A 72089-nucleotide genomic window follows, 5' to 3' on the forward strand; every position below is an offset into this window, starting at 1 on the left:
TATGTTGTCAATATGTAATCACCACTACTCCGGCTAAATCCTTCCATTTTCACAATCTTTCCCGAGTGCACAACCAGACCAGCCATATAAAGGCTTATGTATATAATTACTATCATTATCTCTGAAGTGCTCATTCATACAGTAGCCTAACACCCCTATCCATGAGTAAAATATCAATATCAGATTTGCAGTAAATATATTGAAGTAATAAGCTTGATAAACTATGTGAATAAACACACTCTTATTAAACTTCAACCAATTTAATAATAATCTGGATCAAGCCACCAAGTTCTTAAAGAACTCCAGCACAGAGAGAGGAACAAAGAAATATTAACACATTATATAAATGTTTGGCAGTTCTGGACGCAGAATGGGCCACATCAGGTCCGGATTCTGCAGACAGAGAAACAAACATGAGCACATCGCTCTCAAACATAGCCAGGTTGTTCACTGTGAAACAACAGCACGGCTCTGTTGGTAAATTAAAAGGAAAAGTTACGTTGCGTTCTCTGGCGGACCTCGTTCAGCTGTTAGCTGTTTACAGGGCTAACGCTAACATTGCTACGTGGCTGTGTTTTAATGTTTTAATGACCGGGTCTGTTTTGGAGAGGAGACGGAGGTAATTCGGCTCTGAAGTGGAGCGGACCCAGAACAACTCTCATCAGCTGTTAGCTGTAATGTTAAACACTAGCAGGAATAAAGTTACGGTGCGGCTGTGTTAAAACTATAACTTAGCACAACATCACTGCGCTGTTATAATGTTATGCTTTATAAAATGTCACATAATTAACAAAATAGCTATATAATGTCAGTCCAGTGACTGTTACCTGACAGCCGACCTGCCTCTCATTCTCTGGCGCTGGCAGTCACTCAGCCAGCCGAATGAACGAAAGACTGAGGAGGACCCATGTGAGCGGTGAACGAGTCGTTCATTCCTGCTCCACAGTAGGAGCTGTCAAGTGACATGACTCAGACCCAGAGACCCACAGTTGAGAGTCGTGAACAAATCTGTTGTGTTTCCTGTGCTGCCTGCTTACCACAGCCCTGTAGCCAAGCTGTCACATGACAAATGAACGACTCAAACAGACCCACAGTTGAGTAAGTAAGTAAGTAATGTAAGTCGCGTTATATTAATGTTGCCTAGCCTGTATACCATGTAGTTTGTTGATTCAGGTTTCGCTGTAGAACATTTATCATTATATAGATGATTAGAATGTCACAGTGTTAATGCTAATGTTAAACTGCTAATGCTACTCAAGCACGTAGATGCTAATATCTTTAAGTTGATAATATGTTATGGCTAGACATTTAAACTCAGTGCTTGAACTGTACTGATTCCTTTATTTGTTGTGTACTGATTTATAATTCCAGAGACCATATGACTGTCCAAGTTTAAGTCACTGGAAGCCAAAATCCCTGTTCCAGTGTCACTCTTTGAACGGAGATCTATTGCAGATGAAGAAACTATCGTTTGAGTAGACGCCCCTACCACGGGTTGGTTCTTTAATATTGTTTAACCTCATCACTTTTAAGGATGGGGTGGTGTCGTTGAAACTAATTGTAACGTATCGAGTTACGTGACAATTTACTTTTAATACCCAGTAATAAGTAAGGTAATATTGTTATTTTTTAGATGAGTAATAAGTAAAAAGTAACATATTACAATTACAATTACAAGAGATATGCCGTATAGACTGATATGCTGCGAAGACAGAGTGCTGTTTTCTGTCCGCTAGTTGTCTGCGCATCTCTGTGATGATGTTGCATAGAAACCCGTTTATAAGTCAACATTGACTTGGTTTCACATGGGACGATATCCAGGGTAAAAGTCCTGAGTTTGTTTGTTTGACCATCCATCCACCCCATGCACCTGCCTGTCTTTGTACTACATCACCTGACTTCCTCTTTTGCTACCGTAATCTGGCCACTAGAGCTTGCGGCCTAACAATAAATGTATAAAGGTCGTAATAACCTGCTTAAACAATCTACCTATGCACTTGTTTTTCTGGTAACGCTGTAAAGATGCATTATCAGTGTGATGATCTGAAAATTACCAATAATCTCAATTGTAGTGAAACGTCTCGGGTTACGTGTGTAACCCTTGTTCCCCGAGAAGGGGAACGAAACTACTCCAATCCTATTGGTGTTGCTAGAACGGTAGCGTGTGACGGCTATGTCGTCACCGACGCAGTTCGAGTTCCCTCGAAGGGGAACTAATTTCTAACTAATTTCATATGTCCATCGTACATACTGTCCTTCAGTCAGGTGTTATATGCATTATAATTAAATACATAAATATATAAATTAAAAATACAGTTACATGCATGGAACCCAGAAGGGCTGTAGATACTGCTGAGGACACTGAATAAATAAAGTCCTTGGATTTTTTCCTCTTAATTTGGGGATTATATACAATTTGGGAGGATTTTACATTCAAAAATTCAAAACTACCACAAGGTGGGTTATTTTACATGATGATTCCAGCATTTATAGACTCAGTATATTTACATTTGACTAATTTTGAATATATACACTCACCTAAAGGATTATTAGGAACACTTGTTCAATTTCTCATTAATGCAATTATCTAATCAACCAATCACATGGCAGTTGCTTCAATGCATTTAGGGGTGTGGTCCTGGTCAAGACAATCTCCTGAACTCCAAACTGAATGTCAGTCTGAGTCTCAGTCTGGGCCGGTCTGAGTATTTCACAATCTGCTCAGTTACTGGGATTTTCACGCACAACCATTTCTAGGGTTTACAAAGAATGGTGTGAAAAGGGAAAAACATCCAGTATGCGACAGTCCTGTGGGCGAAAATGCCTCGTTGATGCTAGAGGTCAGAGGAGAATGGGCCAACTGATTCAAGCTGATAGAAGGGCAACTTTGACTGAAATAACCACTCGTTACAACCGAGGTTTGCAGCAAAGCATTTGTGAAGCCACAACACGCACAACCTTGAGGCGGATGGGCTACAACAGTAGAAGACCCCACCGGGTACCACTCATCTCCACTACAAATAGGAAAAAGAGGCTACAATTTGCAAGAGCTCAACAAAATTGGACAGGTGAAGACTGGAAAAATGTTGCCTGGTCTGAGGAGTCTCGGTTTCTGTTGAGACATTCAGATGGTAGAGTCAGAATTTGGCGTAAACAGAATGAGAACATGGATCCATCATGCCTTGTTACCACTGTGCAGGCTGGTGGTGGTGGTGTAATGGTGTGGGGGATGTTTTCTTGGCACACTTAGGTTTAAATGCCACGGCCTACCTGAGCATTGTTTCTGACCATGTCCATCCCTTTATGGCCACCATGTACCCATCCTCTGATGGCTACTTCCAGCAGGATAATGCACCATGTCACAAAGCTCGAATCATTTCAAATTGGTTTCTTGAACATGACAATGAGTTCACTGTACTAAAATGGCCCCCACAGTCACCAGATCTCAACCCAATAGAGCATCTTTGGGATGTGGTGGAACGGGAGCTTCGTGCCCTGGATGTGCATCCCACAAATCTCCATCAACTGCAAGATGCTATCCTATCAATATGGGCCAACATTTCTAAAGAATGCTTTCAGCACCTTGTTGAATCAATGCCACGTAGAATTAAGGCAGTTCTGAAGGCGAAAGGGGGTCAAACACAGTATTAGTATGGTGTTCCTAATAATCCTTTAGGTGAGTGTATAAAATACCCCAAACCACATTATTTCAAAATGTCTTGCTATAGGGCCCTGGTTTAAACTTGTTTAAAGTTTAAATGTGCTTTATTTAAATGTATGGGTAGCCGTTGTTGCAAAAGCAAGTATAGTGTATACATACATATATGGTACTAACTGTACATTGGCTTCATGTTGTAGACAGCTGTTTTCTGTTGTAGTATCCAATACTTGTGCATTTGACTCATAACAGTTCAAAATAGCACTGTAGCAGCAAGACAGAGGGTCAGTGACCTTCTACGGGGAGAGCAGTGATTGGTGGTTATGTAGGGACTGAACCCTTCTATAGAATTTGACCTCTAACCCCTTGTTTTGTTACCTCAAAATAGTACTGTACCCTTCTATGGGTTTGACCTTTTTACTTTGCAGACTCAAACCCTTCTATGGTACCTAACAGATACCTAAACATATCCTATATAAGCTTTGTTTGATGTACAGAGAGACAGAGTGGCCACTCTCCAAGCTACTGCAGAGCTTGTAATTGATGCTGAACGCTTTGATTTAATAAACTTTTATGATCAAGAACAGTGTCAAGCGGGTTTCCTCTCAACACATCATCGCAGCATTATTGTTCGGACACCACACTGTTTGAGTTGATGGAGCATCCAGGGATATTTTTATTAGCTTCATACTTCACGGGTTTTGCTAATTTTATGATAATTGCTTATAAACATGATGATCCCACTACAGAAAATTATGCAGTTTGTTTGTTTAGGTTGTCAGAGACCCCTGCTGTACCACATGATTAAATACAGTGGATTGCATTAAGCACTACTGTGATTGGTGTTGACAGAAGTGTTTACGCAGCACTACCTCTCCCAAATTCCAGATAAGTCTGTGGGATTTCTGTTTTTGGAGTTTTACAAAGAGGCCTAACGGGAAATAAGACCTCTCTGGGTTGTAACTAACCCCAAAAATAAATCACTATGTAAGATACTGGAATTATACGTATATATTTGGTATGACATACCATTTTTATCCAATGTAAATGCACAGTTTGTAGCAAAGTGAAGGGTTACCACTTCAATATTTTCTAAAACTGGCTTTTAGGCCAGACAAAAATCAAACATTTCAAACCCAAAAAAAAATTTTTTGCTTTTGCAATTATTATGTTTTAGACATACAACGTACAAAGTAAATGTATTTGTCATTTAACAACAGCTCCGCCCTACCCTCCCCCCCCCAGCCCTCTCTCCCTCTTTCTTGCTATCTCTCTCGCTCTTTTCCTTTCTCGCTCTCTCTCTCTCTCTCACTCTTTCTCTAAACCCCAACCGGTCAAGGCAGATGGCCGACCACCCTGAGCCACTGTTCTGCTTGAGGTTTCTGCCTCTTAAAAGGAGGTTTTTCCTTGCCTCTGTCGCCATGTGCTTGCTCACGGTGGGAAGTGTTGCATCTCTGTAAATAATATCACAAAGAGTACGATCTAGACTTGCTCTACTGTATATGAAAAGCGCTATGAGATGTTGTGAGTTGCCGCTATATAAATAAAATTTTATTAATCACGATCCTGTCTTGAGTTTATCTGAGATATTGTTTTGTCGGTTCAGTATCTGTTATTTAGTCTGTTTTGGTTCCATGTCTTTGTTCCTAGTCCTGTGCCTTAGTTCATGTCGTAGTATTTGCTTCTAGTTCTTTCTCTGCATCATTTTGGTTTAGTCTGCTCGGTACTCTGTGTTCTAGTTCTGTGTTCTCATTTAGGTTTTGTCTGTTATGATCCCTGTGTTATAGTTAGTCGGTGTTTGTCTGTTTACATGGGTTTCTGTTATTGTCTGAGTTAGATTCTTGTCTGGTATTTTGTTACATATGTTCTGTCTGTGTTGGTTATTTTGCCCCATGTCTGCCTGTCAAGTGTTCCATCTGTTCCCCCAGTTATCACTCTGTCTGCCTGCCTCTTTGTTCCCCTTTGCTGTCTCTGCCTGCCTGCCTCTCTCTGTTTTCCCCCGCTCTCTCTCTGCCTGCCTGTGTCTCGTTAGTCTCATGTCTGTCACCTGTGTTGCTCCCGCCCTGCTCGTTAGTCCCTGTATATATTTACCTGGTGTTTCCGTCTAGTCTTTGTCGGGTCATTGCAGTGTTTTTGTGGTGTGAAGAAGCGCTGTCCGCACAATGTGTCCTGTATTTGGGCCCACCTACCTGTCTCACCATGGCAAACTGTGACAGAATGACCCGACATAACATGGACCCAGCGGACATTGTTAAATTGCCCAGCACCTGGGAGGAATTGGGGGTGCCTAAAGAGGAGCTAACAGCTGAAGAGTCGCAGTTTTTTGAACTGCTCTCGGTCATGTGGAGGACCGACCCAGAGGTGGCTCTGCTCGTGGCCTCCTGCAGCCTGTTAGCTCGCCAGCTAACACCAGGCCGCCTGATCCCTGGCCTACTAGCTGCCTGCCGGAGCCTTAGCCTGCCAGCACCCAGCGAGTTAGCCACAAGCCAGCTAACCCCAAGCCTGACCCCGCCCTGCTGGTATGGAGCTCCGGTCTGCGAGCACTCCTGCGGCTAGCCCCCTGCCTGATTCCCGGCCTGCTGGCTGCATGCTGGGAAGCCTCCACCTGTCCTGCTCGGCTAGCGCTGCTAGCCGCCCGCCTGGTCATCCCCCTCCTGTGTTGGCTCCAGTACCCAGGCTGGTTGTGGACTCCTGGACATCTAGCTCTCTGGTCTCTTTTTTTGATGGACTTTGCATTAGAGCCAGAGAGCCCAAGGACTGCTAGTCCCCAACCAGTCAGCCAACCAGCTAGCTGTCAGCCAGCTAACCCCGTGCCTGCCCTGCCTGATTACCGGCCAGCTAGCGCTGCTAGCAGCCTGCCTGATCTCCAGCTGACTCCTGTTCCCTCGTCGGTGGTCCGACCAAAACCAGCTCCGTCGGTGGTCCGACCGACTCCCGCTCCCTGTTCTCCGTCACCTGTAATTCTGTCGGCCTGTATTTTGTGTTTTCCCTTGTGGATTCTTCTTGGGACTCAGCCACCGTGTGTGCGCGCACACACACACACACACACACACACACACACACACACACACACACACACACACACACACACACACACACACACACACACACCATGACAAACTGTGACACAAAGCAAACGTTTTACATAAAAATTCTAAAATGATACAGACAATAAACAGAAACTATTTTGCAGGTTTAGTGCTGAGAATCACAACCTTCAATGTGTTTTGTTACTTTTGTAAATTCTCATGCATTTTGTGTTTGTTGTGGCCTACAGGAGTTACTCTAATTCCAACTGTTAGTGTAAAAATAACAGTATTTTTTTTTAACCCATTATATTTCACAAACGTACTGTGAAACTCAGCCAGCAGGGATCCCCCCCCACACTTCTGTTTGTAGATTGCACAATGGGGGAAATGAAAAACAAGGAGAGAGAGAGACCTAGTCACCCCATGCTGCGGGTTTTGAAGGGAAGTTGTACAAAATGTAATCTAGAGTGAGTAAAAGCCTTCAGTTTTAGCTTTCATTCATAGACTGTAATTCACACTGGTCATACTGTAGTTCTTGTGGCAGTGAGACACAACTAACTTTCCTATTACCTAAGGAAGTTATTTATGCCTCCATTCTCCTTTTTGATCCGTCAGACTTGTGATGAAAAGAATAGTATAGCCCCAGCCTAGGGATCAGCTGCCTTTGAGACTCAACAGCTTGACTCATTTCATTACTGTCATGAATTAAAGAAAAAAATCTCCTTTTTTCCCCATTGACATGGCAATGATTCACCCTCAGTTAATTTACAGTCGCTCGTTGTGCAAGGCCTCCAGCCTCAAAGCTCCCTTGACACATTTACCTGTGTCCTTTTCAGTTGCTCGCGCATATGATTGTGATATACTATAATGGAATGAGCTTAGGACTCGGGATTGAGTGGGCATGTTGGATAATGAGCTAGGGGAGGTATAATAATCAGTTACAGTACACCTTTCACTTCCTGGCACAAGGAGACTTCTTAACCAGCAAGCTAAATAAATTTTTCTAGCTCTGGATATATTTAGGGAGGGTTCTGCTCTGGGAATGTCTTGTTGTGGCCAATTTCTGTGATCATGTCAACACTGTACGCTGTGACTTAAATAAAAATCATTTTTTTTACAAGTTGTGTTCTCCAATGATGTTTGTTTTAAGTTAGTTACTTACCGCATAAAAAAGTTATTCCACAGCAAGTGTATAAACATATCTCCAGAGCTGGGTTACTCCAATACGATGTCATACATTTCTATCGGCTATATTTTTTGTATTGCAGCAGATATATAAATATTATTAATTTACTTTTTCTGTTGTGAAAAGCCTTTTAAAATTCAGTCCAAAAAACGGCTGTTACAGTAGCCTACACTCCAGGGCACACAAACACAGCATATAAATGCATGACAGGATTACGCGCACACATGGAGGGATTCAGATAAAGCAGGAGAGACAGAGACAACTGTGAAAGGTGACAGCATTTCCTTTTCTCACGGGGTGACCTCGATCTCAGCAGGTCGCTGCTGCGACTTTGGACTGTGTCTCTACTGGCCATCTGGCCCTGCTGGCCTCCGCTGTGAGCAAATACAAGGCGAATGGCTCACTGACATATTCTGTTGGTGTGATTCAATATTGGTGGTAGTTGTAAGCTTTGGATTAGCCTGCTGCACATACCCCCATTTCACTCGACAACACCACCCACCTGTCTGTGGTTTCCATTCACCTGCTCCCTGTGGTAATCTGTTTTTTTCCTGTCTTAGTCTACATACTATGCTGTAATTAAGGTAAGTATTTGATCTTGTGCCAGTGTGTCTAATAATACACACAGCCTCATATTTCCTGTATGTGTCACAATTCAACAGCTAAGCTGCTATTCCAAGTGAAATATCAAGTGTACAATTTGGAAAGTTTCTTATAGTTCATTATGGAGTGTCACCATTCTGCCTGAAAATCTGTGCTGACCAACTGGCCCCCATCTTCACACAGATCTTCAACAGATCACTGGAGCTCTGTGAAGTTCCCTCCTGCTTCAAACGCTCAACAATCATCCTGGACCCCAAAAAACCCTCCATCTCTGGATTAAATGACTCGAGGCCAGGAGGCAGCAGGATAGACTGAGGAACATCACATCCAGCTCCCGGACAATTAGCACTGAATAACTGTAATTCGTTTTCTTTAAGATAATAAATAAATATCATCACCATAAACACATCTATGTATGCTGTTCATGTTCTGTATATGTCATGTACCTCAAAATACAGACACAAGAATATCCCAGCATCCTGTGTACTATTCTTCATGGCACTGTTGTCTTCCTGTCTACAAATGTTGTTGTTTCTGTCTATGATTGTGTGTGTGTGTATCTGTAAATGGTAGTTTGTGTCTGTTTTTGTTGTGCTTGTTGTCCTGTTTGTTCATGTTTGTTCTGTGTATGTACACTGAGAGCAATGTAAGACCCGAGTCAAATTCCTTGTATGTCTACAAATACCACCCCAATACAAGTGATTATGATTATGAATGTACATGCCAGCACAAGGAAATATTCCATATTTCCTTATAGGAAATATAATAAATATATACAATAGCCTCCACTGTGAATTCAATAATTTATCTGCCAGAGCTTACAGACTCATATTCAGTATAATTCCTCGCCTTAGCTGAAGGCCACCAGGGAATCATCTTCCACAGATGAGGCTTTTCTGTCTCTTTCCATGGTGATGAAGATCTATTTTGATGTTTGCCGGTAGGGGGCGTATGGTACCTAAAGATAATAGCACTGCGGCTGCGAATCCAAAGCTCCTGTGTTTCAGCAAACCAAGCAAAGCTAAAGACTATGTAACATATTTGGTCCACTCAGCATTGCGAGTGTATATGCTGCTCAATAATCTAATCACTTTTTAAAAAACCAACCATTATCATATCAAATGCAAGGAAATTAAATGTTTAATGTCGGATTCTGGGAAAGGACATGCCCTGCCCAAAGGCACTTTGAATTTCCATATGGAGAAAATACAGAGAAAGAAATGCCTGCTTGAATAGTAGGTAATAAAGACAATGTACAAAATGCACATTTAATTTCTAGACAAATTCAAAATATGAGCAATAAATTATAATGGAAAGAAATAAAGGGAGATGCTGACGTTAAGTCTTAAAATAAAATGAAAAGTAAGTTTGAGGATTTTTTTTCTCTTGGTCTGTCTGCCCGGTTAAACAAGCAGAACTGAAACCACTGTTTTGTTTTGTTTTGTTTTGTTTTCTGTCGGTGTTTAACAACTCCGCCTACGACATCAGAGCAGCCAAATTGTCCAGCCCCCGAGAGGAAGCAGGGCCCCACCAGCATTGGCCTGGCTTTTCGCCTGTCTTTTGGGGGTGTTTTCGTATGCATGTGCGTGCCTGGCCGTGTCTGATCCAAATAGATTCGCCTCACGTCACTCCCTACCCTCCCACCACCACCCCCCTGCACATAAAACATTCATTAGAGCGCAACCCTGCGCTGCAAGAAATGTGTGTCTGAATAAGTCATTATGTCTCAGATTCACTCTTAAAATATAAAGTAAATCAGTTGTTTAAAATAACTTGTTTTCCCAGTACAGTGTCAGTGTAGGGAGTCTTCTATAAATAACTGTAGTGAAATCAGGCAGAAAATTCAGCAAATTAAATATATAACATCAAATCTATTTTGCTTTACCTTGATTGATGGGCAAACTCCACTTTGAAATTTAAAAGGAATATTTTTTGCAGCGTTATACATATCCATAAAACATTCATCTATGAACGTTCTCCCTCTGTCTCTCTCCGCCAAACGCACCTCGCTGCCCCGCCCTCCCTTTCCACCTCCCGGTGCTGAACGCACACCGACGCTCACCAGTGCGGCCGACATCCGTGCGCATCCACCACACTTTTCTCCGTGTACTTGGGAAATATACAGCGGGGCAAGTGATCGGGCTGGATATGTGCAGCAATTTAAAAATGGATCCAATACTGATTTTTCGCCTTTGCCACTGATTATCCACTACTGCGTTAACACTTTGAGCTCTTCTCCGGAGCTGTTTGCGCGTCCTATATTTCGGGGAGGTGTCGACCGGTGTGTCGAGTCTACTGATCAGAATTTGGATGTTTATTGCTAACTATTTTGTAATCCCTCGTCCAAATGACTGAGCTAGGGTGCAGCCGGAGACGTGGCTCCCTACTCGGGAAGACGTACGGCTAAAGTTTGAAAGGTGCAGGGGTGCATTAGGCTGTCCGTCTCTAACCGTGCACTGGATTTGCAATTACCCATAAATTGCAATAAAACGCGGATATCCTATCTGTCTCCCCACAGCCTGGGATTCACTCGACTTGGATTTATCCAGCTTCTGGATTTCACCCGCCATCTAAATCATGAAGACCGTTATTATTGATGGTAAGTAGTTCACATTAGACAATAGAATGTCTTTGTAAAGTTTTCACATAAAGCAGACAGGAGGACCCTGCTGGGTTACTGCGCAATGATAACATCCACATCGGGCAGTGTCACTGCTCTATGGAGAATAGACACAACCAAAGATAAATCACATGTCCTAATTGGAGTTTATTCTCCTGGCTCCCCCGGGGTTTTGGTTAAACTGGTACCTAACTGACAATATGCGGGAATAAACACCTCTAATCTGCACAGTAACATATTATTATTTTATTAATGGAGCGGACTAACAAGCAGCGTCAATATCAGTTATGGATATTGCGGCTCTAAACGACCTTGACTCAGTGTCTCTTAATTGAGTCATAATTCAGAGCAGATTTTGTGCGCGCCCCTTTTTTCTCTGTGTGTATCAGTGCGCGTGAGTGACAGTGAGAGGCAGTGTAGTGTTTGTAGCGGTCAATATGCTCTGCATGATATCGCAACTTAACCCGGGCATCCGATCAGCCCGTCTGGACGCTGTGGGCTGAGCTTTTGATGAAGTCTACAGATGGTCCGCTTGGCGGCCCAATAATACCGCTCCACTTTCCAGCTCCTTGGCTTATAATTGCTGTTTTTGTGGCATCGACCCACTCAGGGTGCCGCCAAAAAGACAGGGAGTAGGGCCTTATAGTTGGACGTGGAGCTATTCTAATGAGGACAGGAATGCTTTGCTATTCCCGCCGGAAATGGCTAAGAATTTTTTTTTTTTTTTTTGGCTGGAGCGTGCTCTAGGCTGTGTGTATGTTTGCCTCTGCGCGCGTGTGTGTGAAGGGAGAGGTCGAGGGAGGAGGGGCAGGGAGGAGGTAGCACCTGGCAAGTCAGTGCGTGTGTTCTTGTACGCCTGATTGTTCTTGTGCGCCTGCTTTGTGTAAATGCAGTGCAGAGAGAATAACACTTAGGTTACATGTGATGGTTGATAAGCAGCACCATGTACATGTAGGCCTTCTTGTGGAAAAGCCTAATCCCCACCCTGCCCCACCCCTGCACACACACACAGAGTGCTTATGCAACATCCTGTACACACTCCCTCTTCCTCACGTTGTTCATTACTTGGCTAAAACTGCAGGATTATGGTAAGAAAGCCGCAGACGTGGGCCTACAGAGTAACTTTGCATTTCCCAACTAGCAAAATCAAAGAGATCTACTTGTGCATTCTCTTTGATATGTCACAGGGTGATGCAAATTCAAGTGAGCACCCCTTCATTGGCACAGAATGGCTTTGGGTCCCTCAGACCCTTCAGGCAGGTTTTCATCATCCACCTGCTGATGTGATTTAGCACCAGGTTTCTGACACACACCTATGTCTGTTTGTTTTTTTATGCTGCAATTATAAATGGTATCCATCTGATTTGGCGGAGAAAATATGGCCTGCCGTGTTTTGTGTTTAAGGTGTCAGAGTGAGGAGGGACTTTAATTTACACCCTTTTTCAGCCAGTCAGCATATGATCTAATGACTCTGTGGGAAAGCTGTTGCTCGGGGGTGCTGTTGCTCCCTGTCTACTGCCAAACAAAGCCAATAAAGCCTAAATGAATGGATAAAACCATTATGGTGGAACTGAAGGCTTTCTCTTCAGGAGTTTTAAACCACTACACAATGAGGGCATTTTTTTCAATTAGTTAACTTTGTTATTGTTTTGACAGTGCCTTGCCAAAAACTCTGGCCTATTTTCAAAAATAGGCCACAAGATGTAGCATCTGAGGTGGGGAGATAATTGTTTAGAACGTATCAAGCCGTAAAGAAAAAAGATGGCATGCAAAAAAAAAAAAACAATAGCTAATTTGCATAGCGGAATTAGGTGGGATCAAACATCGTGCCATAAACTGACAATGAGACATGGCATCTTCCGCATCCTGAAAGGGAATGTGAAATTGATCCATCTTTGTGTTTGTATGGGTGTATATATGAGCACAGGGGGAAGGCTGGGAGGGATAATGTGTGTGTGGGTGTATTGTTCTTTGAGTGTATGAGGAGGTCTGAGGAAGGGAGAGACAGTGAAGAGAAAGAAAGACAGGAAGAAAGGAAGCGAGCAGGCATGTTAAATTGAGAGGTGTGAAGGTCTTGCGACTTATTATGCCTACCGCTTGTGTGACTTGCCACCACGCGTTGTCCAGTCAAGTGTCTTTCATCACATGTCAGTATGTCAACTGCATGGATGATGAAGCAAAGTGGGAGAAATATAATTAGTAGCACTGCAGCTATCTTTAAAGTCCATCAGTGAGGAATGTGTTTACATTCTTGTGAAAGTTCACGTTTTTACCCCTCTTAATTGGGAAAGGTCAGCAATGAGACCAATAGGTCTTCTCTTGAGGTATAGGTATTTTTAATTCCCCACAGTACAAAGTGACCATAATATATCTGTAGCCAGGAAGGTTGCTGACTCATTGATTACTCTGCGAGGTGCTGAGATTTCTGACTTTCATTTCTAGCTTTTTGGGCCTGAATTTCAGGATGCTCCCACTCTCCCTGTTCTCATTTGTTCACTCTTTCGAAGTCTTTAACAGTTGTGGATTGTACTATGTGCAAGACCTTTCAGCTATGAAGAATAATAAACCTCTTTACCTGTTCCATGGACTGCACTGCTGATGTTGCAATTCCTGCTGGTTACCAATAGAGGTCGATAAAGGTCACACATTACCCTTTGTGATGAAGTTTTGGGGGTCAATGGGAGTCAATACAGTTGTGACTAGTGCAACATGTGATTTGGCTGCAACCCAAGACCAAATCACAGAAGAAGGTAAATAGAAGATTTGGCTTGGCAATTCAATTGTGTTCATCCAGAAAAACACATCAGTCCTCTGGGTTTCCAGAAGTAGACAAGGAGGGTAAATATAAAAGGTAGTTTAAGGGTAATTGGCTCCGATACAGACATCCAGCCTTGGATCAACTTGTCTTTGTCTTATCTGCACACAACTTCCATCACAACTGAATAGCTTTGTTTCTCTCACAAGTCAGAAACATTCCCATCCAATTATTTATTTACCCGTTTTTTCATAGCAATTTCATAGCATTCATAGCAACAGGCAGTGTAATAATGTTTGATAATGGTATTTAAAACTTGCCAAAAAGAGTTTGAATAACTCTAATTATGTCCAAAATGTAATTGTTCTCTTCATGTAATGCACTACTGGGTGATATAATAATAACTCTTGAGAGATGTTGTTGAATTAAAATAAGAAGATCTAGTTTTAACATGTAAATAGTTGACGTTTTAGGTAATGCTTACGTGGTTATGCAGTAAATCAACCAATTATTACAAAAAAAATCTATATAAAATAACACAATGTAATACGAATGAACCATTTTATGGACATTCTATTACTTTTGACTTTATATTGCAAGACTATTATTGTTAATAATATTATCTTGTATTATTGTTTCAGTTGTTTCAAATATCTTTGAATAGAATTTCATATTCAATTAAATTAGGATTAAATTTACATTACATGAGTCACAACACACAAGATTGACGAGTTTGCGCAAAAAATTGTGATTCATACATAAAACTGTTGCGGATTCTGTATACATTTTCTGATCCTAAGCCATTGTATTCATATTTCTTATTGATTGCTCAAAGTTTAAAGGATGAAGATGTGTCACATAGCCTCGGTGGTATTAAGGCCTTGGTTACAGTGACAGACTGCAGCAAGATATCTGAAAGCGGATCTGCTATGTTCACTGCATCCTGATGAGCACACTCCTTCAGGGGTTTCTTTTAATTGGCCGCGCCCTTCAAGTAGGACTGCATTTGTTTATACAGTACATGCACACACATACATGCAGATTCCCAGTGATACACACACACACACACAGGCATGCTGGCCTCAGATATCCTTGGAACCATCCGCTCTAGGTTATCACAACCTCCCAGCCCTTTCACTGCTAATCAGCAAGACAGAGGAACTAAGTGGATAAACGAGTAAAATTCTATGTGTTTATACAGAGGAAGCTAAGGGGCAAAAATATACAGAAAGCAAATGGAACACGCTATTCCCCCAGATTACCAGTCCTTAATCCTTTCTGTGGGTTATTATTCCACTATCAGAATATTGTTGGTTACCCCCCACTCCCTACACTAGTCTGTTAAAATAAAATAAAAAATAAAAAAGCAATAATAAGGGTTGGCTCTTGTCCTGAGTAGGGTGTGGGAGAAGAGGGAGGACCAGAAGAATTAGTGTTATGCAACATTAGGGTGGTGAGGCGGGTGGAGTCTTTATGGGGTGGATTTATTCATGTCTTTTTACATAAATCCACTCTGACATTGTATCATAATCCTTTAAAGGTGCCTACACATGACAGAGCAGATCCAAACCTCTAATGTTCCTAAACCCAACCCTAAAGTAAAAGAGAAATTTGCACACAATATGCAGTTACATCAGAGTTGCGTTCACACCAGTGTCGTGATTTCACTAGCAAGGACCACAATCAACAGGTATGATTAAATGATTTATTGATTAACGAACAGAAGATGTATGAAGCTTGCAGTAGCTGAATAGACATTAGAAAGCGTTGTGGGGAAGCTACGATAGGGAAATCCGCAGTAGCACCCTGGCACGACGGACCCCCTATAAACCTATGGAGAGGAGGAAGGAGATCAGGAGGCAGGACAGAGAAAGGGGTGGGAGGGAGGGATGCAGAATACGAGGGCGAAGGGAAGGACTTAGGACGTGTGGGTATTTATGGAAATGCTGGCGATGACGTGCTTGATGTGTGGTCCCACTCCTGAAACTCTGCTAATTAGCACCACTACATACCGACCGGCTGAACCCCCCCCGGGAGCGAATATGTATCTGTTGATTCCTTTAACACGGCCATAACGTTATATGGCTGCAGGACCTAGCATGCACAAACAGAGCTGGCTAATTTGTCGCACACATTGCCCATATCACTCCACCGCACAGTGTCATCTTTCAATCTGGGGTTTCACGGATGTTCTCGCTGTGTCCTTGGAACTCGCAGTGCCCACTTTTCGGTCCATGTACCAGTCAAAGTCGCATGGCCGTTCTAATCCTACTGCAGATCCGAAAGTGTGCACTGAGCTGGCTGAATGTTGGTGACGCTGATTATACCACAATGGGGAGGCTGACTGATGGCCTAGTAAATTGTTAATTAGACAGAGCAGAAGCCGGTCTTAAATTAGACGCATGAATGGAGCTGTTGTCAGCCTTATAAGTCAACCCTGCTCTGCTCCTCTTCTAGCAGGCTGCGGTGCCACTCAGAAAGATAAAGTGGCTGGTTGATCCAAAACGTGAGCACAAGTACAATGTCACTGATCATGGTGTTAAGAGGAGGGTTACCACAACACCAACAGAGATAGATAGATACATACATACATACATACATACATACATACATACAAGCATAGATGTGTACTATGTGTAATACATAAAGGGCATAAAAGATGTCATATTTAAAACCAAAACTAGAGAGTATCAAACAACATAATGAATACAAACATTTTTTCAAACAATGTCTCCTTTGTCATATCTATCAAACCCTGACAAACCCTAATAAAATATTTGTACATTACAAAAATTCGGTTCACAGCAGAAAGTTTGACGATAGCAAAAAGGGAAAGCCCATCAATACTTGGCTTCAGTTAGCATGGAGGCCATTTTGATATGATTAGCCACATTTTGCTGACATACGACCCGATCTGAAGTCTGCACTGAGTCAGTATTGGCTGCTGCACTTTTAACAGCAGGACTGCCAAATGTTCAACTGAATATTTTTGAGGGAGGTTATCCTGAGGAAGAACCTCAGATTTGTTTCCTCCATAAAGATAGATAGATATTCTCTGGTATTTTTTAGCTGTATGTTCTCATTAGCGTTTTTGATGCAAAAAATGAACTCCTTACCAATCCTTGTGATCATCATCCTCATCCCGTGTGAGTCTGCCTGTTGTTGTGATTAGTTTGCAAACTCGACAGATGGGACTTGGATGGGTTTTTTTGATGCCACGTCTTACTAAGTCTCTTGCATCACCTTGTTGAGGAAGCTTAAGCCAATGGGGGCCACATTTCTCCACTGTATGCATTGTATCCAATTCTTCTCATTATTTATCTTCATTCAAGGCAAAGTTCTGAAGGACTGATTCAGAAGGACTCTGAGCTTTGCATAAATAGCTGCATATATGGGTGTTTTTCATGTGAAGGACAAATACTGTATGATGAATTCAGAGACTGCAGATTTTAGCAGGCTTTCAAAGAGTAGTTCAAAGAAAAGGCTGCTTAGACAGACAGGCTAGACAAACCATAAAACAGACAGACAGAGATAGATAGATAGATAGATAGATAGATAGATAGATAGATAGATAGATAGATAGATAGATAGATAGATAGGTGTTGGTCTTTTATTAAAGAGTGAATTGGAAGGATATCCTGGAAGTTATTTTTATTCACACCCTGTTCATCAAAACTGACTTAAATGTTTTTATTTGTTTGAATGGAGGTTGAATTTTTTGACTATCAATGCTAAATTGGAGAATAAAAACCTACTTGAAACACATGAAGGGCATAAAAGTTACTTTGTACAAATACAAAAGAAGAGCAACTGGTGCAACCAAGCAAACTCATGTTTTAATAAAATAAGGCAGTCAATGCAAGCCCAATCTGGTTTCCTGCAGTGCACAGTGTGCGTAGTAGTTCTCCACACAACGGCAAGGCACAGTAAAGGTGGTTATCTTGGTGAGAATCCTTGGTTGGAGGTGTCACCTGCAGCTCTTTATCTAACAGCTGACTGATGGCTGCTCCTTCCTGGTCTATTACTCCCTTGCAAAAATTAAAAATGACCCGCTGACATAAAAAATGCAGACAATTACCGCTCTCTTGTTTTGTAGTCACATTTTTGATTAGCATGAAACAGTCAGTGCTAACCACGGTGGCAAACAAATTGTGTTTTCTGTGGCTGCAGTAGGATGTTCCGTTTGCATTAGCCATAACCTAATACAGCTCTGACACATTGTAAAGAGAGGGAACAGTAAAACGTGACACTGATATCAATGAGATAAAAATACGCAGGATTACATGCATGCCTCATTTCCAAGGATTCCTGTGATTCTCTCATGCTTATGCACTACCAATAGACTGCTATCTAGAAAGATAATTACTGAACGGAACCACATTGTATGACTATAAAAGAAAAATGATCTAATATATGAATGGTTATAACTTTAAAGAAGGAAAGATGGATTGGGAACAATTACCTGACTTCTGTGGCCTGATAGAGGAGGCCTGGGCTTGTTTTGGAGTAGACTTTGAGTCAAAATGGAGTCATTAAGATGGATGTTTTCTGCAGTGCATCATGAATATTCAGTAGGGGTTAAAGCTTGTATAGACAGAGCGTGGGGTGAAAGAAAAAAGCACCTTGAGATGACGGAGTAAGGAGCCCACTTAATGAAAGAGAGAGCGGCTTAGAGAGACAGGCTAGACAAACCATAAATTAGATAGATAGATCAGACAGACAGATAGATAGATAGAAATGGTGAATTTTACATTGTGTCATACTTCCATTGCAAATTGAGGTACAGACCGAAGTTTTTCAGAAAGTGAGTGACAGATTGTGCTTTCTTGCAGTCACGTTGCAATACATTCACAACAGCAATGTGTCTCCCTGTGAGCTTGGTAGGTAGTTCACTGCTGAAATATGTATGGGGAGCCCTTCAAAGGAAATAGGTCGTCACTCCTCGGCTCAGGGGAAATTGATCCGTTATAGATGTGAAAGCTCATTCCGGTCGGCGCTAAACATATATAATATATACCTGTTCTGGTGGCTTCATACAAGAATTCCACAAATTTTTACAACTTTCTTTCATACACAAATCAATGTCCTCAATGCCAGATGGGAGTAAAAGCATTAGTTGAGCAGGAAATGCATAATCCTGCAACTGCTGCAGGAACAAAGACATACTCACAAGCATAAATGTGGGATCAGTGGAGATCCCACTCGTCTGCTACAATAAGAATGCCCTACAACACTATTGTTTATCTGTTTGTGAATGGACTGGGCTGCCCTCACAAGGCAAAATACAGTATGAGAGAAAGGTAACTCCCTCCAAACTAAGATGTAACATCTGTGTTCAAGTTTTGCTCACAGTCACCTCAGGGGCCCAAAGTAGGTCATACTTATTAAAATGCAAATCTGACAAGTGCGCATCATTGGTACTCTCCTTTTGTCCCTGTGCCTAATAATCATTCCTTCTGATTCTCTCCAATCTTTCCTTCACTCTTACTTTCTCTAACTCCTCCCACTCTGTGTTGGTCATGCTTCTCTTTCTAATTCTAATACTGTCTCACCCACATACACACCGTCGCTCATCTTTCTGTCTTCACTCTCAGGTGTAAATGCTGATTATCTTGTGTAGATATCAGGCCACGGCAAATTAAATGTGACCGCAGCTAGCCTGCCAGGACGTCCATTATAATGATATCTGTAATCTGCTGGGCTCAGGGGAAGCGGTGGGGTGGGAAGATAGAGGGATGATGATGGAGGAGGACTCAGCGTGTATCCGGTAGCTGGCAGGAGAGTAGCGGACATGGATTTTCCTCCACTGATGAGGTTTGCGTGGACTTCAGGACCATATGTCGTCCATGGGTTTAAGTCCTATGAATCAAAGTACCATTCAAGGCTGAAACAAAAGCGGAGGTCATGAACCATTGAATACAATATGTCGTATTAGTGAAAAGCTGATTTTTGCCTTTTTTCCTGTACAACTATTGTGCTAAGCGTTCCTTGTTTCTGTGTTTCTGCACTATAAATGGTGGTTTATCATCTTAATCCTTGTATTCTCTGTTGCCATATGGCAGCAATCAGTGATCACGATAACTGCCTTTTTTTATCTTTATTCCAACCAATCCTGCTGCAAGAATCATAAAATGCATCACTTCCTGTTCCCCAGATGGTTTTTCCCCAAGAAAGAGCTACACTGGGTGTTAAAAACAACAATTTAGATGCTTTTTAATGTGTTATCAGTCAGTGATAGAGTCTCGGAATGGAAATGAATTGATCTGAAAGCACTGATGATTGTATCTGGGCAGTGGGCACGATTGAAACAACAGCACTTGGTTCCTGCAGTGCAGCATTTTGACACAACTCTCAGGCGGTAGACCTGTGTAAAGAATTTCCCATGGAATCCCTTTGACATACGGATCAGAGAGCACAAGGGAAGAATTGATCTGATGAGAGAAAATATTATACTGGGGATATGTCGCTGTTGCGGGTGCGTCAGCTTGGCTCGGTTTCCAAAACCTCTAATCAGATATGGTGCTTGTTTTCACATGCCTGTCCATGTTCCCAGCAAAGCCTATCATCACAGCAATTATTCCAGTGAGGGAGATGAGCACTGCCAACACTCCATCTCTGAGCTGTAAACAAATTAAGCTGAGGGGTCTTGATGATGTCTGTGTGAGAAACGAAATAATCTAAAACCAATTCTGACGGTCCCGCTGTGCCTTCCTGGCTCCTCAGCCGGCAGACACTCATGGGGGTGAAGCTGCGCTGCCACTGGAAAGCAGCTGGCTGTTACACCAGTGCCTTCCAGATGTATGGCGTATCTGTGATGTATTGTTTTATTTTTCTTATCTTTTCCAAGCTGTATTTACCCATTTTACGTCTGTGCTTTTGATGACAGACGCAAAATTTCCACTTGTTTAGATAATGAGTTTTGACAGCTCCAACTTTTAATCAAAGCACAAAATTTCCACCTGGCACTTTCAAAAGGTAATTAATGAAGATACAATTGCCATATGCCCCCTTAGATGAAATATAATTCAACATGATGCCATTAAGTCAGAGAAGGTTAATTTTACTGACATGACTTTGTAAAAACAACTGGTGGCTTGTGTTTTGATCTATCACATGTTTAAGCTCTTTTGTCTTGTGGAAATTTCTGGTGGTTTTATATAAATCTTTCAGTGGTTTTGCTGTGGGTAATTGACAGGTTATGTTTTCTCCCCCTCCATCGCTCCCTTGGAAGGCATTAGCATATTGAGTTTCGTGCCTGACTGTGAAGCGATTCCCACCATGCCTTTAAAAGGCATCGCATGAATAGGCGGCACATTACACCGCTGAGAAATATGAGACAGAAGAGAGAGCATACTCTTCCTCCACTTTTCCTCTCAGCTCATACACAATTCAGCGGGATGAGCTCAACATGCATGCGCACACACACACACACACACAGACACAGGCTGCCTGAACCCCCTGCTGCTTGCTGACTCACACAAGGTTTAGGAGGCGGACCATATTTTCAGGAAGGGTGAGTAGTACATGTTCCATTCCCATCTACTATAGTTAACTCTGGAGAAGTAGCCATGAAAGAGGTACACACCTGAGCCTTCCCATGTTTTTGCATTGTTTATTGTTTCCTACTCTACCATGAGACTGAAATTAGGGCTGGAAACGCTACAGAATCTGATCAGAAGTTCAAAATCACACCTACGAATTCAACTACTGGCCTACTGGAAACACAAAAATCAAAGATCTGGAGCACTTTTCCTCTAAAAGTCAATACCAGAGTTTAGATTTACTGTCAACTGCCCAATGTACTATTGGGTATATTTCTGAGACTGCTTGCTAAATGATCTCATGGGTTTTTACTTGAATACATTAACACCAAAATAAACAAAAATACCTGTTCTCTTACCTCCAACACAATCTTCATCAGAATTACACAGGCTACTGTATATAGTCTATAGGAGGGCATTTCAAATAATGATGCTGCAGAGCAATCAACTTGAACATATTGAACATATGTAAATAAAATGTATCGAGGGATCAAGAAAAGCCTCTAATGTCCATATGTCTACATTACGTTTTATAGGAACGGGCAGATAGCATGAATCTCAGAAAGAAGATTACAAAGAGTAAAAGCATGAATGCGTCACAATCAAGATCACATATGTAAATCCATCCATTATCTATAACCACTTATCCTTTGTGGGGTCGTGGGGTGCTGTAGCTCATCCCAGCTGACATTGGGTGAGAGATCACAAATCCATTGTAAAGCAGAAAAACTGATTTCTGCCTCCACCCTAATACAATGGAGGTGAATGCAAGTTTGCTTTTGGTACTCTAAGAATCTAACAATTACATCTGAAAAGCAACATGTCCTTGCAGAAACAATGTCCCTGTTACTCTGGTTACTCAGGATGATCCAAAGACCTCAATATCAATAGTTTTCAGTCAGAAGGATTTACTTCTTCTGAAGGAAGAAAGTGCTGACAGCTGAAACATTTTAACAGTTAAATGTTTTGAATTGTTGTGCACAATTGGAATATTAGAAAGTATACAAAAAATTATTTGTTTATGTTTTCTTATTTCTATTTTTGTCATTGTCTCTGAAAAAGTTTAAATCTTGATTATATTTTTCCTCCACAGCACTGATGATCATTTAAGTAGTCCCCCATCTGCAGTGTTTTTATAGATTGTCTTCATTCTAGACAATTGACTATGGAGAGATGTTTTGATGTGGAGAAAGAAGATGGAAACTCGAGTTTGAGACTTGGACTCGAGTCCGACTTAAGTCGCACACACAGTGACTTGAGACTCGACTTGAGACTCGTCCTCAAAAGACTGGACTCGGACTCGAGGTGCGGGACTCGTGAACAATGTTTATTTCTTGGAAACGTCTGATGAGTTTGCTGTTATTCCCCTCCCACCGTTACCACCTGCCTATGTAACACGTAGTATCAGCTGCGCGTAGCCACATTCATCATAAATTTTGTCTTTAAAACTTCATACGACAAGGCCCAAACTTAGAAGCGCTGAATGCAAAATAGGTAACCTGAGCTTAGTAAACATGTTTAGCTCAGCATTGGCCATCTAAAGTTAGCTTGCTTCTTGCTTTAGCTACAACCTACAGGAGGTTAACTCCGACTGTCGTTCCTTATGAAAAGATGAATGAACGTTTGTTTACGTGCTAAACTTGTGGCAGTCAATTAACGTAATCATTTACTGCCATCACGTTAATTATTAACATTGGCTGCAAACAGGTTACAGGTTTTATTGTTGATCATGTAACTTTACAGTTTTTAATTATAACTTTACACTGGGTGTGACAGTCTGGGAATGTGTTGACTTACAGCAGTTTATAAACTGTCACTAATTGCATTGCACATTACATGGTTGTGCTCTTTAAGTGAAAAACAGGTTACAGTTACAGAATTCGTTATAGCTAAGCAGTTTTATAAGCAGCCTAGATTGAACACAGCAGGTGATACAACATTCATTATAACCACGAGAGACTTGGAACTTGAGACTTGACTTGGACTCTAGCTCAAAGACTTGAGAATTGACTTGGACTCTAGCTCAAAGACTTCCCCCTGGTGGGGGAAGAAGATCTGTGGGCACCGTATAGAGGTCTGTGTATTTTATAACAGATTATCTTTTTCATCAAAGTACAGTTTAGTGCCTGCTAAGCTATTCTCCCTAACAAGCACTTTCTGCAGGTAGACACATTTCATATAGAGATACTGATCCATTAAAGTTTCTTGGTTAAATAGGTCAAGACATATACTGTACATTCAGAAATTCTGGGAGGTCACTTGTGGTATCACTGTTTCATTTCCCGTCAATGGATTCTATCTGCACACTGTGTCGTAATAGAGACCCGTTATTTCAAAAGCTATAGCATTATGCATTAGAAACCATAAACAGCCATTAGCTTCCTCCAGTGTGAGAGCACTGCACCTCACCACCAGCCGGGCAAGGCATTAGTCAGCAAATGGAGGGACTGGAGACTGGACACTTTATTGCAAATGAGTGGATGAAAGGAGATGTTTTACTGACATGGACTTTATGGGTCTCTCTTCCTAAGTAGCCTCATTTACTGAATCTGTAGGGTTTTTTTAGGTTGTGTTTATTGGACAAACATTGTTGACTAAAGCTAAAATAATGTTGATGTGTATGTGTTGGCAGTATTATTCAGTTTTCTCTTGAAAGACTTGAAAAAACAGGCTCTCAGTGTAGCTTTTTTTCAATTTGGCTGTACCCATACTCTTTGTCTTTCTACTTATCCCAAATATGTTTACTTTATTGTGACAGGAAGATGTCACAAAAAAGTCCCTTTCCCTCCGCTGACAATAGGCCCTGCTGATGTTTCATCTCCTCCACTGGAAACGTATTCTACATTATGTAACTGACATTGAAACAGCTCCTCTATAAGGATTCTTCTGTCAATACAGCAGCACTCTAATTATGTCCTTTTCATATCAGAACAGTGAGCGAGCACTGCCTGATATGGTTCTGGAGTATGTGATACCTTCTTAATTACTGAATGGGTTTATCCAGACCGCACTCTTCCTCTTGTGCACCACCTTCTCAATGAGATAGAGTTGGAGCTGTGCATATTGGGACTGTATTACAGTATCGACTCCTCATCCACTTAACAGGAGAATCAGCTCCATTTACAACTAATTAAAGCCATTAAAGGGGGCACACGCTAATGCATTTTTGCACAGATAACAGAAACATGGGCGGCAGTGGCAGCCAGGCTCATTTTACCGGCAGGTCAAGATGAGAGTAATTAACTGGGTATTAAAGTCACAGCGTGACGTGTTCACCAGCAGACAAGATGGAGGCTCGCGTAGAGTCCTGAAACGGGTGTCATCAAAACTCTTGCGGATTGCTTTTCACACTTCACACTCTTTAGTTCAAAAGCTCTCCTCGAGGATCCTCGGGAAATAAAATCCTGTCTGTAATGAAACAAAGATGTGCATGAAATGTATTGCAAATAGGAATATTAGATGAACTCAGATTTTTATTTAAATGGTGGAACATCCAAACACCTGTATTCATGCTGTATTTGTGCTTTATTTACCAAACAGTAATGATAAGAATATGTTAAGATATAAATACAGAACCTGCAGCAGATAAAGGTGGAGACAGCAGTAGAATTAGGTGGTTGAGGAAGCGATGAAAAAGCTGCTTCAAAACGTATTACAGATGCTGCTTTTGTAGACACTCGTTTGTACTGCAGTATTGGCTGAAACTCTCTGCCTCACTTTGGAGCAATTCTCAAGAGTAACTCTTGGGAAAAATTATAGGTTACATCATCAGAATTTACATAAAATGGTCCAGCGGTTAACAGAGTTTTGTACCGCAATGTACCAAGTCGTTTCTGTTTTAGAACATTTTCTCTATCTGCCATTTTAATGGAGGACTATGCAGGTTAAATGCATGAAGGACTTGCATAATGGGTACGGCTACACAAACGTAGTCGTTATTACTGTGCAGCCATTATTCCAGAAACAGTAGTTGACAACAGCCTGCAGCCTGTGAGCAAGAAGTGTTTTACTTCCCCTACTTGATGTACAGTTCATCAGACAAAGAATCCATACCCCATGGTGGAAAGTAACATCACTCAAGTACTGTACTTAAGCACAATTTTGAGGTGCTTCAATTGTACTTTTCACTCCACTATTATTTGACAGATGTAGAATACAAACTATATGATCAGTTTGTAGAATATAACAGTATATACATTAGTTTAAATTACTTTAAGCAGCTACAACATAAAATGCTGCATATACATATACAGTAATACATATGTAATAATCCAATTAAATGACACTAACTGGTGTCATTGTGCATAATGAGCACTTTTACTTATGACATGAGTACATTTTGCTGCAAATACTAAAAAAGTGAAAGTAGCAATACGTCAAGGTAAGAATACTCAATTACAAGTGAAAGTCCTGCATTTTAAACCTTACTTTAAAAGATTTGAATACTACCTCCACCCCTGTCTATACCTTTGAAAATCCAGACAGGCAGGTGCGTTCTGTGTCTCTCTGCAGGGAAGAATGTAGGACTAAGCAGAAATTACATAGATAAATATTCAGTGTCCAGATGTAGATTAAAAAGACAAAACAAAGCCTGGTTTCTGCCACAAGGAGCAAGATGAAAGCAGATGGCTTTAAGAGTTCTCCACCTAAGGTAAGCTGTTGCTAAGCTGAGTCTGCAGTTATCTCTTATCCACCGTGCTGAATACAGGAAGAGGGGAAGGGAAGGGAAAATAAGGTTTAGGCATTCTGTTGCCAGATTGACTCCATCTTCAAAGAGATATTAACATAACACCAGTTTCCCTTTTATCTTCCTTTAATTTCAAGGATGCCAGCCCAAATTAAAATGCAATGTGACTGAAATGAACCTAAAATATCAGATACAAAGGAAGGAGAGAAGGAAGGAACATAAAAAAAGAAGACATGCAGGTTGGAAACATTGATCTGACAGAGAGAAAACATCTCTGATTAATTCCACAATCTCAGGTCATATTTCCCCACTAATTCATTCTCGTACCCTCCATATTTTATGCAACATAGTCTTCATACCTAAATGACAAAACAGGATTGTCAAGTGCCCCAAAATGTACAGTACGCAGCGTAAGTCCCCCGAACTAAGTCACATGACATTTAACACGTGGAAAATGTTGTAAAAAAAGGTCGTAGTTTGGTTTAGGCAACATAACTACTTGGTTAGGTTTAGGAAAAGATTGTGGGTTGGGTTATAACCAGTACGTATACAGTAAGTACAGTATTTCACTTTAAACATGTCAACTTTGACTTTCATTTACACGGGACTCAGACCTCAGCCTCCTGAGTGAAAGTGCTAAGTTTACTTCACTGAAGGGCGGCTGTGGCTCAGGGAGTAGAGTGGTCATTCACTAACTGGAAGGTCAGTGGTTCGATCCCCAGCTCCCCCAGTCAAAGTGTCAAAGTGTCCTTGGGCGAGTCACTGAATCCTAAATTGCTCCCGGTGGCAGTGCCGTCAGTGTATGAATGTATGTGAATGGGTGATTGTGACGTAGTGTAAAGCACTTTGAGTGGTTGCAAAGACTAGAAAGGTGCTATACAAATACAGACCATTTAGCTTTCACTCATCCATCCACACTTGTTTAGAGAGATTATTTTTTGAATGTTTGACGAAGGTATCAGGCAGTAAACCTAATAACTCTCTGATAACACTGAATTTTAATATTTACCAGGACAAGCTGTTTTGTGAATTCGCTGGATTCCCAGGTGACAGTGCTATTTCAATGGTACACAAGGTGGGCTCCACAAACACTCCAAGTAACTGCTTTAATGACTGTTTTCCATCTCTGCAACAAAAACCCTAGACTTGCAGCTGTTCCCCATTCAGTTTGTTAAAAAATGAGCTTCTGATGAGGCAATGCTGCCTCCCATATGTGGTGTAGAAAATTAAAAAGAGTTAAGCCAGGTGCAACTTGTTCTGAATACCAAATAGAGGTTTTGAATAAAGTCCCTTTAAGTCAGCACAGGCTTCCTATAGGCCGTTCACATCAGTAGGGAAATGGAAATATTCACACACCACACAACGCAGCATACATCTAGCAGTGACTGTAAGACAAAACCCCCTTTCTGTCACCCCAGCTCCATATATATTTCATCGGACTTGCATTACTTTGAAAATTTCTTTGCCTGCTGTGTTTGTATCTCAAAACTTGTAGTAAATTTTAACCATGTCCCCTCGGCAGGAGTGTACATTCTTCTTCCTTCTCTGTGGAGCCAGCTGGCAGCATAACGTTAGAGATCGAGTGTCACAAATGCTTCCCGAGCTTCTCAAAAGAAGACTTCAGCTGCTCTTTCCCCATGCGATGTTGCTGTCACAGACATAGCATGTTTAAGATAAAACAGGGAATAAAGGGTCTTGGAAGATGATGTAGCAGGGCTGGTGATGGCACAGAAGATCAGACTGCAGTGGAGAACTACGGGAACTGAGACAGACAGAGAAGGAGAGGGAAAGCATGCATACTAATGCCAACTTCTGGATTCTTGTCTCTCTTTCACTACGTTGCATATGGGTCTTTACTTTAACTTTAGAATTTGCCATCTTTATATAATGATGCCAACTACACAATGTTCCTGTTTCCATATAATTTCCCCACTGAAGCACTCATGAATCCCCAAGCTGAGGTTGTTTCCTTTCTGTGCAGTCAGTCTGTCTTCCTGATTCCCTTCCAGCTGTCTTTACCTTGGTGTCAACCTGATAGAAGTGTCTTCACTGCATAGAAGTAATTTAGTTATGGTATAGTGTGGGTAATAACTGACAGCGTATTGACTGGGCTAATTGACTTAGAAATGATGATGGTAAGAAGATAAATGGCGGTTAACTTGCCATTATCTGCATACTGTACCACAGTGAATACCTGATGAGGTGCTAAAATGGGATATCTGTCTGAGAAGAGGTGATGAAAACAGATGAAAGTGAGTGATGCTGGCATTTTTTCAGCATTAAGTAGGGGCAGAGATATAAGGGGAATTTTTAAAGGCCAGGATGTCTATACATAGCCTTGGTCATATGTCGAGATACTCTAGTAGTTGATGGTGCACAGTAAAAAAAAAAGACATCCATCACAGTTTACAGACCAGCTTCTAGGTTTTTAGGTAACTTTGACCTGCTGTTCTGTTATTGAATGCATGCACACATTTTTCCTGTCCATAGAGGGATTGTTGTAGACATTTCTGTTGTGCACACTTTCGGTTTTATGTCCAAATGAATTCTGGAATCTGATTTATGAGCTGTCTGATCGGCTGACTGTTCATGTTCCTTGCCGTCTCAAGCTTTGTCGATGCAATGTTCCCAGAGCTCAAAAGTTAACTTTGGTGGTGAGTTCCATGGAGTTGTAGAACTTGTGAAAGAGAGAGAGAAAGAATGGTCAAATGTGAAGCAGCAGAGGCTGAAATACCCTGACTTTTAGTCCCTAGTTTGGGTCACGCTCCAAAATACTGAATCCCACATTTCCCATGATGCAACCTGCGACCTTTTTGTAATAAATGTGTTGCCCCTAAGCTCAAACTGACATACGCCGATGAGGTTACTTTTTTGAAACTTTCTTTGGAGCACTCCCTTCTTGGGAAGTAAACTGAACTTATGTGTGAAATTAATAAAGTGCACCTGTCAATCTAGAAACACTTACTCTGACACATTTGCTTATGTTCAATAGTTCAAAAGTCACATTAAGTAACCTTTGTCAAAGTGGGTGAGAACTTGCCTTTGCTCACCACTTATCCCTTACAGGTTCATCTTACACATTACACCGTATTATTTTAAAATTATTATTAAGTTACCATTGCTTTTGTAACAGTGCACCACTTACTCTCTATTGTTTGTGTTAGCATGTTACATTTCACATCGAAGCATATGAGTATGTTAAAGTAAACACAGCCATGAGTTAGTTTCATTTACCTTTTATTAGTTTGCAATCAGTTTTCTGTCAGCTACTTTTGAAATGTATGCGCTAAATAAAGGGACAACAGTTATCATTTAATATAAAAGATGTCACCCTTCTATGTTCAGTATATTTATCCCAAAAAAATTGCATGCATGTTTGCATGTCGAAAGGACCCATGTATTTCAGTACATGACATGCACTACACCTTACTTAACAACAAGGTGTTTCAAAGGTACCTACGGACGACAAGAAACACAACGTTCAACACAGTGTATTATACAGTTAGTGCTACAAAACTCACAGATCTAACCCAATGAATGGGTCCTTATCTCAGTTCAAATCTCTACAAGAGCCCATATCTAAACAAAAACATTGTCTTCTGGATCCCGCAAGCAAACAAATGAAAATACTCAGTTTCAATACAAAAGGTGGCGTATGAAAATAAAACCAAATGACGCCTCTTGCATCTAATAGACAAACTAAGTGATTCTCTGACAGCAAAGGAGTTTCCTTCCAAAGACCAGCCGGTGGTGCTGGCAAGCAGTGCACTGGTTGTCACTTAGGACAGACTCACCGCTGGTGACTTTCGTGAGTTTGGTGCCGATCGCACACACGCCTCAGTTTCTAGAGTTTCCTCGTATTAAGGTTACTGTGCAACTCAACCTGCTGTGTTATGGTACTGGCAGAGTTAGTTTTGAGTAAGTCAGTTTTTTTCTGTTAAGTGGCCTGAGTTACATGAACTGCAGCGCACTGTAAATAAATCTGTTGTACAAGATGTCTGTTGAGTTTGCCTGCCTACCACCTTCCTAGCCACTCTGGCCAGGCTTCCCTACAATACCAGATTTTATTCCCTACATTTATAACTTTTAGTTCACCCCAAAATTCTTTGACTTTTTTTCAAGATGGAAAGAATGCATGGAATTTTATACATATAAATGTGCAGAGTGAAAAAAATTTACTTGACTTGTGTAAAATATCAGATGGCAATGCTAAACTACAGCGTTTAATGTTGGACAGAAAACGTCAAAATACAGTTCTGAAAGAGAAAGTAGGTTAGCTGTTGGCATGGGACCTCTATCTAAATGCATTCACACCACCAACACAACTCCTCAAAACAAGTTCCAGGATTCCCCAGCAATAAAAGGATGTGTGCTTTTAAGTAGCTCACAGACACGTGTTCAGATTTTGGGTGACATACGTTGTCAACAGGTGCCAGAACACAACAGCTGCTGCTGCTGTGACTCGCCTGCTCTGAAGTTGCCCTGGGGAGCCTGATGCCAGAGCTGGTTTGGGTTCAGCACACATCCCGTTTTGCATTTCTGCAGAGTTTGTTACAGCAGAAATGAGATGTGACAATGAAATGGCTGAGGGGAAGTAGAAGTTACGTTGGGGTGGGGTGGTGGTGGTGGTAGGGGTTGGGGGGGTAAGCTGGTCTTTTAATATCTTCCATTTTATTCAGAGATGTGCATGGCATTTGATTTTCATCCGTGAAGGTATGGGCAAATCTTCCTTGAAGCAATCACTTGAGGAAAATCAGCTTGACTTTAGTGTGAGTGAAAAAAAAATGAGGTGAAAAAGAAGGAGAGCTCGTTTTGGGATTCAGAAAGTGTTTGCTTCTCAATCAACACAGCAGTGAAAACCTCTAAAGTTTTTGAAGCCATAATGACCTCTTGACCTCTCTCCAAATGGGAGAGATGGAGAAGGTCTCCAGTTGGTTTCTTTGGTGCCCATTTAAGGAACCGCCAGTCTGCGATCCCTATTTTATCTGAGCCACAGAGGGGCTATTGGAGTCCCCATGATTGATGTGGTCTCATCTCTCAGGCTGTCACGCTCTCCTGATGAGCAGATACTTTATCGACTTCATTTTGAGGAGTGTGTCTAGTCTCACCTCTCACAAGAAAGTAAAAGCTCTTTTAGGAAATAGACTCCAATTGGTGACCCCAGCCCTGATCTTCTAAGTGTCGATTTAAGTGTGAGGTCCCATCAGATAAGTTTTCCTGCTAGGATATTAGTCTTGAGGAGAGGGCAGAAACCAACAGACTGCTACTGCTCCGTGCCAGATCCTATTGACAGAACAGGAAATACTGGGGTTTGAATAATGGCATTAGCTAAGGTGACAACAGTCCATTGATGTTTCCTTTTGATCTGGAGTGTTTTTTCACCCCGACTATTGGGTCCATTCTGCTGGCAACAGTGTATAGCTGGTCAGCTTGCATTGCAATTCTGCAAGCCTCTAAGAGAAATTAATCCCTTTGCGTATGCACACATATGGAAATGCCAAACAAAAAAGAATTTCAAACACAAACTGGCCTGATAGTACATTTAAGAGTACAAGCAGATTTCCTGCTGTTGTTTGCTTATCCCTGCTTTGTGCTGTGATATTCAGTTTAGGGGAAAAAATATTAAAAAACTGTAATCCACAAAGTCTCTCTTTCCCTGCAATACTGTAAGATGATGGCTTTGCATTTTCTCTCCTAAGCTCTGGCCGGCAGTATCAGAGGGCAGCCTTCACAGAGAAAATTGTACAACCCCGTGTAATAGGCTACTTCAGTTATAAAGGGCAGTTGCTTATCTTGTCCATATAGGATCCTTTGGTCAGACTGATCTGATGAAGAGACATTAGAGCATAACCTTCATGTCCAGAGCTGTGTTGGCCGACCATTCTCTAGCGGAGGAATAAGCTCTCAAGTGAAAAACCAGAGGAAATACTGTGTAAAAAGTCCATTGACTAAGATGCTTTCTTTTGTGAGAAACATGTGCTTTTCTTCCTGTGACCCTTTCCCCTTTTGTATCTTTCACTGTGTAAGGGAGTGGTGGTTAAGGCAACCAATTAGTTTCACTAAGGGAAGCAGAAATGCTTAGATAATAGGTCTAAGTTTCAGGGGGTTGTCAGTGTTGTTTTCTATACCCTGTTAAAATCATAATGAGAGGACAAGAGACAAGACAAAAAGTTAAAGGATTGAGGTAGAAAAAAGTTAGCAACTTGATTAGGTTTTAATAGGTCATGGCCTCCTGTCACATTATGCTACCTGTGTGTTGTTGTGCTGTACCGCGGTAGTCTTTCTCATTAAAAAATGTCTTTCAGTCTGGAATTTAGCCTAACACGAATATGAATAGCAATGAAATCATACAACCAAACTAAGCAGCTTGATTTAACACAGACTGTTGTTGCATGTAGGCGTTTCCTGCCCCAACCAAGAATTGGCCCTCAACAAGCAAGAGTTTTGACTGGGAGCCAGCATTGTAGACAGTCAGGCTTTCCAGTGTTAGGATTCCCAAACTGCATAGACTGGAAATAAAGAGTAATACAGCAATAACACTACACCCCACCAAATGCATATGTGTTACTATTGAATAATATATGATAGAAATATGACTTTCTGAATTAACAATTGACTCTTGTGGCGTGCATTGGTCTAGTACTGAAAAAATCAAGTAATTGAGTAGCTTATCAGAAAATGAATCGCATGAGTCATTTATCAAGCAGAAATGCCAAAGATGCTCTGATTTGTTCCTTTTTTCTTTTTCTCATCAGGACTTAGAGCAGGTCGTCTAGTAATCTCTGGGGTTGCTCCCAAATTAAGAAAACAAGTATACTAATGATGTTAGCTCTGGGAACCTGTGATGTGACATTTTAGACAATCACCTATCAACAGATTAAGCAATATTGAAAGCAATTGTTAATTGTTTCTCTACATTGGTCCATAGCTAAGCCTAATGTTTGGTTTTTACATAAGAACAACTTGCAATATTTTTTGAGCATCTTTTGCAGACAGTTATTTAATCTGAGGCACCACATTTGGAAAATTAATAAAATCCATGCCATTTCATTGTAAACAACTGTTTTTTCAGGGTTTTGTCGTCTTGTCTGCATATGTAATCACCTAACTGGAGGATAAATCCTTTCTTGACAAGGTGTTGATAATACAAATTTACATAGGGCTATTGACACTGTTCACTGATATTTTTTAACACAACTGATAACCATGTTAAGCTGATGACAGCTTAGCTGCTACAGTCACTTTTCTGTGATTTGCCTTTTATACCACTGGTTACTGGCATTTGGGCTGTCAAACTGCAACACTGAGCTCAAAACAAAGAGATGCATAAGACAAAAACATTTTAGACCATCTCTCTGGTGTACAACATGGACGCAAGGGCAACATTTCTCATGAATATGCTTTTTCACATACACAGACAGATGTTGCCTGGGCAGCTGGAAAAGGTTGACAAAAATGCAAATGAACTGCATGAAGACAAAGAGCACCGCAGCCATTTCTCTACACTAGAGATGATTTAGTTTGATTCAGTTTATGCTGATATGTTGTATGACGTTTGTTCAGTTAAACTTCAGTAGCTTCTAATTTAATGTTGGACTGTTTTTCATTGTCTTTATGATTATGGCAGTTGAGTCATATTAATGTTACATTGTCTCCATCCAATTTCGTTTTCATTAAATAACTTTATGTTATGTCCCTCGTCCAAGCAGGTTGAATGAAAATTGTGTTTTGTGTTTTCTTCATTTGGCTTGCCTGGTGCTGACATTTGAGTGTTGAATCATTTCACATTATTAAATGAAATCTGCTGCTGGCGATACAAAATGGAGAATTTCCAGAGCGGAAGAACGTCTAGTTAATGGATCACATTCTTTTTTATCTTTCAAATAATAAATCTTTCTATTAATGTAGTGCTGACTTTGATGTCGACTTATACACCGTTATTTATGAAGCTGTCTACTTCTCACTGTGTTTTGTATTTTCTTTATTCCACTGTAGGACTATCTGTCTATCTATCTATCTATCTATCTATATAATCATGTTTGGCACAGGTAATTATTGAAATAGGGCAGATGCTGCTCTATCTGATAAAAAGATCTGAACATGCAAATTATTTTATCAAAGTAGTGAAAGCATTAATATTAACACTGATGGCTTTAAAAGGATCCTTAACAATTAACTGCAAGCCAACACTAATGTGAACCCCCATTGAAGCCAGATTATTCCACTTCTTCCCAATGCAGCTTTCCTTGTTTAAGAACATGTCTTGAAATATGCATTACTATCTTTAAACCAGACTCATTCAGGCAGATAACTGCACTAGAATCAAGAAAATGATGGTTAAAGAAATATCTTGAACCAATAAGTGTTGAAAAGAGGTCATATACTAATATTACATTGGCAGACTTTTTTGTGCTTGTTTTGAGAAAATAAAATTTTAGAACATTAAAACAGACATTAATTAGATTTTAGGACATTACAACAGACATAATCCCTTGTTATTATGAAGATTTTGTTTTGGTTTTGTTGTTTGATGCCATCAGGGACTAGGATGAACACTAGGGGGCAAGCTTAAGCCTTTTTCACATGTCCACAGAAGCTAGGCAATTAGATCTTCTCTCCCCTCTCCCATCCTTTAACAACTTAGATTGTGTTTGTGTGTGTTTGCTTCACAGTGGTATGTGACAGACTGCTAACTCACATGTTTGTTCATATTTGTTTGTGTATGGGTTTGATTGTGGTAAGCCACCCACATTAATCTTAATCTAAAAAAAGCATCCATTGGGCTTTTTATCTTTCTGATTGAGGCAAGTTATGTGGACTTCTGGCATCTTGGGTTAAACATGGATTGCATCCCCAAATCTTCCCCTCTAATTTTTACCCCTCCCTTTTTCTTGCTCTCTTTCTACAACCCTTACACACACTGTTAAGTCTCTATATACTATCCTTTCTCTCCTTCTACATTCTCTCCTGCTTTCATACTCTGCGTTGAGGCTCTCTCATTGTACAGCAACTACATTCTCTTTTTTCTCTTTCTCCTTCATCTCTTGCCTCAAACCCATATTCTCCCTTTCTCCTGCTCGCTATCGAGAGTCTCTCTCATTGCACAGCGGCTCCTTTACAGTGTCTGCCTCAATTTGCATCATTCGTTGGTGTGCAATGTCAGCTCAGGCCTCCTGATCAAATCCATGCAGCTGATGACTGCTTTCATCCCACATTTAGCTGCCTTGTGTCCATGTAGCTGTCTCCTTGTTTCCCACAATTCTTTGCTGCTGCGGGAGTGGTGCCCGCCTGTGTCTTATGGTCTGTCTGCTGCGTTGGTCTGTCTGTTGTTTGTTGCTGGGGATCAGTGAACAGATGGTGCGCTACGTTTCCCCCTGCCGAGTGTGAGTGCTACAAAGCAGCATCATGCAAGATGGGTTTGAAACGACTACCATAGTAGATCTACTTTGTGCCTTGTATCAGCTGAGATACATTCTACTATATCATGTTCAACGCACAGAGTTCCCATCTCCTCTCTATACTTCCCTGCACACTGCAGCATTCCCTCTTGTTCTTCGAAAGCTTTATACTCGTGTTACTTGTTTTCCTAAATATTTAATCATGGATCCTCATAATGCCTCGATAAAAATTTTCACACCAAATTAAAGCTGTAAGATTGAAAGGATTGTCCTTGAGTGTTTTCAATGGATAAGTGGTGAATTATTAAGAGCTCCGTTAGGGGACTTCTTTGTGCTATACTACCACAGTCGTATGACAGTCCCCAAGTTCTGTAGAGATTATGGGCTTCAGCAAAACTCTCTGGGTATTGCTGCTGTAGCTGGAAAGATATTTGTAGGAAACTAGCATCAGTTCAAGCATGTAGGCAGGACATCCCCCCAGGAGGATGAGTGGGTTAGTGCGGATGGAACTCTCAAGAGGCCCCTCTTGCTGAATTAATTTCAATTAAAAGACTTAATTTAATTTCCTGCCAATGCGTGTTGCCACCGATATTACTAAAGCACATGAATGGCAGAGATTGGTAGATTGGGTGATATAAACATCCATGCAGCCCCCATCACGCAGTGCTGACTTGTGCCACTCACAGCAGAAGTGCATTTTTAACGGCTAATGAATCAGTTGTGTTTGGGCCAATGCCAGGCACTCAGAAGCCAAGATTAAAATTCTGCTCTTGCTAATCATAACAAAAACCATGGGATTAGTCATTGGAGATAGAGTCAAGGTCCTTGCCCACACAGCTAATTGAGCTCTTATCTTGGCCCAGCCGGTAATGCCATTAATCATAAATGGCATGTCGTGTTCATGAGAAAGTGTGGAAGCTCCATAAGCTCCTGATGAACTCTGAAAGAGCATAGTGCTTTGTTTTCAAAAGCCCATGCAAAGCCTTGTGGATTTTGCATGAAGATTAGCCTGGTTGGGTGTTCTGTTGGATTTGGGCACATACAAAAAGGTAATACAAACTGCTCATCTTTATGACCAAATTTGTGTTCAGTTCATTGTGACACAAGCCTCTTGTCTTGCTTTCTGCTGACTGATGAGACTAATGTTAATCTGTGGGAGCATGATTTGCTGCTCAGAGCAGACACAGAGCCACTATTTACTTGTTTACTCTGCTTTACCAGAGGCGGTTTACCATAGATATAGCCAACAAAAGTGGAAGAGCAAACATAATCTATTGTTAACCACTTCAGTTGCTGCACTGCTATTTCTAGATGCCCTGTAGAAATGCACTGGTATACCTGCAAAGCTACATGTACTGTAGCAAACTCACACTGTTTTCTGTATTATCTGCCTCTAAGCTATTTTACTCTTTGGAAAGCATGTGTGTATAACCACACACTTTTGTCTTATGATCTTTGATTGAGCGGATTTTCCCCAGGAGAGAGAAAAATTATTGTCTTCCATGCTCCTGTTTCAAATCGTGCATAACTTTAATTGCCAACCCATGATGGGGTCTATGAGAAAGCTCTAAAATGTGAGTGCTCACATCAGTTTGCACCAGTAAATTAGCATGACAGTGGCGGGTGGCTGAGTTGGGAGTAAGGGGAGGCGGGGGTGGAGACGGGGTTACGAGCTCAGCAGAATGATTGAAATCCCTGCTGTCAGGTGATGGCTGCTCAGGTGATGTGGCACAGCGCTAGCGCCTCCCTAAGCAGAATGCCGACGCAGGGAGAAGACTTTAGAGGTTTTCAAATGGGGATCAAGAGAGATTTCGTCCTATGCTGTCGGTTTCTTTCTTGTTTCTTGTCAGGGCCTCATGTCACATGCAGCCTGCAAACATATGCATAATGTGAAGAGGCACATGTACAAACCACAAGCTAATACAAATGCATCACATGGACAGAAGAGGACTTCTTACAACCAGTCCCTTGGATGTATCCATGCGAAGTGATCAATATGTCAGAGGTTTTAGACCAGGATATGTGGACAATCAAGAAGAAAAATACCTTTAAAATGTTTTCACACATGTCATATTCATTTAAGGATCAAAATTCATGTGTGCATGGATGGAGCAAAAGTACCATTAAAAGCACTGCAAAGCATTTGTATTATTCAGACATATCAGGCCCATTAGCACAAGCACCAGAAATGGCATTCATATTACAAGCCACCAAGAGCTTACAATCTGAGCTCCAGGGAGAAAGGAACAGCTGAAGGATGCAGTTTAAAAATACCAGATTGTTTTTCTCCAGGGCTGGAATGACTCATTACCCAGGCAGCAAAGCAGGAAGTCTTGTCAGTTGGGTCGTCCCACAGTACAGTGACATGCAAATTGCGCCAGCGCATCACTTATAGTACTACAGTCTTTTTGGGACAGTGACAACAACAGCGATACACACATACACTTGTACACGACTTCACATAAACTCACACTTACACCTGTGTTGCAATCCAGGGAAGTGATGAGTGCTGATTGAGGGAGATTTTGGTTTTCTGGGAGGTAGGGTAAAGTCTCAGGTGGCTGCCATATGCTGACATGTTTATCCCACTTCTGATCTTGTGGCTCACTTGTTCAGCAGTGAGGGGTGTTGGGAGATAGCCTGACCAAACCATCGTTCAGCACCACCGTGACGACCTACCACTAATGGATCTTTACTATGGTCGTATCTGATGGTCGCTCTGCCGTGAGGTGTTGTGAAACCGGTGCTCACATGTGACCAGCTCTCCTCCTATCTCTCTGGATGCAGCTCAAGGAGGTGTGAGGGAGATGTTGAAGGGGTTAGAGGGCATATTGGGAGCAGACTGGCATGGCACCCAGCCTTGGATCATCCCTCCTCTGGGAGATAAAGAGCAGGGATGATGACTTCTCAGCTTGAGCTGAGCTTTGGGCCAGTGCTCGACCTTTCCAGTAAAAAAGGTGACTGATCCGCAGAGGCCTCTGATGTAAAGAATTGCCCTTATCAGGCCAACGGGAAGGAAGAGCAGAGGGTAGCAGACAGGCAGGTGCAAATAAATTTAGCTAAATCTGGGCTTGGCCAGGTGGGGATGTTCTTAATGTCTCTCTGTCTTCATCCCCTGCTTTTTTTGTGATATACCATTTCCTTCCTTTATCATTCTTATCTAAGCACCTCTGCAGAAAAAATCCATTTTCCTGCAGTAGGCCGCTTTGTCTGCACAGGGTGCGGCTGTACAGAGGCAGGTGGTAAATAATGCACAAGTTTTTCTCCTTTCATTCTTCCAAAGGAGGCAGCGCTCACTATAAGACCCTCTCTGAAGTGGTCTTATTAAAACAACCAGGTTGCAGCCATTTCTAGTCCTTTTTAGGGGGCGAGGTGAAGAACAAGTGAGAATTTCCCTGAAGAAAATATCTGCTGTAAGGCCCCATTATCGCACTCCCTTAGCCACTGAAACTAAAAGAGGAATCCAAATGAGATCTACCAAAGTCACAAAGTGTGCTATTGCTCTGGTGCACTGCAGAGATCCTGCAGTCAGGTTTTTGGTGAAAGATAAGATTGCCAACGTGATTATGGTTTCTCAGATAGTGTTTTGCCTTGTAAGTTTTGGTTTATGAAATTTAAGACAGAAAGTATGAATATGAGTAGCAGATGACCATCGTCTCCTGGACAGGTTTCAAAGCGACAGTTGATGAAATTCAGTTCTGGAAAGCTTGCTCATCTTTTCTGACAAGCAGCGCTGTAACATTGACATGAAAGTGCTGAGACTTTCTCTGGCATGTCCCTTTTTGGCTTTTCCTCCCTCTTCTGAGGATCATGGTGGATTTTCTTTCACTTTATTTTTGATCTGGTCCAGTTTTTCCATTTGCTCTACAAATAAAGATGAGTGTTTTTGGTATTCACCTCCTATTTCCACCCAATTTTTTAACTCCACTCTAGCGGTGTTTCATTTTCAGTCAAGATGCTGCAGTGGTTGTCATTTCTCTTTAAAGCACAGCGGAGAATAGAGAGCTTCTAGTGTGCTTCACAGTCTCTATTCTGTGCTGTGCTTTAATACATACAGTAAATACTGTTTGAGTCAACAGAGCCGGCCAAATTCAGTTTCAACACTGCAGTTTTCACATGCTTTGGGTTTAAGTGGAAGGTCTAGGATAGAGAATGAATCAGATGTATGCGGAGGCAGGGGAAGATATGAGATCCTATACCTACCTCACTAATGTCAAAAAACCTCCTACATACACTCACAGAGAGTATTGTAGCCTCCACAAATATTTACTGGATTTTCAGTAGTTTTCATTGCGCAACAAATCCCAACATATCCCTTTGACAGCACTATTTTGGAAAGAAAGGCCTGTAAAAACAATCCAATGTGATGGGAGCAAACAGTGCTCTTGTTACAGGGCAGAACAGCAAAAGTAGTCCTCGTGTTATTGGCCCTAATACATTTGCTTGCAGGAACTGACTCAAAAGATGAAAGGAAGGGAGAGGTTTGTCTTTTCAGGTCAACATGCCTCCAGGGCTGCCTACACATCCAAAATAGATGGATCTACAAGAAAGCTGGCCAGAATTAGTTAACGCATGCACAATGATCTACCTAATTTATTTATTTATTTTCAGTCCTTTCATTTTCTGCTAGTCTCAGGATGTCTTTCTTCCTCTGGCGATTTCTTACAGATGCTTGTGGGCACATTGTGTCTGTATTCCTTCCACTGCGTGTCTGGTGAGTCATTCACAGGGACTGAAAAGGAATTAAACAGTCGCTGTTTGAGATAATGGATAACTAATGGCTACCGTATGAGATGGTGCAGGAGAGCATGTGTCGTGTGTGATGGAGTAATTGAATATACTGTAAATATGAGTTGAGAGATTAAACATGCTGACATTCTGATGTGATGAACCATGCAAACACCACCCGCACACCAACAAACCGGTTAGTCACCACAAACTGCAAACTGGGTGCCACCTGCCCACCTCAACCCAGTTATTTGCCTCATTCATCTTCTTCCTCTTGTGATCTCATCGACATGCCTTTCAGAGACGGCAATCCAGTCGTTCTCTGTCATTCACACATCGTTTAAATGTTCTAGTCTTCTAGAAGGTGCGGGCCGTATATTCCACGTGATTCCCTATTTATCTCTTTCAAACGAACACTCTCCTATATGTCACAGCATAGCTGAGCTGCTTTGTGGCTAGCATTACAAATAACAGCTTGATGAGCACTGTGCTGTATGACATGTCATCTCATGGTGAGCTATGTCATTCTCTCTGTCTGCATTTTAAGTGTGGGAAATAAAAACTCTGCAGGGAGACTCTGCACTGTATTCAAACAGCGTGTTTTGGCACAGAATATTTTAATAAATACCTACTTCATGTTTGTTTTTTGTACCATTTATCCAATCAGGACTAGACACAGATGGGCTGCTTCTAGGATGTGCCGCCTTTAAGACAATTCTAAATATAAATCTTATTCATCCTTAAAAACACCCCAATGTGCCAAAATACATTGTCAACTCCATTAGATTTTGTTTTTACTGAAACCCCCATAAACGGATAGTTTTGCCCCTAAAGTGCAGCAGAAGCAAGCTGTAAACACACAATTGACATGTGTTAAGGTAATAAGGTGAACTTCTTGTTAAATAATTCCCTTTTTACACATTAAGTAGATAAGCATTAACATCAGCATAATTTCTGAGACATGTCTCTGGCTATCTGATGAATGAAAGTCCAATACTCACTCTCTTTTTAGCTCTCCACCAAATCCTGAGGGAAAAATTAGCTGCTGAATGCTCTGCTATGTTCACCAGCAGGTAGCGTACAATGAGTTTTAAATGGTAAATTGGCTGTACTTACATAGCACCTTTCTAAATGGCTGACCACTGGAAGCACTTTACACTACAAACATTCATACACAGATGGCAGAGGCTGCTCGTCAGACATTAATACATACATTCACATAGACTTGCACACCAATTTGCAGCAATTTAGGGTTCAGTTGCCCAAGGGCACTTCAATATGCAGACTGGAGGAGTCGGGGATCAAACCATCGACCTTCTGATTAATGGACAACCCACACTGCTTCCTGCAACAAGCAACCCCATATACATAGTCATGTATTGATTTGAATGTGTTTCCTTTTTCTTTTTTTTACTCAGGTAGGTTTAAAAATGTCAGCACACAGTTAACTGCATGTGTGGATATTGGGGAATCAGATACAATTGCGTGCGTAAATCTTTTGAACCTTATGGATACTTGTAAAATGTACGTGTGTGTGTGTGTGTCTGTGTGTGTGTGTTGGCGTGTTGGCGTGTTTTCCGTGACATATGGGCATAGTGTGAATTCTGTCCACTTCAGTGAAGACAAGTTCAGTGATGTTTATGGTTCTTTGAAACCACATTTGTTGGTTAAAACATGTCTTTCTGTGCTTCCCCAGTCTCAGTCAGTCTGAGGTGACTGCAGATGACACATTTGCAGCCAGTCTGCAGTGTCAGCTGGCCAATCCGGCGGATTGCAATACTGCGAAACTGGAGAAGACTAAGGAAGGTTATATGACGCATTAAGGCAGTAAAAAGGGTGTCAATAATGATTTGTCTTGTGAAGCATTCTCAGGCTCATTTTCCCTTCCCCTCACGTCAGGCAGTAGATCTAACTTTATCATTCATTGTATTATCACATGAATGAGAATTCTGCCTACTCAAAATACCATTCTGTGCTGTACAGTACATTTACCTATGCCTAACCTTGAAATGACTAATATGTGTGCTTGCAATTGTTTCTATCCGGGGCACAAGGGCTTTGCAAGGTTAAGTTGAGTGTCCATGTGAAGAACAAAACAGCTGAGGTGCTGGCAATTTAGAAATCCTTTTGGGTTTCCCCTACAGCTACACAGCAACTCCAAACCAACTAAATAGATTACTCACAAAATAACTTTGGTTTAGTCTAGACTGGTCAAAGATTAAGTGCTTGTTTGATGTATTTTTTCCCCGTTTGTAACTCACACACACAACACTTCATCCGGAGCTAGTTTCTCTTTGACAAGCACAACAAGTGCCAGTCTAAGAGGGCTGCTGCTAAACACAGGAATTTTCTAGTAATGAAGCTGTCAGAAAGATGTGGAGTGTTTGCACCAGCACCACTTCCATGCCCAAAAAGCAGAATAGACCATTCTTTGAGAGCCTAACTATGCCTGCAGCAAAGACAGGCTACAATGACACCAAACTAGCATCACACTGTGTAACCACTCATTACAGTATGTTCTGTGTTAAGACCACGTCAATGTGTTTTCTCATCTTCACATACCCAAATATACGAGGCTGCCTGTGGGTGCTGTCACTGCTGTATCTCTCGCTCTCCAGCTGACACTTCACATGAGGAGGTGTTGGCCTTACCTGAAGCGATCATCAAATATTTACTGGTGCTGTTATGCTTTTAGATAATACAGAAGTGATTCATTAGGCCTCTTTTTTTATACCAGTGTAGTGCATTAACTGTGAGAGCTCGCAATCCTCACCTATTTCAAATTGTTGACACAAAAGCCACAAAACTGCAGGAGAGACGAGTGTTGGGAGTGGTGAATCATGTTTTTTAGAATACCTAAAATGTAAGGACCTCATTCAAAATATGATACACCCATTCTTCTCACATTCATAGCTTCAGTCAAATGGGAAAGCACAGACGATACACATACTGCTAGAATCAATAACATTTATTAAATCCAGTGACATCATTGTCTGTTGTTAATGAATATCTATTAAAAAAATGTATAATTCAATTTAAAACACTGATTGCAGTGCAAACAAGAAAAATGCAAACAAATACATGTGGAAAAACAGGTTTCAGGTGCAACTCACTTTACTCTATGACAACATAATACTTTCTGTTTGCCTAACACAAAGCATTTTGGGAACTGTATTGACAAAACCAACATATTCACATGGAAATAGGAGACAAGAAAATCAATAGAAGTGAAAAAGATCCATTAGAAAATAACTTCTACTACATGCATAAACATGTTTAGTACCATTCAGATACCAAACAATGGCATTTCAAAGTAGCCTAACCTTATACTGGAAATACCCATGGCACAACTACATAAGATGTAATGACATACAGGGCAGAGCAATCGCACCTTACAGTCCAGTTGAAGGACTTGGTTGGGATACTTGATTATATGAGTTCCAAGTCTCAACTTGATATAATTTGCTGTGTCCTCCTTTTTGCGTATTTCTTTGCAGGATATGTTTTCACACAAACCCTCTTAGTACTTCAGGAAGATGACCTCTTCTGTTTTAAACAGAAAAATGATGCCTTCTCAAATGTTGTTAACACCTGTGCTAAAGTCTGCCTGAGAGCTAAGCAACACCAAGACACATGGGGCATGTACTGTAGCAGCTACCCTAATTTATTTTCTCTCCAGCCATGTGTAGATAAGATAAAGCCTCATACACTCTGTTAAGCAAAAATGCTTGGCTGCACTATGGGCAGCCCGCACGGCACAAAACCCAAAGTAGGGCATTCAAAATTTCTGCTCCTCTGTGGCTTGAAGAGTGCATCTGGACACCCCCACACACTCATGCTTGGCGGATGCTTGCATTATTTTCAGCTTACATTCCTTGAATTATAATTTTACATGGATTCACATGTGAAAATTGCCCATGTCTGTGAACTGTGGAGGTGGGCACAAAGCTGGATTTGAGCCATTCTGCAAAACCTCACGAGTAGACTTGACTCCCAGCGCCTTCTGTGGAACATTTCACAGTGAGCTGTAGCAACACTGAGGGTGACTTGGTTTACAGCCAACTATACAATAGTTGTGAGGAATGTGCCATTTTTTGCCCCCTAATCCTGTGGTGCTATGCCACCACAGTACAATTAATCCACTGTATTGGCTTTAAAGCAGACCTAACTCTATTTCTGTTCTAGTTATTTTAGCAGCTGAATTGTAGATAGTATATATACACTCAATGGTTTAAAAATTATCCATTCTTTACCTCACCAATTGTACATGTCACTGACTATTTAATAGTCATGGAGTCCTACACAGCTTGTGAAAACCACTGAATAATGTTTTTCTTGTCCCGTGTGAGAAAATTATTCAGGTGACAGTGCTTGAGTAACTCAACCTTGGCTAGTAGACTACAAATTTGTAACTGAAATCCTGCAACACAAACTGTTATGGGTTTTGAAAGACACAGGCATTTAATAGGCAGTAAGGATCTAATAAAGAATGTTTATTGATTTGCAGGAGTAGTGTGGGATCAATTGTTTTTGGAGCTTGACATAGGGTCAGAAAGTCAGAATATCACAACGTCTGCTGCATTGATTTTGATTGCTCTTTTTAAATATCTTTCCTATCCTGTAACGAGACCTCTAAAGTGGCATAAAATGAAAGTACAAGTACTTAAAGATTGTTATTAAGTGTAGTGCTTGAGTGAATTCACTTTATCAAGATAGTTTCCACCTATGTTTATAAAGACAGTTTGTAAATGTTGATCACAACGCAGTCTTGACTGATAGCCAGCAGAGTGAGGGTTTGAGAAGCTGGGAGGTCATTGCATCACTCAAGGGTTGATGGTAATTTGATGGCAGTTGTTGAAAGGGAGAACTCTTCACTTCCACTTTCCCTTCCAATTGTTCACCAGTCAAGCAGGGATTCGATTCGACAGCCCTCTGATTGCAAGCTCATTCTCTCACTGTCAGGACATTGCCAGCGCACTGCTTATTGTTACTGCTGTCACTTCTCAATAGTATGACACGACAACCTATCTGCCTACCTCACTCATGTCGAGCCAGAAGTATTTACTGTATGTGCACTGTTATTGATTTTATTTTTCTCGCAGACGAGACGAAATCTGTATGTGCACAAATGTTCACACACGCATAAAGATCTATGTAGATCCTCTTTTTCCACACTTACACTGTTTCTGGCTCTGTTTTTCCTTCTGCCTGCCGACCTCCGGTTCCCTCAGTTATTCATGAGCCATCTGCTTGGGCAAGTGCTGCGTCAGATGTGTGTCAAACAGGACCTCATCTGTCCCCCCGTTCATCTTCTAATTGTGTCCTCGTCTGCATGCTGAAGCCGCCACTGAGGCCCCAGCAACACTCAATGGTTAGTCAAGGGACTCCAGCTTGACTCTCTGGTCCATCATGTCCAGAATAACCTCTTTAATCTGATGTGTGCATCTTTATTTAAGATCATAGCATCTGGTTCATCAATGTTGTAAGGGCAAGCACAAATCTGTTCTTGTGTGCTTGTCTGTGTGTTGGTTTAGTGAGCGTACGTTATTCTAGGAAGTGGATAGAAGATGAATGATGTCTCCACTGAAATACAGAAATATAGGTGAATTTTTCAATAATGAGCATTAAATGCACTTGTTATTTAAGTCAAAGGTAAATGGTTGTGCACTCTTCAGTACAACCAGAATCCCATCGTAATTGCTAAGACACCAATAGGAAATGAAATTAGACAGCACCAGGGTTGAAAAAGTGAGGAAGTGAAGAAATATTACTTGACCTAGAAGTAAGAATTATTGCATTGAAAACAAGAAAAGTAGCTCTTTTGAATACTATTCTCAACAGTGATAGGGTAAATATGGTAGCAATAAAAGTGCCAAGGTGGTCATCTGATCACAACCTTTTCCATATGGATATTGCCTACCAACCAATTTCTCTGCAATTCAGTGATGCTCTTGAAAGTGAAGACCATTTCTTCTCTATAACAAAACCTTTCCACAGGCTTATGAGGAAAAAGAGGTTCAAAGCAAATTTAAATGGAATATTCTCCTGGTCTGCCATGACAGTCTAACTGTAGGCTGGGTTGTAATTCTTAGTAGTACTTTTGAAAAGGCAGTAGATAGGGAGTAAATCTCTCTATGAGTGAAAGTAGAAGTGATTTTAGAATGTAATCAAAAAAGTTTAAGCAGACAAAAAAGGATACATTTGCAGTTACTTTACATTGAGGACAGCATCACTGAAACCCGATCAGAGCCAAAAGTGAATGCATGGAGTGAATCAGGAAATGTTATCTGAGAAGAAATATTCAGGATTATTTGTCATAAACCAATTATAATTATCAAGGGTGGGCCTCAAAATGATATTCTGGGTGAGCATGATTAAGGGATATTTTTACCAAGCTAACTATACCTGCTTCATGCACAATTTAAAATGATTTAGCATTGCTAGCCAGGTTGAGAACATGCCATATTTGTCTTTTTCATGAAAAATATTAATGAGTACCAGAAGGGAGAGCAGAAGGAAGTAGAACAGTCAGCTATAGATGATACAGAGAGAAAACAGAAATAAACTAATTCAACACATACAAAAACATTACTAGAATAACTGACAATGCCTTAAATGCTTGTCTAGCTAAGGTATGAATACCATACTTGAATTCTGACCGCTAATGTAATGAGTAAAAGAACAGTTTAAAAAACAATGTAAACAGTAGAAACATAGTTATTTTTTAGTGGAGGAATGTAATCTTTACATTTTTTCGTGTTCACTCCTCATAAGAACTTTGTGTATTTGAGTTTGAGTCTATGTTGCAAAAAGTTATTGCCCTTTATTACTCTCACCTCACAAAGTCATTTATAGCAGCCTTGGCTGGGCCAAAACTTCATACAATTGCCATTTCCTGTATAGTCATAGTTATAAATTATTAATTTCAAAGTGATGTAAAAACAATTTATGTATGCATGAATGGATTCACACAGGATATATGACCTTAGAGAGAGGGATCATGACTATATTAAATGTAGGCCCGCCTCTGAGCAACACAATAATGTATGATTTTAGAAAGAGGCCAGGAGGTCCCTCTGGAGAACTACTGTGATTCATCTCTGACAGAGACATCACTTCCACTCCAGGCCAAGGGGATAAGACTGTCATGTTAGCCGTCCCTGCCCAATCCCCATCCCTTCAAAGTAAAGCCACCGTGATGAATCGGAGGCCCTCTGAATGTGCTGTCCCGACGTGCCCTCTGTGTCCATTGCGGCTTTCAGAGCATGAGGAAGGCTTAAAATGCGTGTTGTGTTTTCACAATAAGACAAAGCAGTGCTGAGAGTTTGTTTAGAGCTCCAAACATGCCAGGGACACATGCAAATGAGCGACAAGTCTGGCTAAGTGATGCACTCATACAATAAGTAAACAAAGCTGTCTGTGCCCACTCATACCAGTCCTGTGGGCATGTCTCTGTTTTGCTACTGAATGTAGTGTCCTCTGCTACTACTAGAGAAGTTACACCAGCATTTTTGGACTGAAGTTGCAGTTAGCTGATATTATTTATCTACTCTATCACTGACTACTTTCATACCCCGTTTTTTTCTCACTAAAATCACAATTTTACCTTCATGATCCAAGCAAGAGACACTGTGAGGCCAAGATCCTGTTTTTGTAGAATACAATACCTGCCCAATTTAATGTCCTAATAACCAGTGTCTTTAGCAAAATCAGATTATTTTGGAGAATTTGTTTTGAGACACAATTGAATTAGTCAAGCAAGGAAGCTGTATCACCAAAGTACTAAAATACTGGTTGGCGGCAATTCTTTAAGCTGACATATATGATTTATTGTATTTTATTATTGTATTAATGTATAAGTAAGCACATCGTGAGCAATGTACAATCCAGAGTCAAATTCTTCGTATGTGTACACATACCTGGCAATGAAAGCTGATTCTGATTCTGATTCTGATGTTATCAGGCTTCTATTGTAAATAGAAGTGCTTGTCTTGGAGGAGAGGGTGGGGGTGAGGTACTTTACTCAAAGCTGAAGGGTCTATACTTTCAGTCAGGAAGAAACAAAGAGGCTTGTCTGTTCTTAAAAAGAGGGATGATTGCTAATGTACAATAATATAGCTCTCAGAAGAAAGGCCAGTGTCAGGGTCTGAAACAGGAAGGCAGTGCTTGGAGCCTTGTTTTGACACAGCAGATAGGGGAAGATTAAGTGTTGCATCCAAAGCTGGAAGAAGATGATAAGCAATGGATTTGTTTTTAACTTTCAACCTTGATGCTGTATTGTAAAATATTAAAGTTTGTCTCAACCACTTCTCACTCCCAAGTCACAAATGGGCCATAAATTGGACATTCACACGGGCACTGGTGTTACGTAACATAGTTATTTTTAACTCAAACCATGATGTTTCCCTACACCTAACCAAATTGAAAACATTTCAGAGCAGTAATTGTAGCAGACCTAAATTTATTAGTTATGCATTTTAATAAATTTATGAGAATTGATACCCAATTATGAATTAAAATTCATAAAATCAAAATTTCCTCGTAAAGGGCACCACCGGAGTTGTTATAATCCCAGAGTCTCCGGACCTCTAGGTAGTTTTGAATAATTATATAATTATTACTAGTGATCAGTTAGTTAATAATCGCTCAATTATCTTAAATCAGTCAGTCAGTCTCATATCTAAAGGGTCAATTCTCTTGGCAGGAACTATAAATAGGCAACACACACAGCTCTTGATTATATTACAGTGAATTTATTCTCTAACTAAGGTGATAAAAAGATGGTTGGATACAGGGAACATAAACATTTGCTAAACAATGAGCCTGGAGGTTCGACTGTGGGAAGCATTTGACTCATACGGCATAGAAGAGCTAATGAAAGTAAACTAATGCTATGAGTTAAAATGGACATCTGATCACAGAACGTGTGTTGAGTCTTACTGCTTGTCGACAGCCTGCTTTTGGCCTGTTGCACGGGTCCTACGCTAGCTGCCCGATCCTGGCTTTTTTGCTAGGGATTCTCCAGGGTTCTCCGTGTCTGATTGAAATGCCTCCTCCGTCTGGCAATTCAGCTGTTTGCAGGTTTCCTTCGTTGTAGCTGGCGAGACCACGTGGCTTGGTCTGACCTTGGTGAAGTTGGCTCCACGAAAAAGGCTTAAAATGGAACTTGGTCGTTCCTGAATTAGTCCAGTGTAACTTAACTGACTGATAACTTTAACAAACAAAAGGAATGAAGAAAATAAAACAAACTGAAGGCAGATCGATGTCGCGGCACTTCAGGTGTGTAGCTTCAGGCGAACAAAAGGGCCTGTTTGTTTCGCTGGCCGAGTCTGGGCGTTGCCTGGCGAGGCACGCTGCTCGTGCCGAAACGTCCAGAGGGCCGAGCAGAGTGGAAGAGCCAACAGCAAAGAGAAGAGAGCGCGAGCAGGTCACGTGTCGCTCTTTTGTTGCCTGGGGCGTGGTTCCCCAGGGGGCGTCTCAGGTTTCCCCAGGGACTGCCTTTCTAAACTTAATGTCTAAAGAAAAGAAATCTATTTGCACGTATTATGCACGTATTATAATCAAACCATTAAGCATTTGGTAACAGGAAACAATTGTCACATTATTGGTCAGGATATTTATACATTTAACAGCATTTCCGATGAGGGCATGTAATACTTATTTCGTCCACTTGGGGGAGCTCAGGTTACATGAGGAAAGCTTGGATTAAATCAAAGATCGTCTCTCCTTAGGAACCGGGGAATTTGTTGATTCATCCTTAAATTCAAGCTGGCGATTAAGAGTATAGTAAAACATTCCTTTCTCATCATTTCTAAAGAAATTTTGTAGGAAAGTATTATGAACAAGCATTGATTACATTAGATGAAGGAGTGTCTTGCTGAAAATAAAAACACTGCAAGTAACTTCTTTTCAGCACTAATATCAACAACAGATAGCAACAACAGTTAACATAACTACTCAAATAGAGGCAAACGTATTCAGGCAACTAAAGATTTAATTAACTTAATTAAATGCTTTGAGTCTATGGAGGCTGCAGTCCTCTATCATCCAAAGTTCAGTGTCTGGACCATGTCACACTTGGGTGAGACAGGGGTTTTCCTTTTTGATGTGGTAATAAAACAAAGAATAAGGTCAGTTGCCATGGAAACGTGTGTGGGGGGCCAGTTTTGATAGGCTGTTCAGGGAGATGCCAATGGCTGGTGCGTGTCTCTTTGTCAGTTTAACAGTCAGGCAAGCAACTTTGACCCCTCCCCTTCTTCTCTGGGGAGGAGAAAGGAATTTAGGGTAGCTCCAAATTTATTCAATATAAAATGCACAACTCCACACCGTTGTTCACTACATAATCATGTCGCGTTTCGAAACATTAAACATTAGTTTTATTTTGAAAGTCTAATTGGATGTTGCATATTTTTTGTTGCTAACTTGACCGCAGAGCCCTACACGTCCAAAAAACGACACAAAAAGGGTACCCACGGCGCTACCAAGCAACGCCAAAGGGTCTTGACCAAGTGTCCATTAAAGCAGACAGGAGTGTAGTGATGAAAATGAAAGAGGCACTGTTGACCAATCACTAGTGTAACCACAACATACAAGTCTCTACCGTGGATGTTGAGAGGTCTAGCTGTGAAGTCATGCAGAGGTTATCCGCAAATGTGATTATGAAAGAGTGAAATAGTACCAAGATGTCAGGAAGCCAGATTTATTTTTGTAACATATGGTAATGCGATCAATGTGATGCGGATGTAAAGATGCTGTTAGTGAGCAAAAAATAATTGGGACAAAGTTGATGACATTGTGGGGCTTATGCTGTCATTCAACAGATGCTAACAAAGACAAGACGTGTTATGCCAAGAGCTGAGGAAACCAGGTTTTGACATGCAACGCGTGGGTAGAAATAGCCTGTTAATGAATAGACAGGAGAGGGGGGGGAATGAAGACGGCAGAAGAGATACACGAAGCTTGCTGTGCGATAAAATATTGCTATTGTTAGGCAGTACTGAGGGAAAAGTGCTGCGATGCAGAAAGAGAGGAAAGTCTTGACAGCTTTCCGGTGGCAGTCTGACGGCTGAGCAGGGAGATTGGAAAGAAAGTGCAGCAGAGGGCTGCTGTCAGGCCACACCAGAGCTCCGTTTAACAAGGTCCAGAGATGAGCTGCACCACAACACATTGCAGGGGAATGAGAAGAGGGAGATTGGGGATGGGGGGGAGGGCTGAGTAAGGCTCATGCATTTTTCCAGAGCGTCACTACCTGTCATGCCTGCAAGCCTGGGTTTCCTCACATGTGCATGGGAGCAGAGATTGGAAATCCTCAGTAAAGACAGGAAGAGTAGAGGATTCAGAGATTTGGAGGAGAGTCTGCCATTATATGCTGATACTGCCTGTGACACTTTGACACCATCATCTCTACATAAAGGAATGAGTGAGCCCCAGTGGATACATTTTTACATTTTAGGTGATCATTCACATGTATTAATCCAGCGCATTTCACTTATCATGGCACTGATCTGTATCATGGCAGAGGACAAGCATAAATAATTAATGCTAGCAAATGTGGAATACGCCTTATTTTAAACATGGATGCCTTCAGGGCAAACACATACAAGAATCTTGACAAGCCTTGCTCTGAGTGCTACCACACCTTTTGTATATCTCATCTTCATGCTGCACTTAGAAAAAATGCTTCAGTAATGGCTGTGCAGTGGAAACTCTAGTGGGGCCTCTGTAGCCCTATTTCCACCTTGGCCCCAGGCATCAATCTCTTAGCATGAAAGCTTATCTCCCAGCGTCAGGCTAAATGTCAACCTCAGGAACGCTGAAACACCATTAGTTATGTCCGCCCTATTAGAGCAAGATAATTCCACATAAAAGCCACCCACCCAATTTTAAATGAGTCTGCCTTCACAGGACTCTCTTTAGCTGTTTAGGTCTTCACGTCAGCAGTGGCAGCAGGGAGGAGATGTGTCCCCAGATCCAAATAACATCACTGTTAAAATACATGCTGAATCTTTGTTATGATGAGGATTCCCTATTCTGTAGTAATGTGCTGAATGTTACATTTTATGAAATGAAAATGCTTGGGATTTTGTTGGTTATGTACTTTGATGCTGTGTGCTGTGTCATTGGCTTAAATTGCACAAATTTAATTTTGTACATACAGTGGCATCCTTAATGGTTTAAAACATATATTTTAAGGCATATGAAATGAAAAAATTAAAAAAACAGCTACCCTAACGCTCTATATCAGACTTATTCTCCAATTATGTTTTCTGATGTAGGGTGTTCTTTCAAGTGTTTATGCATATTGCATTCTGACCTGAATGCATCTATTTCAACAGATTTCTCTGACCATATAAGGACTGGGATTTTTAATATTTATATACATTATTTACTAATAAACTGATGTCTTTCTTTTCTGTCTCCATAGGGGGGCGACTCCTGTTTCTGGTGATGTGGCTGAATCTTGTGCCTCAAACTGACAGCTGCCCTGCCAAGTGTGTGTGCTACAGTGAGCCCAGGCCCACTGTGGCCTGCCAACAACAAGGACTGTTTTCCATCCCTACTGAGATCCCCGTGCGGAGCCAGCGGATATTCCTCCAGACCAACAATCTAACGGTGGTGAGGTCCACCAGCTTCAGCTCTTGCCACAATCTTACTGTTCTGTTTCTCTACTCCAACAACATCAGCTACATCGAGGCTGGGGCCTTCTATGGCTTGGAAAAACTGGAGGAACTGGACATTGGAGACAATAGCAACCTCCGCACCATTAGCCCTACAGCCTTTCGGGGCTTAACTAAGCTGCACACCCTCCACCTGCACAGATGTGGCCTGTCAGAGCTCCCTGTTGGGGTTTTCCGAGGAATGTTCTCCTTACAGTACCTTTTCCTGCAGGACAATAACATTCTAACCCTGCATGATGACACTTTTCTGGACCTTGCCAACCTAACCTATCTCTACCTGCACAATAACAAGATCAAGATAGTAACGGACAACATGTTTCGAGGCTTAATCAATCTGGACCGGCTGCTGCTACACCAGAACCGGGTTATCTTTGTCCAACCAAGGGCTTTTAGTGATCTTGGTAAACTGAAATCCCTGTTTTTGTTTTTCAACAATCTTACTGTCTTGACGGGGGAGACCATGGACCCGCTAGTGTCTCTCCAGTATTTGCGTTTAAACGGGAACCAGTGGATCTGTGACTGTCGTGCGAGGACCCTGTGGGACTGGTTCAAACGTTTCAAAGGTTCCAGCTCTGAGTTGGAGTGCAATGTTCCTGAGTTCCTGGCAGGAAAGGACCTGAAACGACTGAAAAGTGAAGACTTGGAGGGGTGTGTAGAAACGCCACAAACCCAGACCAATCTCTTCAGCTCCAAGGCACAGTCTGGGAAATTCCTTTCCACCGAAAATCCTCTCGGGGATACCATTCCCAGGTGTTGCCTTGGAGATAACGACAAGTCCTCCATCCTGTCTGGCAAGAGCCGCCAAATCACTAACAACCCCCTTAAGGAAAAAGAGAACATGTCTAAGACTAAATATAAGGAGCCGGAACGAACGAAAAACGAAACCCAGAACAAGCAGAATGACGGACCACTGGGAACCTTGTCCAACACCCTGGACAAGTCTTTGGAAAATCTAAATCCTGACCTTATAGACAATCTGGAATCATCTACAGCGTCAAACAAAAAGAAAAAGAAGTGTTCCAAAAAACCTAAATCAGACACCCAATGCATCAAAGGCCGGGGTTCTACTTTGCAAGTGCTGCGCTTTCTCTTCATTCCCATGATCTGGATATCTCTAGCCATGTCTTAGGACTCCTGATCTCACTCTGAACACAGGACTCAAGATTGTTGATGCTCATGACAATGACAACAGAAGATGCAGTGACATCTACAATAGACAGTGACTGAAAAGCAAGTCAAGTTGACCCACTGTGGGTGAGGACAAACGATGATGAAGACATTAGAGTACATTTAACAAAATGGATGCCTTTACAGAACACTACAGATCTAATGTATATAATGAATTGGTGCCCAAAATTGTTTGTTCTCTATGTACTTAAGTGTACTGTGTCTAAGCTACACTTTGGAGACTCCTCCCTTTTCCCTCTCAAAAGCTTTTACTGCTTAGACAGACCACTGGAAGACAAAAAAGGACAATTACATGAAATCAGAGCACACACAAAGAATGTTGGGTCCATTTAATGAAGATAAACAATCTCCCCCCATTATTTATTCAAAGTGATGCATTTGTTAAGTAATGTTATGTTTTTTATGTTGATAAAAACAAATGTTTTACCTCCCCTGATTTTAGTTCTATTTTCATGACAGAAAGGGTATTTGGGTAGCATTTACCAAAAGAATGCTGTTGATTTGTTTATAGAGACTGCAATGGAACCATAGATATGCATTTTATTTTACTTGTGTACAAGTATGAATATATTATCAATAAAAGTTCTTATTTCGTAGATCTTTTGATATTGTGTGGTATTTTCCCAGCTTCTTAAATGTGATTATTTGCTGCTTGTCTCTTCAATAAGCATAAAATACTGACATAAAATATATAATCATTGTAAACTCATTGTTAATAGATTTTGAGTAGAGTTGGTTGGACAAAAACAAGCAATTTGAAGACATTAACTTCAGTTATCGTTTTTTTTGTAATATTTTCATACATTCCATTTAGTAAAAAATCACAAAGATAATCACATACTGGATTTCTTTACTCAATATTTAGCTTAATAGCTCTTGAAAATACACTATATTGACAAAGGTACAAACATTTGTGAAAGAATGGGTCGCTCAGTGAATTCAAGCGTGGTACCGTGATAGGTTGCCACCTGAACAATAAGTCCTTTCATGAAATATGTACTGTTTTAAGTAACTGTTTTATCATGTGAAAACATTCTACAGTCTAAGATTCTGTCAGGAAAACTGTTCTAAAGGAATACCAAATACAACAAAATTTATTTATTTTTATTTTTATTATCATTATTTATTTATTTAACATGCATTTGAATTTATCATAACAGCAGCTCATATTATGTCTCACTAGCCATATTGAGAGCAAAACAGCATTCCTCCTCCCAAACAGATGGTGGGCCCACTGTGGTGTGTTCATTGTTCTCAGGATTGTTGGGAGAGTGATGACTGACTGTTTTGTCAAATCTGGCCTCATCCCAAACCTCAGGCGTCCAGATTTTGTTTGTTTTCTCTGCAGCCTCTTCAGCACATTGGCATCACAGTGCTTGACACACTCCAGAGAAGACCTGTGTGAGCTCAGTTGCAGTGAAATAAAGATAAATAAAAGAGACGACATAAATGACCCTTTCATTGATATGCATTTTTACTTAACTTTTTTAACTAATACCTATTAGAACTCTGGTTTTATATTGGCCAAGGAACCATAGGTCTAAGAATAACTCATATTGACATTAAGGCCTCTTTTTCACCTTTATTAGTTGCAACTTCTGTTCTTGTTATAATCTCCTAGACTTTCTAAAATATCAAACAAATCAATGATTATGATATAATATTCAACTTAAAACAAGGTCAACATCCAACATCAACACCCATCCTTGCAGTATATTTACAAGTCTTATGTGACTGGTACACATTATGATGATGTTGAATGAAATGCCCCAGGCAGCTTAACAAAATCTAGTGTATGGTTAGACCTAGTTATGTATATTACCAATACTGTCACATTTCGTATAATTTTGAGTGAATTATTAAACAGTGTATGAAAATACTGTGGATATTTTCAAAAAGTGACTTCTTACATCACAACCTTGGCTTTGAGAGAAGAAGAGACCTTCAAGGCATCATATACTAGTACTGTATTGCTTTCTTGATGTGGATAATACACTATAAAACATCTGAACATAAAATAATTTAAGCTTGTCATACAGTTCTGCAGTTGGTAGATGCCTGTGCTGGAGGTGTCCACAGGCAAGGATAACGTAGAGCCCCATTTAGTAAGGATCTTGTCAACAGAAAGGAAAGGCAGGGTCTCCACAAAACCCTGGAGCTTTCCATTGTCGTTAACCCTGGAATGTAAGAGGACTGAAGGGGACCTGAGAAGACATTGATCTTGAGTAGGAATCAACAGGGAAAATCAAGAAGGCCCCTACATCATTTGAATATTGAGTTCCATTTATTTTGTCTAACTATATTTTCCAAATTTCTAATACATCTCAAATGTATTGTAGTATTTTGATTTGTATACTACAATAATCAAATGTATTGCAGTATACAAATCAAGAAATATTCTGAAAGCATCCCATTATATTTTACATGTATTTAAATTACAAATATAGGGAAAATGGTTAATAGGTGATTATTATTATTATTATTATTGTTGTTGTTGTTGTTGTTCTTCTTCTTCTTCTTCTTCTTCTACTTCTTCTTCTTCTTCTTCTTCTTATTATTATTATTATTAAACTGTCACACTGTGTATTTTAATACAAGTCAAGAAATGAATTCAGATTAAATATTTCTAAACACACCCTATTATTATAATCTCCCCGCTAACACCAGTCTGACCGTGCTGTCTTCTACCTGCCTGACTCCCGTCCAGCCACCTCCCCTTCAGATTGTTTGTCAATTAAGACTTTTTCTCTTGCTATGTCTGCTGTGTTCTGTGTCCGCTTCTGGGTTTACCTTAAACAAAGTGTACAATGTTTGGCATTTTATTACCTACTTGACTCACTTAAGCATCCTCTCCTTTTCCTAGATTTTGGTTATGTCTCCAAAGACAGCAAAGACAACAACTGCTAAACCAAATTTCAGGTTTGAAAATGTGCTTTAAAAAATAAAGGGTTAATACAACTCATGCTGTTTCCCTCCTGTCAGTGATTCAGCCAGGGTGGCTATCACTTCTCATGCTAGCATGTGTATCAATCTGTTTATTTTAAACAAATCACTGTTGCTGTTTCATTTAATAGAAACCACTGCTGTTGCCAACATGCACTGGGAGAATCACCACTGTGTTCTGTGATTGAAGTCCTTGTCCTGGAGTATTACTTAAAAGGCGCTTCTCTGATAAAAATATAAGAAGTGTCTCGACTTCAAGACCACACTTTTAAATTAGCTTGATCATCAGAAGCATTTCCATGCTGGCAAGCACAAGGCCTGTGGATTTGGGGCTTTACAAACGAGACTCACGCTGAGAGGAAGCTATCGTTTCTCCTAGCATGAATAACATTTGGAACATTTGGCAAGATACAAGGATCTGCCCTCACGAGTACATCACATGTCATTCACACATTGGGGTATAAATTTCCATTCTACATTCAAATATACAGTACTTAATAATTAGATTTCATGTTCCCAACCTCCCTCACATCTCTTTATTCTCTCAGCAGATTCATGCTTTTCATGCAAGTGTCTGTGGATTTTCCAGTGTGATTTCTTTCTATTGTCTCCTACATTTTTGTAATTTTGAAAAGAGAAATGTGGCTTTGTTATTAGGAGGTAACATCAAACATGCAAATGATGCCTATAGGTACATATTGTATAAAAAGTCTGTCTTAATTAATCACTGATTTAATGCACCACCCGCCATGCACGCTAAGTGACACAAATCAAACGTACCCAAGATGCTGCATGACAACCAGGTGCATGCTGTGTGTGGCTAAATGCTACAATGCTCAGATCCTCTGGCATTGATTTCTACATTTGCTACCTTGCTAATGAACATCTACCGTTAGTGTTTTCTGACCATTCCTGTCACTTTGACTATGGATCCTCTTTCAGTGCAAAAACTTTGAGAAGCATACGTGAGACAGCATAGACTGGTTATATTGGAACACAGAGGCTACATGGACTGGCTATAGTGGGACACACAGCAGAAACAACTGGTTATATTACAAATTGAGAATGGTCAAACAAAGAAGTTGAACCATGAGCAGATTTTTAAGGACTTCGCAATGCACATCTAATGACGTTCAGGCTGGTAAGTATAACCACTGCGTTGCCTAGCAACAAAGCATTGTGTGCACGCTACACTGTTGCTTTCTTAGCTTTCATATGTCTGTTTGTAGCTGCAGTCTCTGTAGACCAAGTCTGCCCAACCAGTCAATGTTGCGATCGACTGATCAATTAAAGAGGCCTTTATTGAGGCTGCAGATGCATATTTTGCCACTAGAAGTGCACACCAGAGGTGAAGAGCAATTTTCATGAAATTTGTTCACAAGAACAAACTGCCCATTTATAAGCTTATCTCCATTACTATTGATGATGCTCCAGCGATGGTAGGCTGCAGTGGTTTCATTGCATTGTGCCAGCAGTGAATCTTTCCCAGACTTTCTTAATTATCATTGTAGAATTCACCTGCAAGCTTTATGTGGGAAGATTTTAAACATGAAAGAAGTGATGGATATTGCAATGTCTTGCAAAAGTCTGTGTGTTCCGTCCAGGCCAGGAGTCTACACAGAAGGCTATTCTGTGCACACTTGGGGGGCTGAGCAGAGGTAAATTTTTGGGTGAAATTCAGTAAATTGTTCGCTGAAATGAAAGATTTTCTGAAGCTGTCAAAACATGCAGAATACGCACATCTACAGTAAAACCAGTGGCTTTTGGATTTAGTGTTCCTCACAGTTGTTACTGACCTGCTCAAATAACATAATTTAGAGCTGCAGGGCAGGGATAAACACATAATCAACATGATCAGTTCAGTGAACACACCATGACCTACGGAACTTTCGTCACATACACATAGAACTTCAGCAAAATGGCACTGAAATAAAATCCAGGGCAACGCCGGGCACGGATGGAGACTTCTGGGAGCTAATGCTGGAACAAAAGTATCCCAACCTCAGAAGATGTGCTTTGAACTTGACAACACTTTTTGGATTAACCTATTTGTATGAATGTGCTTTTTCTCACATGAAGATCATCAAGTCAAAGTACAGATCCACAATGACAGATGACCACCTTGTGGCCTGCCTAAGGCTTGCAACAAGCTCCTATAGCTACTAAAAGAAACTAAATAAAACTAGCTGCCTCCTCCCATTTCCAGCGGTCCCTCTAAGGTAGAGATCTCCACTTTTCAAACTCAGACAACTACATTCAGTGTTTTAGCTGGATTATTGTCTGTTTATTGTGTGCATATTAAAGAGGTGGTATTATGCTTTTTCCCTCCCCTTTATTGAGTTATATATCTTTTTTGTGCATGCAAAGTGAAAAAGCCCACAGTCCAGCCCAAAGGGAGTTCCCATCTCCCACGGAAAGCTCTGCTCTGAACCGCTTGAAAACAGCTCGTTTGTAGTCTAGCCATTTCCCTTCCTTCACTATGACGTCACAATGAAAACGCATCATAAAGCATGCCAAGCGGCTAGTGGGGCTCGACTCGCCTTTGTTTGGTTTTCCATTGTAGAAATGTTGTATCTGTACCTGCTTCCAGGTACTTTTTTTTATATCACCTCACCTCCGTTGAGGTTTCAAGCGAGCTGAGGCGATACTAAAATGTAACATGAAAACACGACAGACTGCTGATTGTTCAGAGAGAATATACACTATTCACTGCATCATCATTGCCTGCACTAGACAGAGGCCAGCAACAGGAAGTTTTATATTTTACAGTTTTCGTATGTAATTTCATCACTAAATCCACTTCTGAGAAGTTCTGAGGTGAGAAATCAACTGTGTAGTTTTCGAATATTGACAGTTTTACGTGAAGTGATGGCAAAACAAAAATGTGCTTGAATATTTTCAAAGTTGAGGAGCTCATCAAGTGGCTGCAGGGGATGCCTGTGCCAACCCGCGGGAGGAGCCAGCCGCCCACTCACAGAACCCTCTGCTCCCGCCGTCACACAGACCGCTGCAGCAACAATGGCAGAGGAAAACACAGCTGGAAGGTTTACACACCGCTTATCTGTCTTTACATTCTGAGGAATGTTGAAACATTTTAAGTTAAAAAAGAGAAAGCTGTGTGGGTCGCATTGAACATGACATTGTGGCAGTTGTGTGTGGCGTCGCTATGACAACAAGCTAAGTACTATCTCTGGGTACTACCTGCAATGGAAAATTAAGCAGGGCCAAGTCTATCGATTTGCGCTATGGTACCATAGATCGTCAGAACACCAGCAACAGTTTTGCAACCGACTTTTGCATGTTAAGTGTCTTCCTCAGGGACACATTGGTGGATATGTCACAGTGGGGAATTGAACCTGGGACTTTCACACCAAAGGCATGTGACTTATCCTCTGCTCCATCGCCATTTGTACACAGGTTGGAATGGGAGGACAGATGGTTTGAAAGACGAGTGAAGGAAGCCATCAACACCGAAACAATCTCTCAACAGGGGAGGACCTCTGAGGCACCACATATCCCAATCACATTTGTGACAGTGCCAACAATGGGCATTCGCTCTTGGCTAACAACCCAAGTGGTATCCATAACCTTGACAATGACCCCACAGAGGTTAAATAGCTGGGACTCCCTGCCAATTCATGTATCTTCCTGACCTGGGTTGACCTGGTAGACTGAGAATCTTCACAGACATCCCTATCTGACCTGTTGAAAGCAGGCTGTCTCAGTTGTTAAATTATACCGTGCTTTAAAGAATGCAAAAAAACGCAGAAAAATGCAGAAAATCAAACCTGTTCCGAAAATTTAAATGATGGACAAAAGTTGTGAATTGACACAGCGTGAGGTCAAGTGTATTTTTAAATGTATAACAATTTTGGACAAAATATACGGACTTATAAAAGACCTTTACGCAGATTATTTTTAATACAATGCTATTATCAGTTTGAAAATGGTGCAATGCGCTTGGAGTTTCATACTTTCCCAGATCTTTGTCCCCTCAGGTGCTCTGACCAACCTTTTGGAGTCACTAGTACAGCAACATGGATAGATAGTTTTGACTTCCCAATCAGAAGGAGGCATAAATATATATATATATATTTATGCCTCCTTATATGCCTCCATATATATATATATGTGATATAGCGCCAAATCACAACAACAGTTATCTCACAGCGCTTTTCATAAAAGAGCAGGTCTAGACCATGCTCTATGGTGTTATTTACAAAAGCCCAACAATTCCCACCAAGAGCAAGCACTAGGCGACAGAGGCAAGGAAAAACTTCCTTTTAAGAGGCAGAAACCTCGAGGAGAACCATGGCTCAGGGTGGGCGGCCATCTGCCTCGACCGGTTGGGGGTGAAGGAGAGAAAGAGAGAGAGAGGGCAAGAGAGGAACAGAGAGAAAAAGAGAGGGATGGAAAGAGAGAGAGGGGAGGGAGGCAGCCTACACAATATACACACACAGGTACAGACAGTAAAGGTGATGTTGCTATAGACTAAATGACAATGAAAAATGGTATAGATATGTATAGTAGTGTTAATGATAATAATCGTAATGTTAATGATAATAATCGTAATGTTAATGATTATAATAACAATAATAACAATAGGACTAGTAACAATAGTTGTAGCAGAGGGTGTCAAGCAGGAACACGGGGGCAGCAGGCGACCCGCAACCACAGATCCAGACTCCACAGCTCCAGAGCCAGAAACACCTGCAGGAAATGATAGGAGGAGAGAGGGACGAGAAAGCACAAGACTACCGGAAAGGGGAGTAGTTGTGTTAGTAACATGCAATAATGGGATGAGGTTGCATACAGAGGGAGAGAAAGTAGAGGAGAGAGGAGCTCAGTGCATCATAGGAAATCCCCCGGCAGTCTAGGACTTGTGATGGCCCCTCTGTGATCCGGTGAGGCCACTCTGTGGGAGTGATACCTCACCGCTGTTAACCATCTTTGTTTTGTTGAGGTGATTGCTGATCGGGTGCACCTTGGACCTTTGAGCCGGGGGAGATAAAGCTCCACTTGGGCAAACTACTAGGGCTTCTGCTTTCTCTGCAACCCAGACGTCCACTGTGGCCTGACCATCCTGACTGCCATATTTTGCTTTGAGTTATTTATGTTGGTGACAAACCTTGCACAATTAAATAGTTATGTTTAGTTCACTCTTTTGTCATGGCCCTTGAGCCAGGTTATGACAAAATAGGGGCTCATTCCAGTCTTAGTATTTGGGCAATTTGATAAGATAGGGGCTCAGTGCAGCCATAGTATTGTTGTAGCCTGGAAAGTTAGAAAACATAACTGAGTTTAGTCTGTTGTTTTTGTAGAAATGATTTGGCTTGATAAAATGTGAGCTCATTCATCTTGCTAAGGTAACAACAAACAATCAAATGTGTTTGATATGTAAGCCTATGTATTGTGGTCCAGTTTGTTGGGAGCGTGGCAGCCCTTTGGAATGGTAAGAAGCTTGTCTTACTTTGGTAATTGTTTGTTCGCTTGTTTGTTGATTTGGGGTAGCGCTGTGGTGATATACAGTAGGTTGATGGTTGAGCAGGGTAAGTGAAGGCTTGTTTACTGGCATTTGAAATAAATTTGTATGTGACTTGTTCCCTTACAAATTAGTAGTTGTTGCTGCAGTCAACAGGTAATCCAGGTGACTATTGTGGCTCCTTGTGTGCGTATTGCTAATAGAAGTGGTTGGAGTTTTCTCTTGTAGGCTGTAGCGACGGTCCACTTTTGGGCTTGTTGAGCTGATCCTTGGTAGTGTTGTGGCGAAAGTGGGTGAAGCTTTTAGCTTGGGAGCATGTCTGTGGTTTTGGGAGGGTTGCTAGTGTGCTAGTAGCTGCATGAATACTAGGGATGAGTTAGTTAGCTGGGTTGATCTAGATAGCGGGGAAACTCCATACCAGGTGAGGTTTAGTCCTCTTAATACGCATGAGGAAGCTGCACTGCCTTGCAGGGTCTGTTGCTGTGGTTTTGATGTGCCAGTTGTAGTTTGTTGTAATGGCAGATTGTGATGTGTTTATTGCAGCTCCGTCTGAAGAGGCATTGGAGCGTTGCACTAAGGAGCAATTACTAAAGATTGCGGAGCACTTCTCGGTAGTGGTAGGTGACAAACGCCTTAAAGAGAACATAAAGGTGGCTTTGAAGTCGGAGTTGAGAGAGGGAGAGAGGTGTGTTGTCTGTGGAAGATGACGTGGAAGATCATTCTCCAGTCTCAACAGTTTCCGCTGGTGCACTTATTCAGACTCAGGGCTTAACGTTTGAACAACAAAAGGAACTGTTGTTGATTCAGCTTGAGCATGACAAATGTAAACATGAGTTGCAAATTAAAAAGCAGATTGAGGTGGAGAGGATTTGGCCAAATTAGATCTGGAAGGGCACCGCTTAACTGGCAAATGACAGTAAGGGGTTGAGTGGAGATCAGAGCAGGCATTTGTCTGGAGCTGTGCGTTCCTTTGATATTAATAATTTAAGACTACTGCCACAGTTTAATGAGAAGGACCCTGATACTTTTTTGTCTTATTTGAGCATGTTGCTAAGGCTAGAGGTTGGCCTGATGCAGATTGTGCATTGATGCTTCAGTGTGTGCTGACAGGAAGAGCGCAGGAATCTTATTCATCCTTGAGCACAGAAGATAGCTCTAGCTACGTAAAAATCAAGTAGGCTGTGTTAAAGGTGTCTTAGCTGGTACCAGAAGCGTATCGCCAACGTTTCAGGTCCTGGGAGAAACGTAGTGGTCAAACTTATATGGAGTTTGCTCGGGACATAACTGGTCATTTTAAACGTCGGTTGGCTGCACTGGAGGTCACTACTTTTGAGGATCTGTGTGATCTTGTTGTTTTGGAGCAGTTCAAAAACATGCTTCCTGGCCACATTGCAGCATATGTTACTGAGAGAAAGTGTGTGACGGCGGCAGGTGCGGCTGCGTCAGAAGATGAGTACTTGTTGCTTCATAAAGGGAGTTTTAGAGAGCGTGCTACAGCGCATGAGCGTTCTTGGAGAGCTGGTGCACCAAAGTCAAAAGCAGTGTCGCAAGGTAATGTTGACAGCACTAACTGTAACTACTGTCATGAAAAGGTCACTGGAAGGCAGATTGTCCGCTGCTGCATTTTAGAAACAAACCTGTAATATCAAAGGTTAAGCCTGTGGCAGCAGCTGCGCCGGTTGTTACAGACTGTGTATCTGAGTTGCTTACAACGGAGCTTGAACCGGATGTTTTGGCAGCTTATGCGCCTTTTATTAGAGATGGGTTTGTGTCACTGGTAGGAGGTGAGGCTAAGGTTCCAGTAAAAATCCTGAGGGACACAGGGGCCTTTGACTCTTATATTGTGCAATGTGTGTTGCCGTTTTCAGAAGAAACTGATACGGGTGACTGTATACTAAGCCGTGGAATGGGTTTAACTGTTTTGCCCATACCGTTACATAAGTTGGTCATGGACTGAGCTGGTAAAGGGAGAGGTAGCTGTAGGTGTGCGTCCAGCGTTGCCTATTGACGGGATTCATTTCATTTTGGGTAATGGGCTGGCTGGTAGACGTGTTTGGGCTGATTCTACTCCCTTGCCAGTTGTTACATGTCAGTTAAGTCTGTTGACCATCTCGCCGCTAACTTACCTGGAGTTTTCTCAGCCTGTGTAAGTACACAAGCTATGAGTAAAGCTGAATCTGAGGGGAAATCTGATGGGAGTGAAGTTGATTTTATGGCTCCATCACTGTCTGAATTTCCGCTATCTGTGTCAAAAACTAAGTTGTTACAGGAACAGCAGGGTGACTCGTCCCTTAAGGAAATGTTTGATGGTGTTGTATCTGCTAAGGAGATCAACAGTGTAGCAAGTGGGTACTTTGTACAAAATGGCTTGCTGTTGAGAAAATGGTTGACTCTGGATACTGACTTTGTTGGCGATGCTGTTGTTCAGTTGGTGGTACCAACTAAATTTTGTCCTCTCGTCTTAAGTCGCTCATGATGAGAGTGGGCACTTTGGTGTGAAAAAGATTTATCTTAACATCATGAAGCATTTCTTTTGGCCACGGATGAAGAGACGTTGCAGCATATATTAAGACATGTCATGTGTGTCAGCTAACGGGAAAGCCCAATCAGTTGGTTAAACCTGCTCCATTACAACACATTTTGGTTGCGAATGAACCATTTGAGCACCTGATTGTGGACTGTGTGGGTCCGTTACCAAGCTCAAAGTCTGGCTGTAAATGCCTACTGACTGTGATGTGTCAAAATACTCGGTATCCGTTGAGGGCAATTACCACTAAGGCAGTAGTGAAAGCCCTAAGTCAGTTTATTTCAGTCTTTGGCATTCCGAAGGTCATCCAGAGTGATCAGGGGTCTAATTTCTCTTCACACATGTTTGGTCAAGTCTTGAAGTTGTTGCGTGTCCGTCATAACCAGTCATCAGCCTATCATGCATAGAGTCAGGGGGCCTTGGAAAGATTCCATCAGACTCTGAAGTCTCTCCTGCGTGCATACTGCACAGAGCCGGATAGAGACTGGGAGGAGGGTCTTCCTTTGGTTATGTTGGCTGCAAGAGAAGCTGTACAGGAAAGTACGGGTTTTAGTCCTAATGACTTGGATTTTGGACACAAAGTGCGTGGACCCTTGGCTGTTTTAAAGGATGGCCTGGTGGAGGTGGAACCGCCTATAAATTTGGTTGATTTTGTCAATGGTTTTAGGCATCGTCTGTTTGTAGCAGGTGAAATAGCGAGGGAGAAATTGCAGGTGTCACAGAGTAAGATGAAAAACATCTATCTATGTCTATCTAAAATATCTATCTATGATCGGCGTGCGGGACATCAATAGTTTAGTCCGGGAGATCAAGTTCTTGCCCTGATGCCTGTTGTGAGCTCGCCGTTTCAGGCTAAATATGCTGGTCCTTATAGAATTGTTGAGAGGAGGTCTGACCTGAATTACATAATTGCAACACCAGGACAGAAAAAGTCAACACAGTTATGCCATGTCAACCTTCTCAAGCCATATTATAAACGTGAGGCTGAGATAAGCCAGACAGTGAGAGAAGAGGTGCATCCTGTTCTGCTTGTGAGTTCGGTTTCAGAATCACAGGAGGCAGATGGAGTGCCAGAACCAGATGACAGTTTGTTGTATGGTCGTCACGGAGACACTTTGTAACCTTGATAGTCTGTTGTTGCGTTTCACTGAGTCTAAGCGTGGTGAGTTGTTTGATCGATACAGAAATATCCGTGTCTGTTTGGCGATGTTCCTACATGCACAAATTGGATTGAACACTATGTTGATGTCAGAGGTGCACAACCAATTAAACAGTGCTTTTACCGCATGTCTCCGGAGAAACTTAAACATCTAGACTCTGAAGTTGCTTACATGCTGGAAAATAATATTGCTGTCCCAGCATCTTCTAGTTGGTCCCCTCCGTGTATTTTGGTCCCGAAGGCTGATAAATCACCTAGATTTTAAACCAGATTCCTTTCCACTCCCGCGTATGGACGACTGTATAGATCGGGTTGGTTCTGCCAAATTTGTTTGCAAGTTCGACTTGCTTAAGGGATATTGGCAGGTTCCGTTGTCTGCGCGTGCTCAGGAGGTGTCAGCATTTGTTACCCCACCTGGACTCTATTCTTATAGAGTCATGCCTTTTGGTTTGAGGAACGCTCCAGCGACATTCCAACGACTGATGAATTGTGTTTTGTTAGGTCTGGAAGGTTGTTCTGTTCACCTAGATGATCTGGTTATGACACATGGCACGCTCATCTTAAACGTATTCGAGCTTTGTTTGACAGGTTATCTGAGGCATGTCTGACTGTAAATTTGGCCAAATGTGAGTTTGCAAGGGCAACTGTGACGTATTTGGGATGTGTAGTGGGGCAGGGCCGTGTAGCTCCGGTCCAGGCCAAAGTTAGGGCAGTAGAACCTTTCCCTGTGCCGGTTTTTGGGTCTAGTCGGATACTATAGGAGTTTCTGTAAAAACTTCTCTACAGTTGTTTTTCCTCTGACTGAGTTGTTGAAAGCCAAGGCAAAGTTTGTGTGGTCCAATGAGTGTCAGCAAGCCTTTGAGAACATCAAGTTTCTGTTGTGTTCGTCGCCTGTGTTGATAGCGCCACAGTTTGATAAAACATTCATGCTCCAAGTAGATGCAAGTCAGGTTGGTGCAGGTGCTGTTTTGTTGCAGGAGGACGGTCAGCAGCATAACTAAGGGATGGTTCAGGACTCACTTGAGCCCTGGAACCTGGTTCCACAGGAGAGGAGCTAGATAGCTTATATATGTGTGTATATATGGACCCTGCAGAGAGAGAGAGAGAGAGAGAGAGAGAGAGAGAGAGCGCTTAAATCATGCAATAACCTGGCAGCGGTAACATTAAAATGAATGTTTTTGTCACTGGAGTTTGGTGGCTTTGAAGAGAGCAATATAACTACTATTTCTGGTTAAACACAGGATCTTACTCTTTAAACAGCAATTCAAATGCATTCAATTCTAGTGATACTGATTGTGTCCTGAGCCTTTTTGGGTGGACAGACGAAGATTGTCGATAGGGGCTGTTGTGGGGGTCACCTGTGAGGTTAAAGCCGTATTTTTCAAACCCTCAGCCTGTTTTTATTTTCCATTTAACTCTTTTAACCCTGATTGTGCACTGCACTGTCACTTTTTAAATTTTTTTTTTAATGTGTATTTTTTCAATTTCCCTATGTTGCTTTTAAACTTTTTTTATATTTCCCTGTTGCTTTTATGTTTTATGTGAAGCACTTTGAATTACCTTGTTGTTGAAATGTGCTATACAAATAAACTTGCCTTGATAAACGGGGAACTGCCTGGCCTGGGAGGTTTCCTGCATTTGGTCTTCCACGATGAAAGAGAATAAATTTCTTAATCAGGAGAATGTTACGGGACATGGTGTCCAGTATTTTGGCTCGTACATGCATTCGCCAGTGTGTTTATAATCTCTTCATTGCTCAAAATTGCTGACGCTGGACACTTTCAGTGTCACACTTCACACCGAAAACACAAGATGGCACCAATGTGGTAATGACGTCTCATTTCATTCGGTATATTCAGACTTTCATTCCATATATTCAGATGGATAAATGGCATTCCATTTTTTTTTTATACGCACACACGCGCACGCACGTACGTCCTTATTTCTGGACTTTCAAAGTTGATCAATGTGTCTTGCTGCACACAAACACACTAGCACACACCATGGGATCATTCCTATTTTCTTAAAACTGAAAACCCATCAGCCTTGGCCTCTTTACAAGCCCCCTTAGTTGTCCACAGAGGCTGTGAGGTCTGACAGCAGTGCCATGCTGGGGCCATAGCTCCATTTAACACTGCCTAGAAACACAATGACCTGAGCCTGCAGGCTTCTGCTGGAAGCCAAGAACTTTTTCATCAGATGGCAACAACTGAAACCCACCCCTCAGTGTACTTCTTGGTCTCATTAACAGTTTCACTATCCTTTTGCACTGATGAAGGGAAATGAAGCTAATTATGGGCACTCCATCTGCAGTGGATGCAACATGGATTAGCATCTTGGCAGGGACTCAAAATAACTACAGGCAATGGAAGAAACTCTAGTAAAGGAAAACAATCAGCATCGCAAAATGTTGCATTTAGCTATTCAGCAGCCGACATCCATGTGAATCATGCTTTCAATTTATATCAACTGCCATTTGTTATATTAATATCAAGTCTAGATCTATCTAAACTATTTTATTAATATATATGTAAATAGGTTAGGTGTTTGGATGTGTCCCTTTCTGGATAGAAGAAATCATTATTTAGGCTTATTCAACTAACCATTTCAATGCCAGCAAATTAAAGAAACTCTGTTTTTCCCCATCAACATTGCAAAGTTTAACAATTTTTTAAATGATGGACCTCATGGCACACAAACTCTCTAATCATACACAGAACTGCTTAAAAAAAATGAAATAATATTTTTTTAGCAGGGGTGAGGCATGTGTTAATCTCTGTCACTTCTGAAGCAGATTGAGTAACCTTAAAAGTCAAGCAGTTGTAAGCTTTTCACTGTAATTTGCTCAGAAACAATTTATTAATATTTCTAGAGTGCACAGCCCAGCTGCTGAAATAGCTCCAAAATAGCAAATACTAAATGCATAAATAAAACATCCCCATATTAATGCATAAATATATTTAAAAATTAACCAATACATTATAAAATAATTAAATTAATGCTGAGCTCAAATGTTATTTCTTTCACTGTAAGAAGAACAACATGGTAGCATTTTTCTCTTTGTTTACTCAAATTAACATAACCTATTTGACTGCTGCTGACAGGCTGGGGCCATGCGATTGGCTGAAGGGCAAGGAGCTGGACATTGGTGACACCAAACTCAAAAGTGATGTGATATTAAGATGTAACTGCCACAATGCCACTATGAAATACCAATGCACCTTTTCAAACCATTTTATACTTGATTTGTGATGTTTCTGCCCTGTACCTGACAGCTGGAGTGAGAAATTGCAGGGCATTCCGATGGTCTGCCAGATGGGCAAAGTCGTCCAAATTGAACCACTATATGCATTTTCAGGACGTCATTTGCCTGTACCTTCCAGAACAGTTTAAAATCTCTGTTGGATAAATACATTGGTTTAATGAAATGGGGAAGACCCCTCCTACGGGTCTGGGGACCAGGACCAATAATCACAATATAATAATAAAGGGAGTATATGAAAGATGGTTCAAGAATAGGAGGTCATGCTAATGGTGATGAAGGTAAAGGATGGGCCTTTTCCGAAACTGCTTGCTACTCCACTCCATTTGCGCGTTCATGTGGAGGGTCCGCCACATTGAGTGCCATCCGAAACCAATGAGGGCGGAGTGGTAGTGGGTTGTTAAACCCTCCAATCCCGAGTGAGCACCGATGCCCGCTTGTTGAAGGTGTGTAACACCCTTTGCTGCACGATGGGGGACCTTTCTTTCAGTGTGAGTTCCGTGTGACTTCGCCGGTTAACATGTAGGATTTTTAAATAAAACTATTCTTTATATTGAATCTTATTCATCTTATACGAAAATTTTAGCCAAAACAAAATAGCCTACATTAAATAACAGAATAATAGAACATGACACAACTGGATAAACAGGGGGTTCACGTAACAAGCAACAAAGGCATTAAAGAAAAATAGTTAGCCTAATGTTATTGTGGGATTATATTTTAATTTTCAAATTTGCATGATAATTTGAAATTAGTCCTCTATACGCTTCCATACTATATAATATATTATTTATATTGAAATGCTGTATTTGTGAATGTAATATTTTTCATATAGGCTATGATAAACAGGTTCAGATATATAGGCTTTTCTTTACAATGAATATCAATCTTTTCATAAAAGAATATATTTATTTTTCGTAAATATCTAAAGTCATGTTCTGAAACAAATACTCGACACAAACACAATCGCAAACACAAAATGAATAACACACGTTATTGCAAAAAACACACTTTTTCTCAACATCAATCCTGAATCTTAATACAAGTGTTGTTTATTTGATAGGCCTACACATATTATAGCAGTGAGTGCAGCGGTAATGTCAGATCCTATTTACGTTGGGGGAGAGGATAGTTTGTCCGAAAGTTGTCCGCTGTATGTAAACCCTTCGCGGGTTAGGGAGCTCGATTTGGCCTGGAGGGTGAATCCGACCAGAGTTCACTCCATATTGAAGTGGAAGTGGCGAGGGTCTAGTTTCGGAAAGGCCCGATGTAAACAATAAACAAACAACAACAATATCTTGATTTCAAAATGGCTGTGGAAATGAAAAACATTATTTTTACTGTGTTCAAACTTATATTAATCAATTCCAGTCGCACTTACAGTGATGCTGACTGTTGGGTTAGAAAATTCAAGTGTTACATTTCAGAAAAACCCAATGCAACGCATTTACTCCAAATGGTTCAAGAACAGCATTCAGTTTATTTCTGGTATGCCTTGGATAGGTGTTTTAGGCAAATTTTACAGGAATGGTAAGAGGTTAAAAATGTCTCTCTATTTATTCATGTGGTAATTTGTATAATGGCATATTCTATTATTCTACCATATATTCTAAATATTCATACCATAATTAAATAATGTATATCTATGAGCAAGTTGATATTGCATTATGTTTTCTCCCAAAGCGAGAAGGAAGTACAAAAGACAACAATGAGTGCAGCAATCAAAGATGTAAAAAAAAGGATCTCTCAAAATTTACTAAACAGATTTAAACAAATTAAAGCAGACTTTCTTTTTTAAGGTAGAAAGAGATTTAATTCTGAATTCCTTATACTTGTATAGGTTTTATGTAACTCTGTTTACCCATGTAAACTTTTTTCAAAGAAAGTCAGCTAAAACGCATGGAAAAACAACCAATCCCCGCCTGTTTCTGGATGTCTCTCTATTCACTGAAAATGACCCGCCTTCAACTCCTAATGCAAATTCCAGCAGACGCTCCATGTCTCCTCCAGAAAACACCAACCTTTGATCATAAGTAATAAGGCTTTTTTTCCCTTAGCTTCAGTGAATGTGACTGAAATATTTGAGTTCATTGCTCAAGGCGAAGGCTTATATGAGAAAGTTTAGACCGCTCACTGCAGAGGAGTTCCAGACTTCATACAGAAGGGCTAAAAGTGTGTGCCTTCCGTTCTGCATACTAAACGCTCCGACGCTATCACGCTCTCATTCTATCAAATCTCACCCGAATTCCTTCTCTATCTCTATTTATTTCTTTCTCTCTCTACCCCTCCTCCTCTTGCTCACCTTTCTGCACCAGCACACATATATGCTTGGAATATTTCTTTGAATAATATCTATAAGAATCAGCCACTGCCAAGTGTTTGATGTGTTTTGAAGCTGTTGAACATTTGCAGCCCTTAACTCTGCTTGAATATTAACCAGGAGGTCGGAAAAGTTTAAAAGTATAATTATCATCTACATCTGTGTTCTACAAGTGTTTTAAGCAAATTAAGTAATTCATTCAGTGTTCAGTCTCAAATTTGTCTTTGATTTTTTTTTTTATTCAAATAGTACACAGTTGTAACTATTTCATCTACACTTAAAGGTTCAGTGAGTAATATTAAGGAGGAACTATTGACAGAAATGCC

At 41.1% G+C, this 72089-nt stretch overlaps 1 protein-coding gene across 1 annotated transcript; it reads left to right on the top strand.

Annotated features, from left to right (window-relative positions):
• Positions 1-10513: 10513 nt before the first annotated feature.
• rtn4r (reticulon 4 receptor) lies at positions 10514-54666 on the top strand. Its single transcript, XM_038704336.1, has 2 exons — positions 10514-11075; positions 52630-54666. Exons 1-2 carry the CDS (start codon positions 11054-11056, stop codon positions 54009-54011), a joined length of 1404 nt encoding a protein of 467 aa, XP_038560264.1. The 5' UTR covers positions 10514-11053; the 3' UTR covers positions 54012-54666.
• The last annotated feature ends 17423 nt before the right edge of the window (positions 54667-72089 follow it).

Source organism: Micropterus salmoides, unplaced genomic scaffold (assembly GCF_014851395.1).
Source record: "Micropterus salmoides isolate LMB-PRFRI ecotype aquatic unplaced genomic scaffold, ASM1485139v1 Ms_hic_scaffold_7, whole genome shotgun sequence".
NCBI classification, from domain to species: domain Eukaryota; kingdom Metazoa; phylum Chordata; class Actinopteri; order Centrarchiformes; family Centrarchidae; genus Micropterus; species Micropterus salmoides.

What these genes read in the sequence shown, in the direction of transcription:
- rtn4r (XM_038704336.1), top strand. Translation starts at nt 11,054, where the DNA reads ATGAAGACCGTTATTATTGATG. An exon ending in GAAGACCGTTATTATTGATG is followed by an intron (nt 11,076 to 52,629) that starts GTAAGTAGTTCA and finishes CTGTCTCCATAG; the next exon opens with GGGGGCGACTCCTGTTTCTG.